The following is a 72089-nucleotide window of genomic DNA, read 5'->3' as shown; positions in this document are numbered from 1 at the left end:
AACTTCAAGTAGGGATTTGCAAGGCTATACAAGGTCAAATTGAGTGAGGTTTTCTTCCACAATTCAATCAAGAAATCTAGTTTCGGGGAATACCTTCGGATTGTGCACAGGAGGTCATTTGGTACATCAACCATATTAATCTTCTCCGATGCGCAGACTTTCCTTAAACACTGACAATGCATTTAAGCAAGGGGTATCATTGTCAATGTCCATGGGCTCGGTCTCCAAATCATGATCATCAATCAGAATGGTCCATAAATCTCTTCTTCCACCGCTTCGGGTCCTCGGACCTGAATACAACAGTGGATCCGGGTCAGGGTCAAGGTTAGAATAGGGCTGGATATTACATTCTCCCCCCTTAAAAGAATTTCATCCTCGAAATTGAAAGCGTACCTGTGCTTCCAAAAAGATGAGGAAACTTCTCCTTCATGTCTTCTTCTTTCTCCCATGAAGCTTCTTCAGGGGTATGGTTTTTCCATCGGATCTTCACCACGGGGATGGTGCGATTCCGCAACTGCTTGTCCTTTCTATCTAGGATCTCGGCTGGTCCTTCATCATAAGAAAGATCGGCACTAAGTCCTTCGGGTGCTTGCTGTAGTATGTGTTCCGGGTTTTCTAGGTATTTCCGAAGCATTGAAACATGGAACACATTGTGAACTCCAGCAAGTGACGGAGGCAAGGCCAAGCGGTATGCTCTGGTCCAACCCTTTCCGGAATCTCAAAAGGTCCAATGAAGCGGGGACTAAGCTTTCCTTTCACATTGAATCTTGTCACCCCTTTCATAGGTGATACTTTAAGGAAGACTTTCTCTCCAATTGGAAATTCTAAGTCGGTTCTTCTCTTGTCGGCATACGACTTTTGTCTAGATTGAGCAGACTTGATCCTTTCCCGAATTATGTCAACCATATCACTGTAGCTTCAATCTCCGCCTTTTCTTTCACCGGTCTCGATCCAATACAAGGGCGTTCTACAAGTGTTACCATACAAAGCCTTAAACGGAGCCATGCCTATTGTTGCTTGATAAGCTGTTGTTATAGGCAAACTCGACTAAGGCTAGGTGTTCATCCCAATTTCCACCCATGTCAACCACACAAGACCTAAGCATGTCTTCAAGAATGTGAATTGTCCGCTCAGATTGTCCATCAGACTGTGGGTGATGAGCTGTACTCAGATTCAATTGGGTTCCCAAGGCTTTCTGCAATCCATTCCAAAACCTTGGAACCTAGGATCACGGTTCGAAACGATACTCACTTGGTACTCCGTGTAGGCGAACTACATTGTCCACATAAAGTCTAGCTAGCTTATCCAAAGAGTAGGTGATCTTCATAGGAATGAAATGGGCTGATTTAGTCAACCTATCAACAATCACCCACACAGTGTCATTTCCCTTACTCGTCCGCGGCAAGCTAGTCACAAAGTCCATTGAGATATCTTCCCACTTCCAACTAGGAATAGGAAGGGGCTGAAGTAATCCAGATGGGGGTTGGCGAACAGCTTTCACGCGTTGGCAAGTTCCACACACGCAACAAAGTCTTCAACATCTGCTTTCAAACCATTCCACCAAAAATGTTCCCTTAAGTCCTTGTACATTTTGGTACTTCCAGTGTCTTGTAAAGATGGACTGGTGTGCTTCTTTCAATATTTCTTTCTTGATTTCATCAACCGCGGGCACACAGTCTACCTCTAAACAATAAGGTACCATCCATAAATGTACTAAAAGCGGGGTCCATTTCGAATTCGAGGCAATCTTATCAATCTTCTCTTTCAACTCTTGATCAGAACTTTGCAAGGCAACAATTCTATCTCTAAGGGAGGATCTTGCGGTCATGGCATAGAGAATACAATCCGAACCCTTAGGGACCACTTCCAAACCAAATCTTTCCATCGAGGACAACAAAGGCCGACTCAAAGCATTTAAATCCAACTCTTTTCTTTGACTCTTTCTACTAAGAGCATCCGCCACTACATTTGCTTTACCGGGTGGCCTTGGATGTCACAATCATAGTCGAGAGACCAACTCCAACCATCTTCTCTGTCTCATATTCAACTCCTTCGGGTGAAGAGTATTTCAAACTTTTATGATCCGTGAAGATGGCGATCTTCTCACCGAATAGATAGTGTCTCCAAATTTTCAAAGCAAATACAACAGCTGCAAGCTCTAAGTCATGAGTGGGGTAGTTCCGCTCATAATCCTTTAGTTGTCGAGAGGCATAAGCCACTACCTTTCCGTGTTGCATCAACACGCAGCCCAAACCGATTTTAGAAGCATCAGTGTAGACCGTCAATCCACCGGAACTATCAGGTATAGTCAGAACCGGCGCGCTTGTCAATCTAACTTTCAGCTCTTCGAAGTTCTTCTCACAAGAATCGGTCCAGACAAACTTCTCTTCTTTTCTAGTTAGCTTAGTCATAGGGGCAGCCACCTAGAAAAGTTTTCAATGAATCTCCGGTAGTATCCTGCTAATCCAAGAAAACTTCTTATCTCGGTCACGGTCTTCGGTCTTTCCCAATCAGTAACAGTTTGGACTTTCTCTGGGTCAACACGAATACCCTCGGCTGAAACAACATGGCCAAGAAACACAACACTTGAGAGCCAGAAGTCACACTTGCTAAATTTAGCATAGAGTTTCTTTTCTCTCAACCTTTGCAACGTGCGGTTCGGGTGCTCCGCATGCTCTTCCTCATTCTTTGAGTAAATCAAGATGTCATCAATGAAAACGATTACAAATTTATCGAGTACATCGTGAAATACTCGGTTCATGAGATCCATGAACACGGCGGGGGCATTAGTCAAGCCGAAAGGCATCACTTTAAATTCATAATGTCCGTACCTTGTTACGAACGCTGTCTTAAGGATGTCACTTGACTTCACCTTCAGCTGGTGATATCCCGATCTCAAATCAATCTTTGAAAAGACAGCAGCACCCTTCAACCGATCAAAAAGGTCATCAATCCGAGGCAAAGGATATCGTTCTTGATTGTCGGCTTGTTCAATTCCCGGTAGTCAATGCACGGACGCATACTACCATCTTTCTTCTTTACAAACAAGACCGGAGCTCCCCAAGGCGACACACTTGGCTGCACGAAACCTCTCTCTAATAGTTCATTTAATTGAGTTTGCAACTCTTCGAGTTCGGTAGGTGCCATTCGCAAGGGGCCTTGGATACGGGGCCGCTCCGGGAATTAAGTCTATAGAAAACTCAACTTCCCTATCGGGAGGCAAACCGACAAGTCATCTTGAAAAACATCGGGAATTCACTAACAACTCGACTTCTTCAAGTCTCTTCTTCTCTCGACCTTGCTTCCAGACGAAGCATCTCCCAAAAAGGCATGGACTTGCATTAGAGTGGACAAGGTCTTTTGCTAAATCTTCCCTTCTCTCCTTGAAATTGAAAGCTGAATTCTCTTCTACGGCTGAATCTTCTTTGAGGAGCATAAGATCACGGCATTGTAGAAGGTCAACCGATCGATTCCCAAGATTACATCAAAATCTCTCATGTCAAACAAGGTTTGCCTTCGATTTCTTCCACAAATCAAAATAGAACAATCTTCTAACACTTTATCTAGTTTAACAGCAGGACCCAACGGGGGTACAAATAGATAAATGACTAGATAAACATCGAGGTGTCAAGTTAGTTCTCAAGGCAAAAGTAGATGATATGAATGAATGTGATGCACCCGTATCAAATAATACAAATGCGGGAAGAGAAGCTACTAGCAGTACACTTTACAACATCGTGGCGGGGGTCTTGCTCGGTACCGGATATGCTAAACACTGCCCGGAGGAGGGCGGTAGCGGCGGAGTAATCTTCACTACGGGAGCTTGAGGTTGCACGACTTATTGGGGCAAGAACGAGCATAATGGCCTGCTTGCTTCGGAGGAAGCAAGTAGTATCTTTTGGTCCAATAGGAGCTCAGCGGGGGGAGGTCTCGATAAGTTGGTCTAGGATTCACCATCCCGGGCCTAGGAGGATAAGTAGCTCCACGAGGTCGGCTCCACCGCCGACCATAATAGCTCACGGAGGGATTAGGATTCGACCAACATTTCTCGGCTGAAAGGCGGGTGTAGGATAAGAGTAGGTCTAGCAAAACGCCGATGGTCGGTCCACAAATCCGAAGGTCTAGGTTACCGGGGTTTCGAACTCGAGCATTTTCCTTTTCATTCTCTTCAAGCTTCTTCGAGTTTTGAACCACCTGAGCATATCCTTCAAGAGGCAAGACAGTGAGGTATGCCTTAATAGAATCGCAAACCCTTGAAAAACTTTTTCGCCTTGGCTTCTTCGGACTTAATAGACTCGGGGGCGAAGAAGAAAAGTTCTTCAAATTTCTGCGATACTCAAGCACGGACAAAGTACCTTGTACTAAGGCCATGAACTCGGCCTCCTTTGCGTCCTTTACAGCTTCCGGAAAGTAGTTCTTGCAAAAAGCTTCCTTAAACTTCTCCCGGGTGACAACACCACCATTCAAGGTCTCAAGGATAGGCCTAGTGGAAGCCCACCATGCATCGACTTCTTGCTGAAGCTTCGCTCGGCAAACAACACTTTCGAGCATCGAACATTGCAAATGTCTGAAGGCCTTCTCCAACTCACGAAGCCATTTGTTCGGAAAGAGGGTGTCCTTTGTTACACCGGTAAAGGAAGGTACTTGTAACTTTAGGAAACTTTCCATCAAACGGGTGTGGGGTGTCCCGGTGAATCTTTCCATAAGAGGGGCTGCGGCTCCGAAGTTCCAATTCCGGCACGGTTCTCATTGCAAGGGTAGCAAAACCAGTCATCATTTGATTAAATTGGGCAGCTGTTGTTGCATCATGTTGGTCATGGCGCTGGTGATATCTCTACCTTCCGATATTGGGGGCACCAGAATGCCATTCGTGGTGTGGCTATCGTCTGTGTCTGCTGATCGAGCCCCGCAAAGGGGGTTTCTTTGTTTCCGTTGCTTCCGGATCCGACGAAACAATTTCTAAGTAAGACCATTCGCAAGGATCAAAGATAAGGATACCAAAATTTCAAATGTGACAAAGACAACTTGGCCACGAATAGGATAACCAAATCATGGTTAGAATTATCAATATAACAGTAAAATAAATCAGCATTGATCAAAATCCAAAGGAAATGAGTCCAAGAATCAAAAACTCCCAAAATAACCCAATGCAGAAAAATGAAGGATTTTGGTCGATGCTTTTGGTCGATGGTATCGACCAAAATAATCGACTAAAAATCAGATTTAAAGGGCCCACTTCTCATTTCATTTTCATTTCTCACTCAACCATTTCAAGTTTAGCTCTGGAGAAGCGATTTTCTAGGGTTTTCAAAAGTGCTAGGACTTGATTCAAGGCTTCAATCATTCTTGATAATCTCACTTGATCATCTACACAAGTAAGTTCTCTTTCTTTTCTCTTTTCTTGTAAACTTCATTCACCATTGTTGTGTTCTTCAATAAAACTGAGTAATACTTGTAGCTAATGGTTAGAATCATACATATAAATGATTAGAAACATGTTTTCATAACTTTTCAAGTAAGATTAAGTTCCAAACACAAGATTGCATCCATTTTGGTTATCAAAACACTATTCATTTCACAAAAACTCAACTTTACAAGCACTTGTCTCATTTTCAACCCAAAAGAATTTTGACATGAAACAAATTTCTACAACACTGATCTACTAGGGGAAAAGTGTTCCCACTCTCCATTCGGTCAAATTCTAATTTTTTAAAAATCACAAATGCAAGCCAAAAGAGGGATTTTTCTCTCTCTTAATTGCTGAATTTTCACTTTGAATATGCCAAAAAGATGGATTTTCACCAAATAAAGTATTCTAGCATGCTTGTATAGGTCTTATGCATATGTTAGAATGATCAAATCAAAATTTCACCAAAAATCGAATTTTCTGAAAATTTACGAAAATGCCCTTCATCCGCAATCATACACCGAGACTAATCCAAATGAGTTTCTTTCCTTGTTTCAACAGATACACCATGCCTAGAGGAGGGAGATGAGTAGACAGGGGTAGAGGACTTGTTCCCGGGCTGAGGTCATAGACGAGGAGCATTTCACTACTCCTATGGCGGAGTTTCTATACGAGCATTATTTCCATGATATACCGATCGAGCACGGACGTTTGGTGGATGTGGATGATTTAGTGGTATTTCGCATCCGAGAGAGATTAGAGGCTATGGATTGGCTTCACTTATACACTACGGCACAGCCAGTCTACCCAGATCTTATCAGATACTTCTATAGTAATCTGACTTACCGTATAGAGGATGATCCGAGGGATGGTTCTAGGATTGTCATAGATTCCATGGTCGGAGGTAGAGAGATCGGTTCACTACGAGGACACCGGCTCGCATCTTAGATGTACCGATCGTACGAGATTCCCATTGGTGGATTCCCGCTGGTACAGATATCACAGAGGTGCTTCTTCCTTATGAGGTATACGAGGTGTGCATGACTCTATGGGATGACATTGACTGTTATATGCCCCGATGTGGTACTGAAATGCGTCCTTCAGCTAGAGTTATCGCTCGCATCGTCGGGCGAAACATCCTTCCGAAGGCAGGGCATCATAGCAAAGTGTCGGAGATGGGGGCACTGATCATTTATAGTATGTATACTGGAGTACAAATCGATTTAGCATACATCATGCAAAATGTCATGATTGATCGGATCGAGTTTCCTGGGGATAGGAACTTGGCTTTCGGTCGACTCTTGACTCGTATCTTTGAGTACTTTGGTGTGGACTTGGAGCATACACCTACGATTCAGGGTCGAGATTTAGGTGAGCCCATTTGTACATGGTTGATCAGGAAGATGGGGCTCCATGATGCAATCAGATCAGAGGATGAGGATGATATCGATGATGCATCAGGAGATGACGACTCAGAGGAGGATAGTACTGATGATGATGATGGTGGTGACGATGATGAGCATAGTGAGGATGATGATCAGGGTCATGATGAGGCTCCGAGGCATGAGGAGGTTCCCGCTCCACGATTTACTGAGGTCGGAGGCCCATCACACACGACTTCTGAGGCTCCAGATGTGGCTTCCCATCAGTCGTCGATTTACTCTATTCTTGAGAGGATCGAGGCTCGGCAAGAGAGGATGGAGTTACACATGTGCACCCTCAGTGAGAGGTTTTCACGACTGGAAGAGGAGTTCAGATCTAGGAGGGATCAGACAGATCGCAGGAGTCGTTCACCTACATAGACATCGCTAGGAATTTTCTTTTATGTCATTATGGATGTATTTCTCTTTTTCAGACTTGTAAAAATTTCCCTATGAAATCAATGAAGTTCAGTTGTTTTGTCTATATTATTGTGTCTTATTCATGAGTCAAATTATGTTTCCATATTTTGGTTTCTAGTCCAAGTTATCTATTATTCACTTCTAGGAGCACTTGAGTCACTTTCGGATCTGTGACTCAGAATGTTCCATCACCATTTCTGTGGTCGGGGTTCCACTTGATCTTGGGCTCTGATACCAATCTGTCACATCCACCCAGCCGGTACCCCATTAGGAATACCTGGGATGTGATCCACAGTCCAAGGATCAATGATCTGAGGTCCATGCCTCCCATATACACGGTAACACAATCATGAACAATAATAATCAATGGTAAAAACAGCTAATATCAAGTATCATGAATAAGACAAGATTAACTAAATCCGAGTGCGGAATATAAATAATCAATAAGGTATGATCAAAATCATAAAGGGTGAGAAGGTGTGGTAGTCACCCTCTCAGAGCAGCGGAAAAGTATTAAATCAAGTTAGTTACATATCCAAGTATCACCGGAATAATTCAAAGACACGTTAATTACAAAATCCAAGGTTCCACAAATACACCAGGGGAATGGGGCACTATGCTAGGGTTTTTCTATACTAATGGTAGTCTCCTCAACAGTACGGATGAAGTAAACCCAGCGTTGCCGCTCCCGCACAATTGTGGGGCTAACCCTGGTGCGAATAATAATCCTCCTCGGCTCCAATATACGAATCCTCACCGACGCCACTACCTGGAGGGTAGTATGTGGAATCATAGTCCGCCTCATAGGAGGTGCTATCGTAATCTTCAGTACCTGGAATGTAATCTAAAACACTGGCACAAAAGGAATGAGTTCAAAGAACTCAGCAAGGAAGTTATTCCATAATTAGAAATCATACACATTCAGAGCATATAATAATGCAATGTGATATGGAACATATGATGCAGATATGAGCCTAACTCTATGAATGCTGGTCTCTAAGGTAGACATGCTTTAAGTCATAGCACCGTACTTCTCTGGGTCGTCAGTCACTCTCCCATTTCCATATCTTGGGAATGCCCGGGGAAGATCGGTAAAGTCATCAAAAACCATGGTAAGGGGATCGGTCACCGCTCTCTCACATCACCATTTGGTCAAGTACTGGCGCATGTCACCGTAAAGCCTAGCCCAATGCAAGTCGTCTACTCAGATTCAGATACGTCCATTCCTCGCCCCCGGCGATCCTTTCCGGTATCCTTCACACTAAAGTCAGCGAAATCCCAGATTTCGGACTCATCAACCCTATTGGTCATCCACATATAGTAAATGGGAAGCTCTCACGTCCTCTCACGGATTGGTTACCGGTCTTGAGCGCTCGTGAGCCCAAGTCTATCCATATGCAACTCTACCAATAAATGGCCCCTTTCAGGTATCCTTAGCATGGTTTATGTCCCCTAACGGATTGGCTACCGGCCTAGAGCACCCATCCAACCATACACTACCACGGGTTGTTGGGTCTCAATGCCCTTCCGATTCGGGTCTAACACGACAAGGATGAACCTAGCCACACAACTAGACAATCCTATGTATGTCATCTAATAACTCGGGAGAGTGTCGATAGGCACCATCGGAGAACATCCCATACTATTCCCTCCGATGCCCAAGGACAGAAGTGTTAGTAGGACACCCTCCAATCCCAAGTCATACGTAAGCAATCACACATCAAATCTCATTATTCTCATGCATCCAATGCATATTCATAATAGTAATCAAATCATGATATTGAAACGAATCATTATAAACATAAGCAAATCAAAATGATAAAGTAACACAACCAATATATAAAGATTTAAATGTTACTGTTCTAACACATATGTAACAGTATCATAATGATTGAAAGAAATCTAGGGATTTCATTCTTTGAATAAAGCACAGTTCAATACTTGATGACTTATATGTTTATGGATATAACCATCCTTACCTTGGATAGGTTGATGATGAATTGAGAATACCAAGAATAGTCCAATAGAATTGTTAAGGCCCTAAACAAACATCAATAAGAAGTTAGAAAAGAAGTCGGGAAGATCGGATGTCATTTGAGTCAAAACTGACCAAGGTTGCTGTCAGCAACAACTTTGGTCGATGGTCTTGGTCGATGGTATCGACCAAAATGATCGACCAAAATAGTCCTCGGGCAGAATAGTGGATTTTGGAGATTTTGGTCCGAAATGAGTCTTCCAGTGTTCGGATCAATCTGAAACTTGGAGGCATACTTAACAACAGTAGTAGGACACTATAAATCAAGGAATTAACCCAATCCAATGGTCTAATTAAAAAGCCCCAATTTGAGCTATCAAGTTCAAGTGATAAACATCATGGCATGAGTTGGAATTGATTGCATTGGTGAGGAATAGCATGCAATAGCTAGAGGAACTAATAGAAATTCGATTGGAATCATATGGCAATGTTAAACATGAACATAATACACTCTATAGCTCAGTTTGATATCAAATGGTATGATGTTAATAGGTAAATCATGGAATACATATGCTAGGCATGAGATATAAGCATTAGCATCAATGAATGGCTAAGGGGATCATGGATTGAGCATGAGTAGGCACTTGGAGTGGTGGTTGCAAGGTTGCAGCACCATTCCAAATGTCCCATCAACAAGATGACAATAGAAAAGAGTAGAAAATGGTAGGGTAGAGAGTGGAATGAAGAGTCATACCTTAGTGTGGAAGATGAAGACAAGAATCAATGATAAACTAAGTGTCTTTGATGAGATACCCTTCACACTAACCAAGGAGCTGCTTTGGGAAGCTCTCCCCACGTTCCCAGGTGAGAAAAAATGATTGCAAAAGGCTCAAGGCTCGATGTCATATTAAATAGAAAAGGAATATTCCATGGAATCATTAACTTGGCAGACTGGGACATTTTGGTCGATGGTCCTTGGTCGATGGTATCGACCAAAATGATCGACCAAAATGTTTTTAGCAGAAAACTCAGGTTTAGAACAGCAACTTCAAGTAGGGATTTGCAAGGCTATACAAGGTCAAATTGAGTGAGGTTTTCTTCCACAATTCAATCAAGAAGTCTTGTTTCGGGGAATACCTTCGGATTGTGCACAGGAGGTCATTTGGTACATCAACCATATTAATCTTCTCCGATGCGCAGACTTTCCTTAAACACTGACAATGCATTTAAGCAAGGGGTATCATTGTCAATGTCCATGGGCTCAGTCTCCAAATCATGATCATCAATCAGAATGGTCCATAAATCTCTTCTTCCACCGCTTCGGGTCCTCGGACCTGAATACAACAGTGGATCCGGGTCAGGGTCAAGGTTAGAATAGGGCTGGATATTACAAGTAAAGTAAGACACGTACAAATGCACATAGCCATATGAGAGAGAAAAGATATCGAGTCAAAAAACAGAAAGAAAATTTTTATATTAAGAAAGAAGACAATTGAAATAAACAATCAAGTTTTGGGGTGAGGGAATAATCAATGAAACTTTTGAGAGGGAGAGTAAGTATATGGGAAATAAGTATAGGAAATAGTATTCAAAAACTTAAAAACAAAAAGAGATAAAGAGGATTATTATTAAAACAAATATATCTGAATTTTGCACATAAATAGGAATCCAATTATTGTTTTTATTAGTTTTATATTTTTTCTTTCCCCTAAACTATGTTATGCAGTGAATGCCAATTTCTTTTGATTTAGAATACCTTTAGCATCAAGGTTTTATACACAAATATTCATTTCCTGCAATTTTTAATTTAGTTGTTTGCTTATTTATGTCCTTATCAACTTTTATTCTTTTATTTTTTGGGTCATTATCAACCAATTATAGTGACTGGGGGCCCATAGGTTCTCTTGGGGGGGGGGGGAAGGGAAAGATGTGATAGGGGCAGAAGTTTATACTCATGACATTTTAGGACTTTCTATTTCTACAAAGGAGGTTGCAACCATTGGCAACCTCCTTATGTAATAAAATCTTCTTCCAACTTGGTAGCTCTTAAACATACAAGCCTTTATCGTAAACTGATAACCTTAAATAATTCATTAATTCAAAGATTTATTTAACTGAGCTACAGTTAACTGCTCTACCTCTCACAATCCCTGCACCAGGAGATGGAGAAAGATGAGCCGTTGCAACCCCGATGTAGAAAATGGATTGGCACTGGAAAGAAGACAAAGAGGAGAAATTGCCTTTGAAAGGACAATGGTTAGGGTTCGAAGGAGAAAAATAGACTTCAACATTACTATTACTATTTGTCAAAAAAACGAAAAGATATGAGAGAGATTACCCTAAAATTGAAAACAACAGATTAACAATTCCCATTTGGTCGCTACCTATGTTGAAAGTTTTAGACTGATCATTTGGTTACTGAAATAATTATCATGTTAAATATTGAAGTCATAACATAACCATAAATCTATTGATTTTTGCTATTTTATCAAGAAACTAGTACGCCTTTTTTCCCACTTATTGAGCAAACTAAGAAGATAAATATTAATGGCTTCTCTTGATAAAACTCAATCAAATCTCTAAAATCAGCAGCAGTACAACTTATTTTTGGTAGAGACGATCGGAATTACAGTTGCATCATAAATAAAATTTGGGCGAGAAGCAGCTAGAGGACAGCGTACACATTCATTCCTTGGAGGAAGGGTCTAATGGAAAAACATAACGTTAGTGGGGGCAGCTTAGATGGTGCTCCTGCAACTGAAGTCTTATGAACTTACCTATCCTTCCATAAAATTTATGAAATTCAAAAAATAAAATAAAATAGAGAAATAGCAAGCAAACCTTGACATCTCGAGATATTTCAGCCCAACAATCATCTGAAAAAAGAAGAAGGGCGTAACAATTAGCTACATAACAGTTAGCTACATAAACGAAAAGATAATGGTACAATAGCACATACGTGACGCAGTCCACCGCCCAATTTAATGGTTTGATCAACTATCTTTGAGAGGTCTAGTGGAAGAGGAGGTTGGTTCGTGTAATTTCAGGGTTGGGTGAAGGCCTTCCGCAACAGGGGGCACATGGGTCCTTCTCTCACTTAACTATCGGTGGAAACAACTTAAAAAAAAAAGAGAGTTCTAGAAAATACTTTACCAATTTCAGTCACTATAGTAGCTATCATACACCGTGGGAGTGGAACATGGTTCAAAAATCATACCTTTCATAATGTCAAGTTCGGTGATGATCGTCATCATCTTCTCTATCTCGACCGCTCTCTCTTTTGTCACTCCACTCCCTATAGTGGTCTTGACGATCACGGTCTCTATCCCGATCCCCCTCCCTGTCTTTGTCCTTGTCCTTATCCCTCCCTTTTTCTCTTTCCTTATCCCTACTCCATGAAGACTCTCTCTCGTAATCACGTGAGCTGTGCTGCAATGAACCAATGCATTTTTGTTGTTACATCGAGAAGGGTAGAACAAATAGCAAACTGAAAATATTCTACAATGGGAAATTTTAATTAAAAAGTATAATCCAACAATTAAAATATATGTTTGACCTCCAACTCTGAATATTTAAATAGTTCTTCAGGACGACAAACTTAATTCAAAATTGATAAATTATGAAAGGAAAAGAAAGAGGCGGGAGAGTGGGACTGAAATGCTAGAAGAACACAAATTCAAGTATGTTTAATACGTACTACAAGTAACGGAAATAAGAGCGCCACATTCAATAGCATGTACAACCATGCATAGTGAAGTGTTACAAGTAGCACTTTTAAAAACCCTAATTAAGGATTCCTCTCCCCTTCCATAAAAGCTAATCAGACATTCAAAGGAAATAAAGTTAGGCACCATCGTTAAGGTTGCTAAAGTGAAAAATCACAGTTATTTCCTTGATGAACCATTCAAATAACTTGCGCTCAAACTTGAAACGAAATATCCACATAAATAAAGGGTATATGAGAGCGAGAGCTAATAGCCAATGTCCGAGTCCAGAAATTCAGACCCTATCAACAAAATCTGTGGGAACAAAACAAGTATGTAATTCTGGATCTCCGAGAAAACCAAATTTTTAGAGGGAAAGAGGGGGGGGGGGGGAGGGAATGCTAGAATAGTTCAAAGCCTTAATCAAGATTTACTCAAAAGGGTTCACGTTCATCCATATTGCAAATGCCCAAAAAAAGGGGGAAAGAACCAGTACAGACGGATTACGACATAAAGATAAAAGCAGCTGATACAACCAGTAGAACACCCCCATTGCGAACCAAATCCTTTAAGATCCTCTTTATCTCTCCACTCGACTTTGGAGAAGAGAAAGGCAAGGCATGGAGATAAAAGAACACAAATTCAGATGAACTTCAAAATTAAAAACTAAAAATAATAAATCAATTACGAAGAGCTACCCGAGATTTAGAGTCATTAGAATCTTCCACTCCACCATGACTGCTAGTTTTCTCTTGAGGTGAGGAACTGTAATCATTGAGCCCTTCGCCATTATCATTGTGTCTACCCCTGTAATCCGGCATTTTTAAGCTTCTATTCCTTTTTCGACTACTCGGCATCGAGAGATCGAGAGACCGAGAGACCTTGAGAGAGATTGAGGGGATCGAGAAGTTTGAGAGAGATCGAGCGAAAGATTCAGAGAGATTAGAGAAAGTGCTCATTTAGAGAGAGAGATTCAGAGAGAGTTCGAGAGAGTTCGAGAGGGAGAGGGATATAGAGAGCGATAGACTTTGAGAGAGATTCAGAGAGAGTTCGAGAGGGAGAGGGATATCGAGAGCGACAGACTTTGAGAGAGATTGAGAGAGGTCGAGAGATAAATCGAGAGAGAAATTTAGAGAGGGATTAAAATTAATGATAAATTAATAATAATTTATGACTAAAATGTCTAAATTATCCTTGTAAAAATAAGTAAAGAAATAACAAATAGTACAACATTATTGGTATTTAGAACAATGATAAGGATAGAAAAGGACAGAAAAAGATTTGTGAAAAAGGTAGAGTATACATGCTTTTAATATATATATAATATATATATATAGATAGATATGATATATATATATATATATATATATATATATATATATATATATAACGCTGCTCTGAAAATCTAAAAAATTGTGTACTTCAACTAGGGCCTTGCTTGGAGAAATTCTTGAGCACATCTCTATAGGCGTAACGATGACCATCGTTGAATCTCAGACCAACAACCTCCACCATGAAGTCACAAGATTTCTTTATTTGAACCTAGTGCCTTATAACTTCATAATGAAGTTCATCGGTCAAATCCTCGAAAGTCGTTAGGGAAGCATGAGCAGGCTGAGCTCGTAATTCTTTAGTTTCTTCTCAAGCAGCAGCCTTATCCTTCTTCAAGTCTTCCAATTCACTTGATCTCTCTGCCAGTAGTTTCTCCTTTTACTCCAGTTGCTGCTCCAAGGACTTGACCCGCTCAGCCGAAGCTTGGGCCGACCCCCTGAGATCAGCGACTTTCATAATAAGCTCAACCTCTTTCTCGGCCAATCTTTCACTTTTTGCTCAGATTCAGACATCTCTACTTCCTTCTCCTTAATGATACCCTTGAGGGCATGCACAACATAATGATCCTTCAATGTAGCCTCTAGGCAAGGCCCAAGCGCTTGGGTTAAGTTACAAAGCATTCTGTAAAAATATTGGAGGCATGTTGGTCATGAAATCATAATGCAAAGACCTAGGAGAATTGTCTGAGAATCACTTACCTAGTCGCGACATCATATCGTCATATGGGATTGAGGCCTTCCATAAACTTCAAGTCAGCCGAGAGGAGAACTCCAAGAAGTCATTCCTTCACAATGGGCATCCCTCTCTGATTATTGCATGGCACACTAGATTTGTTGTCAAAGCCCACTATGGAGTAAGGATGGTCGGACATGAGGTCGAGGTAACAACTAGGTTTGAGCTGCTCGGCTCTGATTGAGCAACAACACTTAGGATTTGTCAAGAGGGGTTTGCAGCTGGTGGCCTAATGACAAACTGGCCTTTGATTTCGACGGCCTCACCCTTTCCTACTTGGTCAAGGTACTTCTCCTCGACCTCTTTTATTTTTTCCATGGCAGCCTTAGCACAAGCAGCCACACTCAAAAGCACACTGCACATAGAAACTATGGATAATCCAGACCAAAGACAACTGTCAACTTAAGATAAAATACAAACATGGGGCTAATTCCATAGGAAGGAAACCCTAGAATCTGAGGAACTCTGGGTACTCCGGGCACTAGCCGTTCACTACACAAAGATTATTTTTCTCAGTCGAAATTTGAAGGATCTTTCTTTTCACCTTATCATCTAAGGGGATAAGTGTTGGTTGGTTGTTCAACCCCTGTGATGGACCCAAGCTCTAGGAGGTTGGAAACGGTGTGGTGGTCAATGGACATACAAAGAAAAGTTTGGGACTCCATCCCTTGGTGTTCGACGGGAGGGTTCCATTCTCAACAAAATTGCCATCCCATCTTGTTTGGTTGGACAGTTTCTTTGATAAATAAAACCATCCACTTTGTTCCATCCACTTAGCCATAAAAAGGCAAAGGAACAAAGCCAAGGATGGTCAAATGTTCACATTTTCTTGTTGATGGAATCTCCAGAAGCAGATCAGGCTATGCCAACTATTCAGGGTTAGCATGCCATGGCACATCCCCATATGGCACAAGATTTCTATGAATAGTCGGTGGACTGGAAGCCTAAACCTACTTTTCAAAGCATCATCATACAGTACAGACTCCCCTAGTCAACACTTGTTTGCTCATTTAGATTTGTAAAGATACGAAGGATGAACTCTGAGGGAATGTCATATTTGGTCCAAAGAAAATCTAACCTCTCCTCCGTGATCTTAGAAACTCGGAATACAGGACCAGACTTATTCAGACCAATTTCCATATGGTCGAGAGATGGGTCTTTGTCTTGTTTAGCCTCATACTCCTCAAGAGTCAAACTATCAATCCAACGCTGCTTGTCAACCTTAAATTTGGCTCGAGCAATCATCACAACCTTCTCCCAATCACTACAAGGTATGATATGAGGTCGAGATTCAAGCTCGAAATCTTCTCCCAAGTTGCCAAGGGACTCCCGAGCAAATCCTGACAAGACAGGTTGCTCAGACCTAACACATGAGGCGTGCTTGATCTGCTCTAATCTTTCACTGGAAGATTCACTCAGGGCCCTTGAATCAGAGTGCTCTTCCATCATCAAGGGTCAAGGAGGCTTTCTAGCCACAGTCTTAACAATTCTTCCTCCCAAGGAACAATATATCGGCGAATTTTGGTGAAATTTGCCCAGTTTGATGGAGAGCGAAATAAAGAAAAAGTGTTGAATTTGAAATTACAACATTTCGCCGGAAAATCGGCGATTTTCCGGCGAAACAGCAACCTTATGCCGGAAAATAGCCATTTTTGCCATAAAATCGCCATTTTCGCTGTGATTGTGCAGAAAGCTAGAAGGTGTGCTATTAAATCTTTTGACTCACCGTTTGGGATTCTTCAGTGGGAGAAGAGAAGAAGCCGTCTTTAACACTGTGTGTGTCTGATCAAAGAAACCCGCAGAGATTGGGGAAGAAGGAGAAGTCCAAGTTCAGAAAGAAGAGTCTCAGTCAGTGGCGGGTGGCGGTGGACGTTGCCACCACGCAGGCATCTCTCTCTCTCTCTCTCTCTCTCTCTCTCTCTTTCTCTTTTCTCATTTTCTACCTCCCTTCTTTCCGCCCAAAAACTTTTCCTGCAATTCAGCTTTCTCTCTCTTTCTCTCTCACATCATCATCAACACTTGAGATAAGGAGAGAGAGTTAATGGATAATTAGGGTTAGTTCGTGATGGAATATCTGTCTTATTTAAACCTTCCTGTTCTCTATTCTCCCATTCCTCAGTCCTTCCTTATTTAGGGTTTCGTTATTCATTCATTCTTCTTCTTCTCTCTCTTTCATCTTCCTCTAAAGCCTCGGCATTTGATCCTTATACTTCAGATACAGTAATAGAAGAGAACTACCTCAAATCTGACAGACAGTGAGAAGACAGGAAAATTTTTTCTTTGAAGCTCTGAGAAGCAACTGAAGATTAGCGGAACAAGTTTGTTTGGTTTCCTATTTTTCTGGCGAAATCAAGAATCATATGCGAAAGCTTGGTGCCCCTCAGTTTCCTCATTTTTTCCAGCGAAATCCAATCGACATTTTACACAATCTCGGCGAACTTTCGCCGAGATTTCAGGGTTTCATTGGTTTCGCCAGCCAGCAAACCCCGAAATCCGGCGAACTTCGGTTCCTTGCTTCCTCCAACCATGGTTAATCTAAGGATTTCGGGAAACTATTTCGAACCAAAGCTAGGGCTCTAAGTGTTGGGGTTCAAGTAGAACCCATAAACACACCACCCATATAAAAAGGACCAAACAACCACATAATAAAAAATCAAAACAACAAGAAAATTTGAAATAAGAATCATAGAAGAAGGTAAGAAGGTATTCAAGACATTTGTAAAGAAAAGTAAGAGTTCACTTACTAATTGAAGAGATGAACCCTCCAAGGGGTTTAGCCTTTTCCAACGATTACTCTGGGTTGAGAATAGCATGAATCCTCTAGCACTGGAAGGAAATGAATAGAAGTAATGAAAGAGCTTGAAGAAGGAAAAGTCATAGAGCAGTGGTGGAGAAACAAAAGGCCTTTGGGTTTCATTCACACGAGAGAAAAATGAAATGAGGAATACGAAGAACTTTTAACATATATTTTGGGAAGATTCCATCTAACGACACTGACAAAGGTGATAAATAGTGGCCCAAATATGGAGATCGTTGCGATTCCATCAGATGATTGAGGAAGGGTGTAGATGAAGCACATCTAGACAATGACGATCGCATGGCACTTGAAATTCAAACCGTCATTAAGTCATGTCATTAGAAGTGGCCAAGTGGCGCTAAGTGAAAGGATTTTGGAAAACGTGTGCCACCTGCATTGTCTCAAGCATTGGTCGAACAAGGGCCAGGCCAAGGTCTGTTCTACCAGACCATAGTCTAAGACCATAGTCTATCTAGGAAAAACTTAGTCCCTAGGTCTGAGCACGAAGGTGTTGTGACCAAGTGACTAAGGGGCTAGTGATAAGATCGAACCTGAATGGACCAGTTTGGATCGACCATGAATAGCGGACTGGCCAGGCCCTAGTCATACCACAAACGAGTTGAGTCATATAATAGTAACCTTCCCTAACATCTTGGGTAAGACTCCAAGTCGAGCTAGGGAGTGAGAATCAATCATAGAGTTCTAGTCAAATTAAATCACTAGTCAGTTCAGGAATGCCCTAAATTTGACGATCAGCAGGTGTTCAGGAGATTGATCGTACAGTCAAGGTAACACATTGAAATCTATATAAGCCTAGCACGTTGTCATAATCAAGTACGCACACTTCTAGTACTTCACTTAACATTGAGATCTCTACAACCATTGTTCTACCTCTAAGGTTGTGTGCGTTCACTTGGTTGTTGGAGGCATTCCTCAACCAACCCGGTTGAGCACATGTTTTGCATATTAGGTTGCCTAGCACGTTGTCATAATCAAGTACCCATACTTCTAGTACTTAACATTGAGATCTCTACAACCATTTTTCTACCTCTAAGGCTGTGTGCATTCACTTGATTGTTGGATGCATTCTTCAACCAATCCGGTTGAGCACATGTTCTGCATGCTAGGTTGCTTGCACTGATGAACAGGTTTTTGGAGCAACACTAGTCATCCTATGCAGAAAAAGAAGGCACCCCACTCATTCAACACCGCCTATGTGGCAAAGATCCATTGTTGAAGGATTCAAGCAATCAATGTTTATCCTATTTAGTCGTGCAGTATTTTCTCGCCTCAGAGAGATCCATCGTAGGCATACAAATTTGGAAACTAGTTGCATCTTGGAACTGGGTCTACTTTTCCCCTGGGTCTACTATTGGACCTGGGGAGGAACAACATGTGCTATGAGGGGCCGTTTTTTTTTGGGCTCGGGCGCTTATAGTTGAATCAGCATGACTGTTGATGACAACCCCCCTCTTACCTAGCAAACATGTGAAGACCAAGCTCCTAATTTTCCTCAATTAAATTTTTTTTTTTTTTTTTTTTTCCCCCCCCCCCCCCCTTGCAAAAATTTTTTTTTTTTTAACCCCAATCCCCCCCCACAATAACCAAATTATCCTCCATGAAAATAATTATTAAAACCAAAACACCAGAGTGAAAACCTAAATTATCTTTCATTAGTAAAAGCCTAACATACCTTTTTTTTTTAAAGAAATTTATCAAACAATTTAAAAAAAACGTACTACAATCAATTAAGATAAAAATGAAAAAAAAAGAGAGGTATGTTAGAGAGAGTTAGACCAAGTAGGTTTTTGATTGGTTGATAATTAAAAAAAAAGTATATTGAACTTTAATAATTAAGTAATTTGGGCTTGGTTTTTAAATTATTAATGAATATAATAGAATTGGGGAAAAAAGGGAGGAATGTTGAATGTTTCTAGGAAAGGGCTGAGGAACAACATGTGCTATGAGGGTGACTAACACCGTTGTAACTAGTTTATCTTGTTATTATAATTATTTTGTTGTTAATTCTCATATTCGATTTGCATGCTCTTATTAGATTCGTTTGGGGTGACGTTAATTGTAGGGGCAACTTAGGGGCTGGCCTAAAATTTCCCTAGAAGGATTTAGAACGTAATAGAAATCAGGAAAATATTCCATTCAGCTTCTCATATAGAGACAGTAGATTTAGCAAATAAAGAAATGTTAGCGTTGGGAATATGTTAAATAGTCAACAGAAAACATATAGAACACAACACATCAACAATTGAATTCAAATCAATTACATCAGTTAGGCTTCAAAAGTGAAGACACCTTCATCGCCAGGACTCAGTTTGCGCTCCCCCTGAGTTCATGCAGCTGACAGCACTGATGCCCTTGGACTTCTCTACTGTTCCTGCTACACGAACCACTGATGGCTCACTCAACCTACTTGGACCTTTTCTGAAACTTGAAGCAATTGATTCAACAGTCTTGCTCTTATAAGAATTTGCTTGTAACCGAGCCTTAAGGTAATTTAATTCACCCTTCCCTTGATTACTAGTTGATTCATTATGGTCTGGAACCTCACATTTGCAATCAAGTGAAGATCCATTGTTCTCTGGGGTGATCTTATTAACAGTTGTTTGAAGACTACAGACCCCATCAGTAGTACTTGAATCCTCTGCAGTACAGTCAGGTGGTGTTTCTGAAACAGGTTCATCAGCAATAAAGGTATTCTCAGTCTCTTTTTCCACTGAATTTGGGTCCTCCAGGGAGAGTGATGTCGAGCTCTGCAGGCCACTGTGATCAGATGGCTCAGAAGCAAAATCTGTCACCATAACCAAGTCTCCTCTTTCTTTAAGTGTCATAATGATCAGTGTCCTCAGGAAGTTCATCACTTTTACTGCATACATCAATGCAGTTAAAGGATCTACCATCTGCAATAACAATTGTTATTAATTCATGCAGACTACCAATGAAAGCAAAGAGTGCATTGCATGGAATGGAGGAATCATGTGGCTTCCACTGACCATATTACATCCAATCATTGTAGTTCCAGTCACAATAAAGTTGCTGATAATCCATATAATGGATTTTGAAAAATCATTATCACCATCCAGTCAGTAAATGTGGGGTATAGGATGGATAAGGTCTCTAGATACACATAGACGATCAACATCATATGGCATCAATATTAGTAGTAGATGCCCGCATATATTTGTGAAGCTACATTGTTTCACATCATACATTGCTTGAAATGCTAATAATTTTCCTTTTCGTCTCTTGTCGTTAAATGACAGTGAAAATAAAAGTATATTATACATGATTTTGTTGTGTAAGTATAACAAGTTTGATTAAAGTTGACTAGGATAAATATTGAGGAATATAATCAATCTTAAAGAGATCCAGAGAGTTGTTATTAATGGACAGGATGCCCATATAAATCCACGTAAATGTCTGGAAGAAGTTTGGACACTAACTGATGCAGAATTGGCAGCATATACAAGGAAGAGAAAAGCCCAATGGTCAAGCCCATCAAAGCCTAAAGATATGATCCAAAACAACCCATGGCTTGTATGGGCTAGGACTATTGTAGTGGGTTAAAATGAGCCTATGGTTTCATGGGCTTGGATTACTTTAGTGGGAGAAGACCAGCCCACATGTTTTGAACTAAGCCCAATTCTAGCTTTGAAAAGTCAATAAAAGGAGCTAGTAGTGGGGTGTAGTGGGTGGATGTTTCCATTATTGTTTTGACTAGTGGTGTTGTGTAGTTGAGTTATTAATAGGTAGGTGGTGTTAGCTAGTGGTTGGATGTTACCATTAGTGTTTATGTCTCTTTAGAATGCTATATAAAGAGACTTATGTAAGAGGTGAAGAGACAACTTATGAATTGAAATCAAATTGCTTGCTAGCATTCCTCCTCTTTGGAGAACCCTTGTGTTTGATCAAGGTAGGTTGGTGTTCGATCCAATCGATCCACCTTGCGGTGTGAAGCCCGGGTGTTACGTATTACATTGTTATTGTCACTTTCTTCATTATAGTTCTGCCCCTATTGGAAGATCTATTCAGCCCGTTATAATACCATTCTAGTTTCAGCCCTCTTTCCCATCTAAACTTTGTTTCACTTTAAGTCCATCAAATTTGCAATTGTCTCCCTGTGAAAAGGTCCTATTTGGGTACTGTTTTGATCAATCAAATTCGGTATCTACATTATTTGGTATTAGAGCCATGATAGGGAGTAAAACTTATGGATTGGATACTGACCTTATGGCACAAATGATGGGGATGTTGTAACAATTGAGCAACCAACTCACTACAAGTCACAAGCACGAGGAAGAGAGGCGCTTAGCAATGGAGGCTAGAGTTGTTGCCTCTACTCATGCTCCACACCCTCCACCCATCAAAGAGTTAACTAAATTCAATGAGCATGTTGGTGATTCTCAAAAGGTAAAGCTTGAACACCAGGAGTTCATTCACACTAGCCATAACACAGGGCTGGTATTGGCTCCTGTTACGAGAGAAGTTACCCCTCAACCTAAAGTGACATTCCCTCCACTTACCAAACAATTACCTTCTGATTGTCTTAAGGTGGTTCCTGATGAGTTGCCTAATGAGCTACCTCTTATGCACAATATTCTGCATGCCACTGATTTGGTATCAGGTGTTCTTGTTACGAGAGAAGTTACCCCTCAGCCTAAGGTGACATTCCCTCCACTTATCCAAGAGTTACTTTCTAATTTTCCTGAGGTGGTTCCTGATGAGTTGCCTATTGAGCTACCCCTTTTGCCCGATATTCTACATGCCACTGATTTGGTATTGGGTTCGGTGTTACCAAACCTACCGACCTATCACCTCAACCTAGCGGAGCACAATGACTTCAAACAACAGGTGGATGAGTCGCTACATAAAGGATTCATTCAAGAGAGCTTAAGTCCATGTGTTGTACCATCATTACTCACTCCAAAGAAGGACGGCTCATGGCGACACCACTATGATGATGGAGACACTGAACAAATGTTGAGGTTGCCCCAACTCAAACCACCAATCATTGACATCATTGAGGAGGTTTTGGATGACTCTTACAAAACCACTCGTCGTGGCACTGGATACCATGCTTTCCTCATCAAATGGAAGAATCGTCCACAACATGAGAGCACTTGGATTCATGCTGGCAGCCTCGAGAAACTCGATCCCGATTGGTGTGAGCGTTACATATCATTCATCAATTCGTCGGAGACGAATGTTTTCAAGCCGAGGAGAGTTGATGCAGAATTGGCAGCATATACAAGGAAAAGAAAAGCCCAATGGTCAAGCCCATCAAAGCCTAAAGATATGATCCAAAACAACCTATGGCTTGCATGGGCTAGGACTATTGTAGTGGGTTAAAATGAGCCTATGGTTTCATGGGCTTGGATTACTTTAGTGGGAGAAGACCAGCCCATATGTTTTGAACTAAGCCCAAGTCTAGCTTTGAAAAGTCAATAAAAGGAGCTAGTAGTGGGGTGTAGTGGGTGGATGTTTCCATTATTGTTTTGACTAGTGATGTTGTGTAGTTGAGTTATTAATAGGTAGGTGGTGTTAGCTTGTGGTTGGATGTTACCATTAGTGTTTATGTCTCTTTAGAATGCTATATAAAGAGACTTATGTAAGAGGTGAAGAGACAACTTATGAATTGAAATCAAATTGCTTGCTAGCATTCCTCCTCTTTGGAGAACCCTTGTGTTTGATCAAGGTAGGTTGGTGTTCGATCCAATCGATCCACCTTGCGGTGTGAAGCCCGGGTGTTACGTATTACATTGTTATTGTCACTTTCTTCATTATAGTTCTACCCCTATTGGAAGATCTATTTAGCCCGTTATAATACCATTCTAGTTTCAGCCCTCTTTCCCATTTAAACTTTGTTTCACTTTAAGTCCATCAAATTTGCAATTGTCTCCCTGTGAAAAGGTCCTATTTGGGTACTGTTTTGATCAATCAAATTTGGTATCTACATTACTGACCATAAATACCTGTCCGTGCTTGAATCTATATGAGAATCACAGGGAACATTATAAATGTATTAACCACCTAAAGGCTAAATGTGGGTGTATGTATCTCTGACCCTTCCATTAGATACCATCATTAACTGATGGGCACCAAACTTAAAGTTGGAAATAGATATGGTAGAAAGAAACAATCCTCCTACTCCAGAAGTACAAAATTCTCACTAGGTCATTAATGTGCAGGTATCTGAAGAAACTAAGTGGTACAATAGTTTAAGAAGTACAAAGTCCTCACTCACCTGAGTCATGTTGGGGGCAAAGACTGTTGCAACATTTTGGGCATTCATCTTGTTTAGATGTTCCTCATGGACAACATCTGCCATCAGGTTGACAGCCCAATTCAGCAAAGCAGCTTCTGTTGGGGGAAGGAGCCTGACCAGCTGAGCACATTCCTCTTCTGACTGGCATTGCATTACTTGCTCGGGTGAGAGAGAATCAAGCACCCCAGTTGGAAGTTGTCTAAACCAAGACTACAAATGTGTCGAAACATCATATCCAATGTCAGCTTATAATGCAGGAGCAGATTCAAAATATAACACAGTTCTTAGATGCAAAAACTCTTAACTCCTTTTTCTTGTTTTGTTTCAGTCACACGAGAAAGAAAGATGTGTCAATCAGTATCATAGTTACCTTTCTATCACTAGCAGGTGAAGATGTGTTTAGAAATACTACAGGAGGTTCTATGAGAAAGCATGGGTTCATTTGCCACAAAAGAACAATGCAGGCAATTGTCTCATGAAGAGATTTCCAGATTGTGTGACACCTCCAGTTGAACTGGACGAAGAGAAGCTCTTTTTAAGATGAGACCATTCAAAGCACCAAGATCTGATGGGTATCAGGCACTCTTTTTTTTTAAAAAAAATGGGAATTAATTAAAGCAGACTTGTTAGCATGTGTCTCAAAATTGTTTAATCATGCCTCTTTACCCCCTGGTTGCAATCACACCCTGATGTGTTTAATACCAAAATTTGAAAATGCTTCTCATGTTTCTGATTTTCGACCAGTCAAGTCTATGTAATGTCAACAATAAAATGTCAGCCCAGTTTATTGCTAATCATCTTAAACCTTTTCGTTCCCGCTTTATTTCTCCTGCCTTTGTTCCTGGAAGATAAGTTGCTCATAATCTTTCAATTGCGCATGAAATTTTTCATTTTCTTCATAAACAAACAAAAAGAAATTTGGGGTTAGCAGCAATTAAGCTTGATCTTTTTAAAGCTTATGACCAAATTGAATGGAGTTCTATTCTTGCCATCTTTCAAATCTTATTTCTTCAACTTTTGTTTCAATTAAATTGGAAGATGCCCTTTGGGTTTTTCCATCCCTCCTAGGGACGTAGAAAAGGTTGCTCTCTTGGAAGTTCTTTCGTGTATTTTAACGGTTTATTGTGATCTTAATGTTTTTCAGGGAATTACAGTGGCACAGAGAGCCCCAGAGGTGTCTCATCTATTTTTTGTAGATGACGCCTTTATCTTTTGTAGAGCCACAGAGAAAGAGTTTGATACTATTAAAGCCGCCCTAGACTTATTCTTGGATCTGTTGAGCCAGTAGATAAATTACCTGAAGAGTGGCCTTCTCTTTAGACTTTCAGTTCTCAATTGGGTATCCCAATTCTAACTGAGCAAGGTAAGTATTTTGGTACTTCTTTGTTCTTCTCTAGATCTCAAGTTCATGATGTTGATTTCCTGATTCAGAAAGTTTACTCCAAAGTAGAGTTGTGGAAAGTTAAATGTTTGAGTTTTGCAGGGACAAGTATTAATCAAATCTGTCCCAGCATCAATTCTAACATGTTATATGAGTTGCTTTAGTGTTCCTCAACAGGTTTGTAATAAGTTGAATGCTTTAGCTTGGAGATTTTGCAGACGATTTTATATTTTCCTACTTTTTTCTTTTAACCACAAGTCCAAAAGAAATGAGGTTCTAGGATTTGGAACAGCCTGTCTCTTTGTCTTCCCTACTCACAGATAGACCAACTAGGTTACAGGGAATGGGAGGGTGTCTTTTCTTTGGTATGATCCTTGGGTTGTTGGACTTCAAAATACATGTTTACCTTTTGGAGTTCAAGAATTCTTCTTCTTTTCCCCTTGTTTAGGATTACCCATCAAAATACCTGGCTCATATCCAGCCTTCATCAGTTTCTACCACCTCATTTTGTTCAGAGAATATCTGAAATTTTGATGGAATTTTATCCCTTCATCAACTGGGTCAGTTTTCCACAAAACTTGCTGTTAAGTCTCTTCCATTGTCTTCACCTGTGCCTAAAGCTGTGCATAAATTGGTTGGTTTTAATTTCTTCTGGAAAATTTAAGGATTGTCAAAGCATAAGTTTTTTTTGGTGAATATTGAAAATGAGGGTCTAACTATTAAATCCATTCACTCTAAATGGGTGGACAAAATAACTATTGCTGTTTTGCAACAATCATGAAGAAACTGTTTGGCACTTGTTTTTTGGATGCTCTTGGACAAAACATGTACGATTTGCAGGTCCTCTTGGATTAAAAATGTGAGTATTTTGCTGGAACTTCAGTTTGAAACTTTGTAAACAGATATGTATCTTCTACAAGTGGGACAAGAAGGCTCTGTCTTGGATTTTTAATGTTTTTATGATCAATTGTTATCTGGTATGGACTGCACACAATCAGGCTCTCTTTCAAACTGGAAAGGATTCATCTAAGATTATGGCAGTTCTGTCAATCCTACTTCTCTTGTTAGATAGCTGACTTTCCTCATAATACTCTGATTACTGCAGGACTAGTTGATGGATCCTTGAGATCAAGCAGATGGACTTCTTGCATTTTAAATATGGGACTCTGTTGTTCAATTTGCAGTGTTATGACAGATCATACTCAAAAGATCGATGTCCTTGATTTATAGCTCTGTAACAAGGGTTCCAATTAGCCAGAGCCCTCCCTACACATTCCTATCAAGTGGTGGTCTCTGAATTTTCAGAATGGGATCAACTACTGCCGATTCCAATCAAACCTTGCCCCTTTTTTCCAGCTCTTCTGATGCTATCAATATCACAGAAACCTGGTTCCGTCACATTTTTGCACTGATGATATAGTTGTTATTCAACTTCAGTTATGGTTGTTTTTGGAGATACAAACAGGGTCTAGATCCCGGTTGTAGCTCAAGATAAATAGGTCTGATAACTTAGCCATTGGCTATTTAATTTTCAGACTGTTCCTTTGTTTTCTTTCTACTTTAATCCCTAACCCACACCCCCCAAAAAAAAAAAAAGATATAGACACTTGGGTAAAACTGTGGGGCACATAGGTAACTGTAGACGAATTACCAGCAAAGTATGATTGTAAACATCTGTCTCATCAACATTCCATTGGATGGTTCACCAATGACCATCCAAAACAAAATAAACAGATCAATTTCAGTTCATATGACCTTCTAGTCAAGTTTCACAAGGAACCATGCTGCATTAGAAGAGTCTTATAGTTGTGCTTATTATCCCTACAAAGGATACCCTACATTCTCATGAGAAAGGGACATAACCAAAATGACAAACACCAGCAGATACCAGGTAATAGCAAACCATAATGTGTTAAGCAGGACAACCACACTCATATGTAGAGATATCGAAGTCAGAATTCAAAATTAGATCGCTCTAAAATAAATAAATAAAAATAAAGGTAAAAGAAGGTAGAAAAGCTCCTAGTGATATAAGTGCTCAACCGCTATGCCTACCTTAATAAGACCTGCCAAACAGTGGACATCAATCCCATCTGGCACAATTCCCCGGTTCAGTTGATCTCTAACGTATTCCTCTTGACTGTTTTCTGCAGCAATTCTGAAAATCCCTTCAGCCTGCATGTCAGAGTTCATAATTCAGTGAAATTTTTAGGGTGACAGTTTTATTTTTTATTTAAAAAAAAAAAAAAGTCAAATACAGCATGACAAAAGAGGTAGATAGGATAACCATCATAAGGGGAAGAGAAGAGAGAAACTACTAAATGTCGTACCTGCAGACCTCCCTGAGCATACAAGCATCTTTGCATCAGCAGGAGTATTGTTGGCACACTGTTCCCTCTAGAATCAAAAGACATCTGCATAGATTCTGTGGAAACTCCAAAAACGTTTTGACTGCACAAAAGGGAAATCCAAGTCAAATGGAGTTACGATGTAACAAGATCCAATATGACAGCCATTAGTACCACAAGCCAACGAATTCCAATGAATACCATATAAGCCACAAAAGGCTGTGGCTAAATCAAGTCAGCCAGGATAGCAGTGGCTTTGTATTGCATGTCCCAAAATATTCAGGATGCAAATTATACAAAATTTTCCTATATAAATGGGAATCCATAACTTTATTTTTCACTTTGCTTTCCAGACAAGAATTGTACTTTTTATTCATTCAAAACTTCAAATTCATTCCCCCCCCCCCTTCCCAACCACCCAAAAAAAGAAAAAAGAGGAAAAAGAATTGTACTTTTTACTGTCTTTGGTAAGTGATATGCATAAAGAGAAGGTGCAAATGATTAGATCTACTTAGATTCTATTCGTGTCCCCCCCCCCATCTACAATGTGTTGGAGCTGGATGGACAACAATGAAGAACCCAAGAAAAACACACTCACCAAAGACAAGGAATTTCCCATGGTTTGACAAAACTTCCTATGCCCACCTAAGAGACAAGACATTCCACTATTAACCAAAAAACCTCTCTCTCTCTCTCTCTCTCTCTCTCTCTCTCTCCCCCCCCCCCCCCCCCCCCCCACCTTTTTTGGGTGAATTTATATTTTTCTGGACTGGTCATTTTTGGGCTGGTCACTCTCTCCTCTCTCTCTCTCTCTCTCTCTCACTCAACCTTACAAGGTGCTAAAGTTTGCTTGCTTTGTTGGGCTTTCCCATAGAGACAGTATTTTAGAGAAACCCAATACCCTAATTCCCATATAATTAGAACTCTACCCTATACAAGTATTGATCCAAAATCAGTTCCAATTACAATTATGGTCAACCTCTAGTTAAAAGGACCTACAAAATACAAGACACATGCAGCAAACTCAATAAGCAGTAACCCAACTTCATTTATGTCAGACTGCACTCTAACATTTTCCAGATACATTATAAGATATGAATGACACAGTTGAGACTTTAAATGATATATATAGACAAGAACACGGCTGCAGAAATATGAGAATGTAGAAGAGTCAAAGGAGAGATGGTATTATTAAGAAGAAGATGCCCCTGTAGAGGATCGGATGTGTGGAAACCCTACAAAAACTTAATATTGAGACTAGGTATTTAACATGAAGTAAGCAACCCCCCCCCCCCCCCCCCCCACAAGAAAAAGAAAAAAAAACACAGTTGAACCACTAATTTGGGACCTAGACCCAAGCCAAAGTGGTGCACCTAAAGGGCAGGCCGAACCCTACTCGGGATATTATGATCATTTCCAACTTCTTTTGCTGATTATTTTAGTCCAGTAATTTTTGTTTTGTTTCTGAGTCCCAATCTAATGTTATTTCTCTAATTGAGTTAGTAATGAGAGTCCAAGTTAGAGTCGGAATATATTTAAATTAAGATTCCTTTTGGATAATTAGCTTTAATATTGCAAGTTGTCTTTCTTTTAAATTCCCTTTTTGTGGTTGTTATTCATTGAATTGTAACGGGATCCTAATCATTATAAAGAATTCCCTAGTTGAGTCAAGTTAGGTTGTCAAGATTGAGTTAAAAGTTTTTCCCTTCAATTGTAAAGCTATATATAGCCCACCCTACCTCATTGTAAAACACATTGAATAGATGAATGAAATTTCTATTTGGAGGCATACAAGGTTGTGGTCTTCTTGGAGGGACAAGGCAAATTTAGAAAGCTTTATTCTTCAGTCTCAGAAAAAGTTTTCGAAAGTCCAGCAAGCATTTATCCATCTACAGTCACCTATAACCATCTCCAAGTAAGTGAACATCATCCCCAACACCATCCCTAGCCTTCCCTTTTCTTCCCTCATCTATAGCACCCTTCTTTTCTATTTTCTTGAATTTTTGGACTTTTCTTGAGACCCAAATTTCAAGTCAAGTCTATAGCAATCTAATAGTTAGATCTCTTCCAAAATTTAGAAGCCTCATCCCCCCAACCCTAGTAACCTTAGATCCCAATTGACCCCATTTTAACCATCCAATTTCAAGATATAATTAATTTCTTGAATTGTCATACTTCCCAAGACCCTTAAAACAAGAACCTTCATATGATGGAAGCACAAACCCTCCAGCTGGAAGAAACCCTGATTTGGACCTCAAGCCCCAACCAAGATGGCACAGTTAGGGCTGGTTGAACCCCTGTAGGGGCAGTTTGGTCATTTTTCCTACTTAATTAGTTGACTATTTTATTTCCAAAATTTTTGTTTTATTTTTCTAAGTCCAATTCTATTTTAAGTCATTGTTTGAGTTAGTTAACTGAGTTAAGAATATGTATGATGATTCAATGATAAGTGTAAGAACACTGGGGGGACAAAGTACTAAATTCCCAATTACAGTTGGGCTACATCAAGGATCAACTTTAAGCCCATATTTATTTGCACTTATAATGGATGAATTAACCAAAGACATTCAAGACGAGGTCCCTTGGTATATGCTTTTTGCTGATGATATTCTATTGATAGATGAGACTCAAGTGAGGATTAATACCAAGTTAGAATTATGGAGAGTAGCTTTGCAATCAAGAGGCTTTAAACTAAGTAGACCGAAGACAGAATATCTAGTCTGTAACTTTAGTCATGATTGGGCAGATGATGAGGTGGTGAAACTTGACGATAAGGAGATTCTTGAGAGTGATTTTTTTAGGTACCTAGGTTCAATCATAAATAAAAGAAGTGATATAGAGGATGATGTTTCCCAAAGAATTAAAATAGGGTGGATGAAGTGGAGAGGTGCGTCCGAGGTCTTGTGTGATCGACGTATTCCATTAAAGCTTAAGGAAAATTCTATAGGACCGTCATTCAACTAACTATGATGTACAGTGCAAAGTGTTGGGCTGTTAAAAAAAATCATACAGATAAACTCAATGTAGGAAAACTGAGGACGCTAAGATGGATGAGTGGCAAAATTAGGAAGGATAAGATAAGGAATGATTATATTAGAGTTGGTCTGGGAGTTGCTCGCATAAGTGATAAGCTTCGGGAAAGTCATTTGAGGTGGCACGATCATGTTCAATGGAGACCTATAAATGCCCCTGTACGAAGACGTGATATAATCTAGATTGAAGGAACTAGAAGAGCTAGGTGTAGACCTAAGATAACCTTAAAGGAATTGGTGAGAAAGGATATGCATAGCTTAGGCCTTGTATCTATCATTGACCTCAAACAGAACTGATTGGAAGGCAAGAATCCATGTAGCCGACCCCATTTAGTTGGGACAAGGCTTGTTGTTGTTGTTGTTGATGTTATTGTTGTTGTTGTTGTCATTGTTGTTGTTCTTGTTGTTTGAGTTAGTTAATTGAGTTCTAGTGCCATTGGGAATCTATTTTAAATAAAGGTTCCTTATGGATAATTAGGTTTTTTAGAATAAGTTAAATTATTTAAGTTATGTGGCTGTTGTTTAACTAAGTGTAAAGGGGATCCTAGTCGATATAGGAAACCCTAGCTAAGTCCTACTTCTATTTCCTAGTTAGAATCAAATTCTTTCTTTCTTTATGTAAGGCTATAAATAAGCCATTCCCCTCATTTTAAACTTAGACTGAATTGAATAAAGATTGATAACTCTTGTGGGAAAACAAGTTGTGGCTTTCTTGAGAGGGCCACGGCAGGATTCTAGCATTCTTTCTTAAAATTCAGAAGCTTTCTTCTTCGCAGCCCCTAAGATGCCCTCCCCTACCCCCCCCCCCCCCCATGACACCCTTAAACCACTTCCTCACCCCTCCACCTTCTTTTCTCTCTCAGCCCCCTTTCTTGCACCTTTCCTGTCTTGTGGCAGATCTGAAAAACCAGAAAAGAAAAGAAAAGGAAGAAAGAAAAGAAAGAACAAAGAAAGAGAAGAAAGAAAAGAGGAAAGAAATAGAAAGGATCCAAAGCCGGCTCAAGAACTTAACAAGAACCTTTCCTTCCATAGAGATAGTTCCCTCAACCTTCCCAAATCAATCCACCGCTATTTCTTTCAAACCTACGGAGATTTTGGATGTGTCAAGATCATCCCATAAGGATATGTTAAAACCCCAACTCTTCCCATACCAACCCATTTAGTCTTGTTAAACCAAATATTCCCCAAAACCTTACCCATTTAGATCCCAAAATTTATCCGTACTCATTTAGATCCCAAATTTATCTTCTTTTCCATCTTTACAATCTATACCAGTCCAACCCATATTTAACAACTTTATCTCTCCCATTCAAATTTATTAACAACCTCTAAACCTAGATTTATTAGGTATCCAACTCCTTGCTAAATAAAAGAAGATTCTGGGCTAACCCTAAAATTCTAGGGAAACCCTTCCAAGAAACCTTAACCTTAGAATTGGGCTACATCATCATATCTTTTAATTTAGCCATCCAAACCCCCACCAAACTTGGGGAATCATAGCCCCATATTATTACATTCCCTCCAAGTTCCAACCCATTCCAACACCTTTAGACCCCAGTTCCTAGCGCTACGAATTTATCCCATGTAGAATATTGGTGAGCCCTAATTTTCTCCCATTCAGTCCCAACTTCCCTTTAAGTTCCATATCTATTACATCATCATCCAATTTTGGCTTGTTTTTATTTCCTTCTCAATTTCTTTCAATCCATCTATCCAAAACCCTAACCATCCAAAATTTAACCATCAAGCCTATCCCATCTAGGTTCGTTAAAATCTCCAATTCCCCAGTTGGGTTCTTTATTTGTTGGATAACAAAAGAGAGGATCTTGGAGTATCCATAATTTTACGGAAATTCTTGCACATCACAAAACACTAAAATCGTGGTTGCATCAATTTGGTATCAAAGCTAGAGGAACCAGCAATCACTAGAGATAGATGAATCAATGGTAGCCAAAGTCAAAAATGAAATAACAAATAGTCACATTGAACATGACTTTTGAGTATAGCCCATCGATGAACATTCTCTCTAAGATTCTTGTATCTAAAACTGAAGAAGAAGACTGGAGGAGGAGCAGTTTGTTCCAAACTCTACTAAAGGTAGGAAAAACCACAGGTAGAGCTATTATTGATAGTGGGTGCAATCTAATGTGGTGTGTGAACTCTCTATCCAGAAGGCCAAGCTTCCAGTAGAAGAACATCCTAACCCATATCGAGTGGTCTTCTAAACAATGGATGTGTGGAGGTAAAATTCAGATGTCATTCATAAAAATAAAAAAATAAAAAAAATCAGATGTCTTGTACCCATTAGTCTTCATTATTATTCAGAACATGGAATAAATTTCAATCAAAATGGTCGAGATTTCAATTGAAATTGCTGCACTTTTGGAAATTGAAACGAAACATGAATTATTTTGCCAAATAGTCACTTCGGACGGAAAGTTCACTGATTTTGACCATTTCATACGTTTCAACCTAAATTTTGCAAGTTTAGACACTCCAAATTGTTTTTCCTCGGTTTTTGTTGATTTCTATCCTATTTTCACCTAATTTTCACGATTCCTTTGCCTTCAGACACTTCTTTTGCTCATCTTTTGCCTCCAAACACCTCTTAAGCCACAACAGCTACAAAGGAAACTCCGGCAGCAATAGAGTGTGAAGCATAAGCCATACCCAACAGTTCCAAACTTCCATTTTTTTTTATTTTTGTTTTGTTCATGCCTTATGATCTATAGATTGTGTGTTGTTAAACTTTTTTTTCCTTTATTTTCTACCATTTTTTGGGTTTTATAACTATTTTTTAAATTGTATTTTGAAAAAATACATACGTATATATATGATATATGGACTTAAACTTAATATATCTGAGACACCATCACTTGATTTAGTTGGTCATTTTACTTTATTGACTTGTTGCATATGTAACCATTCTATCAAACAACTCATGTATGCTGATGATTCTATATCTGTATGCAATACAGTTTGTACTTGTTGGAACTAGTCCTTTGTTAGTATACTTGAATGATAAACAACTCAGGTATGTTGATGATTCTATGCATGTATGCAATACAGTTTGTACTTGTCGGAACTAGCCATTTGATAGGATACTTTAATGACAAATTTTCAGTGGTTATTTGGGCAAAATACTAGTTCCATTGTGTTTATCATGCTTTAAATAGGTCAGAGGTAAGAAATCAAATGAAATGGAGATCATATAAGGCCCAAAACCTAGGGTCGAAATTTCAAATAAAAGTAATTGGTTTCGACCGAAATTTCGGTTGAAACCTGGAAATCTCACATTTTCTCTGAGTTGAACTTCAATTTCGATCAAAATTTGTTCCTTGATTCTGAAAAGGTTTGGTGTGACGTGGTTCCCATAGAAGTAACTAATGTAATTTTGGGTAGACCTTGGTTATTTGATAATGATGTATCTAAGAGGGACAATATTTGTAAGTTCAATTAAGAAGATATATTTTCCTCCACTTGAATCTCAAAAGGAGGTCAAAAAAAGAAAGGTCCTTAGTTCAACCCAGAAGGATCCCAGTACCAAAACGCAGCATTTGGTGGTCATAGAATCTAGAGGACTTAATCAAGAAGGCAACCAAGGCTTAGCTCCACCAACAGAATCTGAAGGAACCACTGTAGAAGTTCAGCCTGGAGTCAAGCCCCTTCCATTCTAATAAAAGTTAAGCCAAAGTTCCAATCCATGAGGTTTTACTAGTAGAGGACAGCACCATAAGTGACCACACAGACAAGGCCCTCACTCTTCCAGACGGTAAACATCCACCAAGTTAGAAGCTTCCCCCAGAGGTAGTGCCAGATAAATTAGCCAAACCACCACCAAAAAAAGGAAGTTTTTGTCCACCACATTCACCAACCAACTCCTGACAAAGAGACCCTATGGTCACCTCCAAAGGCAGTCCTAGAAAATTCCATTAATAAGGTAGCACACTTGGACCATTGCCAAGGTCTTAGTGAAATAACAAGAGAAACAAAGCTGCTGTTCATGACAACTATGCCCATACTGCAAGACTTTGATGGTGACCCCATGGCAGAAATAGTGAAGACAAGGAGACTCAAGTCCTTGATGACAAGGACATAATAGTTGACAAAGACATGGTAGAAAATATCGCTCAAGAGCGAGATCTTGCCATCCTAAAAAACCAAGATCTCGGTTAAGATGTGTGATTTTTTTACGTCAATTCGGTGACCCATCTTAGTGGGTTTTAGGGTCCTAGTTGGGCTGAAACTTGGTATTTGACCTAATTAAGGCCTTCTGCACACACCGGTGGCCTTGGAATTTGTGAGAAAACAACCTTAAGTATGATTTCTATGTCTACCCATAGGATTAGGGAATGCAAGGTTATACAACATATAATATAGAACCTTTAAGGCATATAAATGAAAAGCAAGTGTATCAAATACATCAAATAACTTAAATGTCATCAAAATTCCATCTATATGAGTATCACAATCTCGATTTTCGAGAATAGAATAATAAAATTATATAACCATTAGAAGTTCTATATAAGTCATTAACTCATAAGTTCATAAGACAAGCAGAGAATGATTGATCCTCATTTGATGTTGTAGATGTGCTAAGAGTAGTTGTAAGTAAAAATATAGCTGAAATATGCAAAAAATGGGGCAAAAATTAAGAGTTCTAGCAAAATATGCCAAGAAATAGCGAGATGCCAAGATCTGGAGCGAGATATCCCACTTCGCAAAACTCAATCTTTATATCGTCTTGGTTTATGAAAAATCCAAGATATCTCACAAGATCTTCCACCATGGACAAAGATGCCCCACAAAGTACAAAGACATAGCCATCAGCAACCCCAAGCGAAGAGGTAACTAATGACGTACCGACTCCACCTGAAGTTCATCATGCCATTGATCTGAGCGACAAAGAATTGCTGCCCCAAAATTTAAGGTGTCACCAAGAAAGTTACTTAATCTAGCTCATATTCCACGCAACATTCACTCCGTCTTTGCTCCTCTCAAAGAATTTCTAAAAGGAATCAGATTAGACAATATCCAAACCTTCAAGGCTAGCACGGTGGGAGCAAAGGATATAGCAGAATCCAAGAGCATAAAGGCAGACTTTGAGCATGAGTATATTGAATTTTTCATGCCCTTTATTTCTTTGAAAAGAAGGCCCCTAGATTTAAAGATTCCATTCCTAATATTCCTACCTTGTCAAAAGTGTTGCCTAGGAATGGTGCTCATAGAAAAACACCTTTTACTTCCTCCCAACTACAAGGTTCGAGGATGAACTTACACTAAACATCTCCAGAGATTGATCCCAGAGCATTTGATAGGCACATTCATCAGGAGATAAATGCTTTCAAGAAGGGGAGAATTGATGTGAGCAAGCCCAACCATGGAAAAAAATTTCAAGCGATATGGTCGAAATATCGCTCGAAATGTCTGCAAAATCTGAAACCGAAACGAAATGCATGTACAGGTACAAGAAGTGTCAAATATCGTTTCGTATCGACCGATATATCGGTCGATAAGAGTCAAAATTTCAGCCCGATACCATATAGGGCTGAAACGACACCCGCGCAGCTTATAAAATACCCAAAATCGACCCAGTTTCAACCTACCGAGCCCCTTTCGTCATTTCAGCGATATCGCCCTTTGCATTTCGACCTGTTTTTTATTATTATTATTTTTTTTATTTCTCTTGCTTTCATCCTTCTTTACACCTAATTTCTACAATTCCATTTCCTTCAAACACTTGATTTGCTCCTCCATTTGTGCATTTTCTCAAATCTTGCAAGGTGAGTAACCAACTTCCTCATTTTTTTATTTTTGTTTCATTTGTGCCTTAAATCATCTTAGATTGTTTCTAAATTTATGTATGTTTACTTTAGAGTGTTGATCTATGAATTTGTAGTGTCAACATTATTTTTTGATTCTTCCTACTATTTTTTTATTTTTTTATTATTAAAAATTATTTACTAAATTATGTATATTGCTAAAAATGTATATCTATAGTACATGTATAAGCTTCAAATTAATGTATGTGAGAATTGAGACAGCATATTGCTGTGATGGTGTTGAATTAATTTTTTTCTGTTAATTATGTAATTTTACTGTATTTAATATATATTTAAATAATTAAAAATATTTAAATATAAAAAAAAACTAATTAATTTATGTTTTAAATTTAAAAATATCAGAGTATTAGTGGAAGCATGTATGCAATTTTTGGAGCATGTTGTGGATATTTTTAAGATAGTTTGTGTGTATTTTATATATTTTAAAATTATTTATATGTTAAAATTATTTATATGTTAAAAAATACTTATATAGTTAGACATATATTTTTTTATTTGAAAATAGTTAGTTATTATTACAAGCATGTATGTCATTTTTGGAGCATATTGTGGAGCTTTTCAAGATACTTAGTATGTATTTCATGTATCAGGCATTCTCTTTTAAAGATGTCAGACATAGTTTGGCAACATGGGAGGCCACTGATAGATGATAAGAGGAAGAATGAGTGTAATTACTGTAAGAAACAAATAGGAGGAGGTGGGGCCACTAGATTGAAGGTGCATCTAGCTGGTGGCAACAGGACTGTAACAGGGTGCCCAAAGGTGCCTGTAGAGGTCAAGAGGGCAATGGCTGCATATATTAGTGGTGGAAAAGAAAAGAGGAAAGAGAAGAGAGAACACAGAGGGATGAGTTCGAGGATGCCTGCTTAGATGACCTTCCAAATCCTGAGGATTATGGTATGGGTGAGCCAGGAGAGAGTGACCCTGATCCAGAGGCCGATCAACTGAGGAGGGCGATGATGATGAGTAGGGAGCAACAGAGGATTGATGACATAAGGAGGCAACAAAGGGGTCTGGGTTGTGGGTCCTCTAGAGAGCCAGTAAGTATGGGAGGCACAAGTGGCTCCCAAGTCCCTATGAGAAGGACTCAAAGTGTGAGGCAGGAGGCTCCTATCCCACGGGCCCCTACAAGGGGTTGAGCTTCGTCAGCACATTCTACAGATCCGGATCTTGAGATTCTTCACAATGATCCAGCCCTATTTGCGAGGCCTGAGCATAAACAAAGAAAGTTGAAATACTTATAGGGGAGTATGAAGGAAAAAGTGGGGATGACTTTCTCCAAATGGGCTTATTACTATAGTATTCCAGCACATACAGCCCAGGGGCCCTACTATAGAGATATGATTGAGGAGATAGGCAAGGCTGGGAGTGGTGCACAGGGCCCCACTCCATATGAGATATATAATGTGTATTTGCCTAAGCATAAAGAGGACTTAAATGAGTAAATTAAGGGATTAAAGCCCATATGAAATCATTATGGAGTGACTGTGATGGCTGATGGTTGGACTAGTCCCACTAAACAGTCCATCAGCAATTTCATGTTGAATTGTGATGGAAGGACAATGTTCCTCAAGTCAGTAGATGCATCCGGTGAGAAGAAGGATGCAAAATACATTTACAAATTATTGAAGCAAGTGGTGAAGGAGTTGGAGTGGAAAATGTGATTCAAATTGTGATTGATAAAGGCTCAAACTACAAGAAAGCTGGGTTGAAGATGCAGGAGAACTCCAGGTATCTAAACATATAGTATTAATTTTCATTTGTAAATACATATATTTACATTACACATATACATGTACATGTACACTTTATAACTTTGTATTGATGGCTTGATGCCTTGATGGATGGACAGATATAAGCTCTTTTGGACTCCATGTGCTACTCGCTGCCTTGACATAATGTTGAAGGACATCGGAAAGGTCAAGCTTGTGAAGAATACCGTGGAGCAAGCCCGACAAGTTAGCACCTTCATCTATAACCAAATTATACATTAAGGATGATGAGGAACAAGTGTCAGGGTGAGTTAGTGAGGCCAAACATAACCAGATTTACTACTAATTAGATAACACTGTAGAGCTTTGAGAGTAGAAGACTAGCCTTAGGAGCATGTTTGCATCAGAGGAGTGGTTTAACTGGGAGGGTTCTTCATCAGTGGGAGGAAGGAGAGCACAGTTGACCATACTCGATGATACTTTCTAGCACAATGTGAGGATAGTGGTGAAGATGCTTGAGCCTATGGTGCATGTGTTGAGGATGGTAAATCAGCAAAGAAAACCTACTCTACCACACATATTTGCTGCAGTAGAGAGGATGAGGCAACAAGTTGCTCAGGTCCACCCACATGGCAACAAGAGAGTCCTCCAAATCATCGACATTAGATGGGAGTCTATGCTGCAGCATCCACTGCATAAGGCTGGTGAGTTGTTAAGTAGTATTTAATTTAATTTTCATTATGTTATGTTATCACACATTCACACTATTAAGCATTAACTATTCCCTTTTATGACATACTTTTTCTTACACAGCATACTATTTAAATCCCAAGTACCATTACAAGGACAATCTTGGGATGAGGCAAGATTTGATTGATGCAGTCCAAATTGTAGTGGAGAAGTTGGAACCAGATCCAACTAAACAAGCAGTCATCCTTATGGATGTGAGATAGTGATTTGAAATTTTGAATAATTTGATATTCACAGAATCATAATTCATAGTTTTAAACTAAGTCATAACATAGTAAGTAGTAACTACTAACTAGTTATTGTTTTTTCTCTTTATATATTAGATAAAGGCATTTAGGGATGCACTGGGAGCTTCAGTCGTTCTATGGCCGTATTGGGACGGGAATCTGCCCCTACGGATATGTTCATTCATTTATTTCATTATACATTTAATTATTATATTCTATCTTTAATTTAGTTATTTAAGTATTAAAATGACTTGGAGTCTATGTTTGTTGCAGCTGAGTGGTGGTTGCAATTTGGACGTGATTCACACCAATTTAGTAGGATTGCAAGCAAAGTGCTCTCCCAAACATGTTCTGCCACTGGGTGTGAGCGAAACTGGAGCACCTTCAGCCTCATTCACTCGAAGAGGTGCAACCGATTGGGTGTGACACCCTAGTGTCATCCACCCGACCTTGTCTACATACACTATAATATGAGACTGAGAGAGGATCATATTAGATAGGGGATTGACAGAGAGAGTATCAATATCGACTTGGCCGATATATTTGAGATGGATGATGATGATAACTCAGTAGTTGACTGGATCAGGGACAGCGGAGAGTCATTGCTGGATGAGGAGGGAGGACGTCCCAGTAGACAGATTGCAAAGGAGATGGGGGCTGATGTGGAGGACTTCATGGCGAGGGAGGGGAGTGCACATGCAGAGCCCGCCCGTCCATTCATGCCACACCCTAGTGCATCCACCCAAAAGTAAGAATTTGATTGTCTAGTCCGACACTGAGAATGAGGTGAGTTAGGCCTCCGGTGATGACGACGATGGTGGTGATGATGACGATGGCAGTGATGATGGAGGGGATGAGGGTGTTGGACCTCGTGATCAGGATTCAGCTGATCCTAGGGACAGACCACCACCACCACCACGTGAGAGTCGAGGGTGGGGAGGACGACCACCGAGATTCATGGGCGAGAGTCAGTTCACCCATGCAACACAGGATATAGACCATACTAGAATTGCATCTCGAGGCAAAAATGCTTCCTTTACATATTCGAGGAAGGGGAAGGGGAGACAGCACGACTGGAGCACAGAGGACACGCCATCATATGGGTCCTACCGTCCAGTCGATGCCAAGAGCTTGGTGGGATCTATGAGATCGATGAGCATTGATGATGCTAGAGACTCTTCCACCTCCAAAGGATCCGGATGGCATAGGCCTGCATAGTCCTCATATGATACTGCTATGGAGATTAATGGTTCTACCTAGTCGACTTATGGTTATAGACCATATGGTGTCCCTCCTGGCTATCAGATTCAGGGTCAGGCCAGTCAGCCACTAGTGGAGCCTTATGGTTATGGAGCAGCCTACGGCGCTTATGGTGTCCCTCCCACTGTCACCTATCGGAGTCAGCCACTGGGACCTTATCAGTATGGACCTTATCCTTCTCCTGAGAGCCAGGGTGCTCTTTCATTTATTGAGCAGATCTTCCACACCATTCCACAACCACAAGGCCCACCACCACCAATTCCTTCTTTGGAGATTCACAACTTCCCACCGTCAGGAATCTTATGCATGTGGATGAGATCACGTACAAAGATGCAGTTGTTGACTACGTCCAAAACTATATGGGGCGAACATCATGGGAGTTGTATTGTCATTTGTATGGGGTGCAGACGGAAGAGGGAGACCTTGAGGCTTGAATAGAATAGACTTGTAAGTATTAAGTAATAACATTCTCGCTTCTTCTCTGATGTACTATATACTTGGATAGTTGGATGTTACATTTTCAGTAGTTTTTTTAGTAAACTAGTAGTTTTATAGTGTTTATTATGCTTGAAATAGGTAGTATGCAAGAATCCAAATCAATTTGAGTGCATTTGAGGCTCGAAATTGAGTTTTCAAGAGTCGGATAAAAAGTGTCCAGTTTCAGTCAAGATTTTGACCAAAATTTCTTCCTTGAGCCCAACACCCTTGGTTGAACCAGTAATTTGGGCCCTAGACCCAATCCAAAGTGGTGCACCTAGTGGCTTGGCCAAGCCCTACTAGGGGTATCATGGTCATTTTCCAACTTCTTTTGCTGATTATTTTAGTCTAGTATTTTTGTTTTGTTTTCACGAATCCAAATCAAATTTTATTTCTTTAATTTAGTAATAAGTCCTAGTTAGAGTGGAAGTCCCAATTGGAATCTAATTTAAATTAAAATTCTTTTTGGATATTTAGCTTTAATATTACAAGTTGTTTTTCTTTAAAATTCCTTTTTTTCCTTCGGTTATTATATTATTTATTGAGTTGCAAGGGGGATCCTGATTATAAAGGATTCCCTAGTTGAGTCAAGCTTAAGTTGAATTACTTTCCCTCCAATTGTAAGGCTATATATAGTCCTCACTAGCTCATTATAAAACAAGTTGAATTGATGAATAAAATTTCCATTTTTGGAGTGTCAAACAAGGTCATGATCTTCTTAGGAAGGCCATGGCAGATTTAGGAAGCTTTATTCATCAATTTCAGCAAAAGTTGTTAAAAGTCCAGCACGCATTCATTCGTCTACAGCAGCCTTGAACCAACTCCAAGTGAACACCATCCCCTGCCCCCTCCCTAACCTTCCCTCTTCTCCCCTTATCCATCATAGCATCCTTCTTTTTTATTTCTTAAATTTTCGGACATTTCTTGAGACCCAAATTTCAAAGTCAGATCTACACCACTCTAACCATTAGATCTGTCCCAAACTTTAGGAGCCCCATCCCCCCAACCCAAGTGACCTCAGATCCCAATTTGACCTCATTCTGACCAGCCAATTTCAAGATATAATTATTTTCTTGAATTTTCATACTTCCCAAGACCCTAGAAACGAGAACCCTCATATCGTTTGATATAGCCATCCAAACCCACCCCCACCCCCAAAAAATAAAAAATATAAACCACCACCAAACTTAAGGAATCATGTCCCCATATTATTACCTACATTCCCTCCAACTTTAAACCCATTCTGACACCTTTAGATCCCAATTCCCCATCTAGAATATTGGTGAGCCCTAGCTTTTTTCAATTCAATCACAACTTCCCTTTGGGTTCCATATCTGTTGAAGTATACACAAGCTTTGGGAAGCAAGATTCCTACATTAGAAATAGAAAATAGAGTAGCAATATCTAAAAAGGAAACAAGCATCACTGTTCACGTTACTGTTCATGTGAACAATAAAACAACCCAAAACTTGTGTATACTTCAACAATATCCATTTCATCGTCCAATTTGGGTTCGTTAAAACCCTAACACATCCCATATTTCTTTGTTAAAACCATAACTTTACTTCCTTTTCAATTACTTTTAATCCATATAGGTTTTGTTGACCCAAACTTTTCCCAAAACCCTAACCACCCAAAATTTCACCATCAAGCCCATCAAATCTAGGTTTGTTACCATCTCAAATTCTCAAGTTTGGTTCTTTATTGCTGGTTCACAAAAGAGAGGATCCTAGAGTAACATTAACTTTGGGGAAATTCTTGCACATCTCAAAACCCTAAATTTGTGGTTACATGGCCAAATTAGGGTTTCTCAAAACCTGCAGCTAGGGGTTTCTTGTGTTTAGGGGGAATTTAGGGTCTAAAGATGTCCTAGACGAATCAAAAGGAAAACTCCATTCTTATAAAGAGACTTGGTGGTGGGATAGTGAGGTTTAAGCTGCCATTAGGAATAAGAAAGCTAGTTTTAAGACATGGCAAAGAACTAAAGATGTTGAGGATCTTCAAAGGTATAGGTTGGTTAGAAATAAAGCTAAGAAAATTGCGGAAAAAGCAAGGGAGAAGAAGTATAAAGAATTATACAATAAGTTGGGCACAAAGGAAGGGGGGAAATATATTTATAAAAGATAAGATAGCTAAAATAAGGGATAGGAAGAGTAGAGATCTTGACCATGCTAGATGTATTAAAAATGGAGATGGTAAAGTACTAGTATGCGATAAGGACATTAAGAAAAGATGGGAAATCTATTTCTCTAGTATACTAAACGAGCATGCTTCAAGAACCTGTGATTGGATTGATTACACCATTCACTAATGCACCAATTTTCAAACATATATGCAGAGAATTTCGATGTCCGAAGTAAAAAAAAAAAAAAAAAAAAAAAGCACCCGAGGATGAAATTAGGCAAGACACAAGGTCCTGATGAAATCCCAATAGAAGTATGGAAGAGCTTAGGAAATTGTAGGCTAGTTTGGTTGACTAAGTTGTTTAATAGGATTATGAGCACAGGAAAAATGCCAGATTAATGGAGGAGAAGCATTGTGGTTCCAATTTATAAAAATAAATGAGATATTTAAAGCTGTAATAACTATAGGGGCATTAAACTGATGAGCCATACTATAAAATTATGGGAGAGAGTAATTAAAACCCGTTTGAGACACTTAACCACAATTACGAAGAACCACTTTAGGTTCATGCCAGGAAGATCTACAACGGAGGCTATTTACCTAATTAGAAGACTTATGGAAAGGTGTAGATAATGTAGAAAAGACCTTCATATGGTATTTATAAACATAGAAAAAGCTTATAATAGAATTCCTAGAGCGTTAATTTGGCAAGTACTAGAGAAAAGAAGTGTTGCAAGTAAATATGTAAACATAGTTAAGGATATATATGATGGTTCAATCACAAGTGTAAAAACAATGGGGGGACAAATTAATGAATTCCTAATTATAGTTAGGCTACATCAAGGATCAACTTTAAGCCCATATTGATTTGCACTTGTAATGGATGAATTAACCAAAGACATTCAAGACGAGTACAAGGTGTATGCTTTTTGCTAATGATATTGTATTGATAGATGAGACTCAAGTGGGGATTAATACAAAATTAAAATCATGGAGAGCAGCTTTGGAATCAAGAGGCTTTAAATTAAGTAGAACGAAGATAGAATATCTAGTTTGTAACTTTAGTCATGATTGGGCAAACGATGAAGTGGTGAAACTTGACGATAAGGAGATTCCTCAGAGTGATTCTTTTAGGTATGTGGTTCAATCATAAATAAAAGAGGCGATATAGAGGATTATGTTTCCCAAAGAATTAAAATAGGGTGGATGAAGTGGAGAGGTGTGTCTAGGGTCTTGTGTGATTGACGTATTCTATTAAAGCTTAAAGAAAATTCTATAAGACCGTCGTTTGACCAGCTATAATGTACAGTGCAGAGTGTTGGGCTGATAAAAAGAATTATATAGATAAACTCAGTATAGCAAAAATAAGGATGCTAAGATGGATGAGTGGCAAAAATAAGAAGGATAAGATAAAAAATGATCATATTAGAGTTGGTCTGGGAATTGCTCCCACAAGTTATAAGCTTCGGGAAAGTCATTCGAGGTGGCACGGCCCTATTCAATGGAGACCTATAAATGCCCCTATACGGAGAAGTTATATAATCCAAATTAAAAGAACTAGAAGAGCTAGGGGTAGACCTAAGATAACCTTAAGAGAAGTGGTGAGAAAGGATATGCATAGCTTAAGCCTTGTATCTAGCATGGCCTCAAACAGAATTGATTGGAAGGCAAGAATCCATGTAGCCAACCCCATTTAGTTGGGACAAGGCTTATTGTTGTTGCTATTGTTGTTGTTGTCATAGGTAAGTAAATAAGATTATGCTAGAGGTTGTATGCCTATGGTATTTGAAACAAACTCAGATCCTTGTTATTTTTAGATTCAGAGTTAAGTCCCTAGAGTTAGGGTTTTAAGAAAACTAGGGTTTAGGGTTTCAAGATGGTAGTTGGGTTTAGGGTTTCTAGATGGTAGTTGGGTCTAGGGTTAGGGTCCAGTGCTAGATAGGGGTGGATTGTGAGTCTAGGAAGGGAAGGGAATTGGTGGAGGGGATTAAGACAGATGGAGTTTAGGGTTTGGGGAGAAAAGGATGCCACGAGAGGAGAGAGAGAGAGAGAGAGAGAGAGAGAGAGAGAGAGTAAATTGAGGGATGTGATGGGGGTTGGTGAAGGAGAAATGGTAGAGATAAGCACTTACAGATTTTACAAGATGGACGAGCCTTTGGGCCTTCCCTCAAAATAAAGGTGAATTTTGAAGTAGAATTTGGAGAGGTATTTCGATGAAGACTTAAGAGGAGATTAATTGCTGAAGAAAAACGCTACAATAAGCTGCCACAAGACCTCTCTGCGCAGGAGAATCCCAGAAAATCCAGTTGAATGCAATATTTTTATTCATCAAAACTGATTTGGTAATAAGCATAGGCTATGTATTTATAGCATTTATTAGACAACTTATATTACTATTCAACTTTGAAATAGAAACAAAAAGGGATTTCTATTTTCAATAGAACTCTGATAGGCCCCTTATTACTTGAGTCTACCCCAGGAAGGCAACCTGAAACAAGGGAGTCAGCAAGAGTAGGATCAGTTGGTTATGGGTCAGACATGTTATGGTTATGTTTTGGAGTCAGTTAGGCATAGAAATTTTCATTACGTGTTTTCTAGAAAGAGAGCAAGGAAAGAAGGTATCAATGAGCTGTATTGGGTTTGGGCAAGGAGACTTGCACGAGAGTACTGGCCTCACATAGTCAGAATGGTTTTACTTGTGTTCTGTTAATGTTGTATTCTGTAATTTGTTGTGGAGTACTGTTGTGGACTAATACCATTTATTCTAGAGAATGATTGTGTGTGAATTCAAGAAAGAAGCTTCTTTGCTGTAATTGGTTTCCTAATAAACTCCTATTTAAAATGGGAATTCAACCTAGCTACTCCTAGGCCGACTCGAATAAAAAATAGAAGTAGGATTAGACTCCTACAATTCTGAATTTAACTAGACTAACTGGGCTTGACTAGGACTGCCAAAAATTACAAAATTGCCCTTTATTTGGATCAAACTTCCTGCAGGGTTGTAGGGTGCTGGGCATCAACCGTAGGTCCTCTTTCGGCCCTTAGCGCCCCTCTTGGGACGGTTGCAAAGTCTTGCATCAAATATTATTTTCAAAAGAACTGAAAGGTGGATGAGGAACTTTGTTTGCATACGGAACATTGAAGAGTCCAAAGCAATCATAGTCAAAATGGAAAGAAGTTTGCCAGCTGAAAGAAGAGGATGGCCTTAGAATCAGAGAGTTCAGAGATGTCACTTTGCTAGTTTATGCAGCCAAACATGGAAGATTAAACAAGAGGACTCTAGAGTGAGTTCTTTTTTCGGAAGCAAATCCGTCAATCAAGATGGGACCTTGTAAAAGGGATACAAAAGATCTTCAATGATGAGGGTCTAAAGAAAGTGTGGGATTTGTCGTTTCTCAAGAGCAATGGACGCAGCAATGCAGGGGGAACCCTACAGACTAGAGGACGTACAAAAGCTGGTTATGAGTCCTATTAGGTAAGGCAATTACTAATGAAAGATAGCAAATAATAGACGGGAATTGCAGCAGCTAATAGTTGATAAACAATCAAGTTAGACAATATAACAAAGGAATAATAAATATGTTGAAAAAACCGATTGTGGTAGAATGGCTTATTGATTAATGTGATCTCAAGCTCTCTATTTATAATTATGTGGAAAGTACACTATTACATAAATATCCTTACTTGGGTAACAAGAAATACAAAATTACACGAATAAAAACCTAATAGAGTTGGACTCCTAGTAGAACTCAACCAACACTCCCCCTCAAGTTGAGGCATAGATATTAGTCATGCCCAACTTGCCTAAAATAGGAAGGAAATCTCCTTCTTTCAAACCCTTAATGAAAACATCTGCCACTTGGTCTCTAGACCTCACAAAAGGCATGCAGATAAGCCCTTGTTCCAACTTTCCTTTGACAAAAAACCTGTCAATTTCAATGTGTTTAGTTCAATCATGTTGTACAGGATTATTAGCAATACTAATAGTAGCTTTGTTGTCACAATATAGCATCATAGTGTTTGAAACTTGGACTCCAATATCTTATAGCAAGCCTTTCAACCATACTAGCTCACAAACTCTACGAACCATAGCTCTATATTCAGCTTCGATACTGGATAAAGCTACCACATTCTATTTCTTACTACTCCAAGTAACTAGATTACCTCCAACAAAGGTACAATAACCTGAAATTGACTTTCTGTCTGGAGATCCCGCCCAGTCAGCATCAGTGTATGCTTCTACTTTAGATTATCAGTGGGTGACAAAAGTATTCTTTTTCCAGGAGTTCCCTTCAAATATTGTAGTATTTTGGTAACAGCCTTCATATGAGATAAATATGGATCATGCATGAATTGGCTCACTATCCCCACGGCATAAGCGATGCCTGACCTAGTGTGGGACAAGTAAATAAGCTTCCCTACTGGCCTTCGGTATCTTCCTTCGTCCACTGGTTCTCCCTCTTTTTCTTTAAGTTTAGCTCCAGCTTCAATAGGGGTATCAATTGCTTTACACCCCAACATTCCCACTTCTGATAATAAGTCTAGACATACTTTCTTTGGGATAGGAATATGCCCTTCTTTGATCGAGCCACCTCAATCCCTAAGAAGTACTATAACTTCCATAGATCATTAATCTCAAACTCTCTACCAAGAAAGTTCTTCAACCTACGAATTTCTTCACCATCATTCCCTGTGATAACAATATCGTCCATATAAACATTGAGAAGTGTGATGTTAGTACCTGGCTTCTTGACATATAGTGTATAATCAACATTGCTTTGCTTATACCCAATAAAAATCATTGCCTTCAAAAGGCCTCCAAACCAGCATCTAGAAGACTGTTTTAACCCATCAATTGACATCTTCAACTGACAAACTTTCCCTGCAGTATTGTCATTGGAGAAATCATGTGGGATTTCCATATAGACTTCTTCCTCTAACTCCCCATGTAAGAAGGCATTCTTTATCTCTAATTGGTGCAAGTTCCAATCTTTGTTAATAGCTACAAACAAAGAACTCTGACAGTGTTCAGTTTCATAACAGAGGCAAAAGTCTCTTGATAATCTATCCCATAGATCTGGGTAAACCCCTTTGCAACTAGTCTAGCCTTCAACTTGTTGACTGATCCATCCATATTTTGTTTAACCACAAACACCCATTTGCAACCCACTGGTTTTTTTCCTGAAGGAAATGTAACCAGCTCCCAAGCATCAATTTTCTTCATTGCCTGCATTTCCTCTACTATAGCTGCCTTCCATCTCTTATTAGCATAGGCTTCTTGCCAACTTTTAGGAACAGATATAGATGATAGAGAGGATATAAAAGCATGGTAAAAGTCAGACAATGAATCATAAGAGACATATTTAGTTATGGGATGCTGGAGTACAAAATCGACTCCTTTTCTAACAACAATAGAAAGATCAAAAGAAGATACCTCAAGGGAACAAGTAGAATATGATTCTGGAGCACGAGACTGAAGTGGCAACATGTCACCTTTCTCCACTTGCTTTAGCCAGTTGTAATTCTTCCTTTGGTAAGTTTGCACCTCCTTATTCTGGTCAATCTTGTTTTGAAAGACCTCAATAGTGTGCCTCACAAGAGTGGTCTCCCCTTGACCAGGTTCTTCACATGGTTTAGAATACGGAGGAGGGGAATTAGAATCCTCAGGTATACTGGCTTAAGTCTCCTCCAGGTCAGGAAACACTACTTGAACTCCTAAGTTATGTTGTGGTGGTGTGATAGAAAGGTCTAAAGTTGGAAATAGCACCTCTCCTCTAGGGCTCTCCCCCTGGAGAGGTGTATAATAAGGGCAAGACTCATTAAAAATGACATCCGTGGAGAAAATGGTTTTCCTGAAAGGAGGATGATAACATTTGTACCCTTTATAAGTAGAAAAATACCCTAGAAAATGCAACATAGGGCACGAGGAGCCAGCTTACTTCGATGGGTTGTGATTCGGGCATAACAGACACATCCAAAAACCTTTGGGGGAATAAAAAAAGAAGGGGTTCCTTAGAGAAGCTCATTAGAACATTTAAAACCAGGTATCATACTGGGCATCCTATTCATAAGGTAAGAGGCAATGAGTATAGCATCACTCCAGTATTGGTCAGGGACATTCATAGCAATCATAAGTAAACTGGCTATCTCTAAAAGATGCCAATTCATCATTTCGGCAACCCCATTTTGGGCAGCAGTATCAACACAATTGGTCTGGTGTATTATGCCAAAGTTAGAGAGATATTTTTTAAATTCACCATCAATATACTATGTGCCATTGTCACTGTGAAGGATCTTCACAGTGGCATTAAACTGAGTTTTAATCATATTATGAAAACATCAAAAAATCTCATTTTTTTGTTTTAAAAGATAATTCATGTAGAACGAGAGTGACAATCAATAAAAGTAATAAAGTATCTATGGCTAGTAATAGACATGTCGGCAAGGGCCCCACACATCAGTATGAATGAGTCCAAAAGGAATAGATTTTCTATTATGAAGAAAAAGTAAATAAGTAGAATGAGTCTGCTTCGCAAAAATGCAGGCTTCACAAAAAAATTCATCCGTTTTACAAGAAGAAACTAAATTGGGAAATATTTTCTTAAGAGTTCCTAAAGGGGGGTGACCTAGCCTACGGTGCCACTGCTGAAGGTCTGATGTTACCGAATGGACCTAATTAGGAGATGCAGTTAGAGCAAAAGTAGATGAGACAATTGGCTCCAATAGATAAAGTCCATTGTCTAGTTTACCACGTCCAATCTCCTTCCCCGTTACCAAAACCTATAAGACACAATAAGATGGGGAAAAAATCATTTTACAATTCAAGTCATGTGTAAGACTACTAATAAAGCGCAAGTTAATAAAGAAAGAGGGAACGTGTAAAACTTTAGACAAAGAAAGTGATGAAGAATGCTGAATGGTCCCTTTTCCAGCAATGGAAGAATAGGAGCCATCAACAATTCAAACTTTATCTTTTCCGGAAGTTGGAGCATAATGTGAAAAAAAGGAGGAACCTGTCTTATGATTTGTGGCTTCTGTATCAATGATCTAGGGAGCAGAAACATGATAGACTATAAAAGTTTTACCTAAAGTAGCAAGATAGGAGTTGGTATGGGTAGTGGAGGAAGCAGTAGTAGAGGTTGTACTGGCAGTAGAAGACTGCAAAATATGTCGCAAAGTAGCTAACTCCTCCTGTGAAAAACCAATGTCTGCAAAGGGTGTTGTGGAAACTGTCTCAGAAATATTAGCTTTCGGCTTTCCCCTTCTTTCTGCTCTTTTTTGCTCAAAATTAGCAGGCTTCCCATGGAGCTTCCAACAGTTGGCCTTGGTATGATATGGTTTGTGACAATGCTCACACTTGACAATCTCCTTAGCCGAATAAAATTTAGTGCTAACAGACTGTAAGGCTGATTTCTCCACAATAAAAGCATGAAGCATGGCTAATTGACGGCTTTCTTCAGACTGAACAAAGGCATAAGACTGTTCGAGTGTAGAAAAGGGAAAATGGCTTAATACTTGCACTCTGATCTGATTATGCTCTACATTCAAACCTGCCAATAAGTCATATACCCGAATCTTATCAACGTGCTTCCTATAAGTAGTCACATCATCTGGATTAATGGGGTGATAATCCCCATAATGATCCAACTCCTGCCAAAGAGAGTACAACTCAGCATAATATTGGGCTACAGTCAATTCCTTTTGCATAATCTCACAAAGCTTCTTTCATAGCTCATAAACCTGTGCATCATTCTCCAACTGTCCATATATTTCAGTAGTAGCATTCCAAATTTGGGCTACAGTATTAAGTAATAGGCATCCACGAGCAATATTTGGATTCATGGAATTCAAAAGGAATGACATAATAAGAGAGTTATTTGAGATCCAATTATCCTGTGAAACACCTATGGTAGTAGGCTGGATAGTGGTGCCCGTAATGTGTCCAACAAGTCCTATTCCGACAATAGTCAAGTGAGCAAATTGAGACCAGATCAAATAATTTGTTCCATCAAATCTTACTAAAAGAGGATGAATAGTGGGATAATGTGTAGAGCCAATGGGAGCAGTAGTACCATCGGTAGTTGCCATATTGAAAAAATTGGTTGCAGTTCTTCAGTCGTCACCCTTCAACCGAAACATTGCAGAATGTAATAGCCAAACCACGATTCAAATTGTGCATATAAGAAACACCATGTTTCTTTCTTTCTTCTTTTTTTTTTTTCCGTCTTTTTCTTCTTTTGAAAAATTATAAATACGTCCCTAACAAATCTGAATTCACAATTAAGTCCCTAAAACTATGCAAATTTACACATAAGTCCCTAACACTTACAAATTTGCAATTAGGCCCCTAAAATGCAAATTTACTAAATTATCCCTAAAAGAATTTAAATTTACAAACTAAACCCCTCAAACATACGATGTTTGTTCTGTGGGCTAACCAAATCTCAGGAGGAGGAGAAAACTAGAGTCTGGTTCGATTCAAGGCAGGAGCAGCGGCGGAAAAAGCAGAGGAAGACGGAGGAAATAACTCACGGTAGTGTATGAGCAGCAGTAGTGCAGCAAGGCAGGAGCAGCTTCTTCTCTTCTGCTGTCCTCTTTTTTCCTGTTATTTTCTTCCCGAATCGGCTCAAGGCAGTACTGAAAAACTGCCAGCAGCGACAAGTTTAGCAGCGGTGAGGTTTGCGATGCAGCAGCAACAAGCAGCGGTAAGTTTTGCGATGCAGCAGCGACAAGTTTAGCAACGGTAAGGTTTGCGATGCAGCAGCGACAAGCAACGACAGTGGTGGTTCTCTTCTTCTCTCTCTTCTCTTCTTCTTTCCGTCTGATTTTGTTCTTCCCTAATCATCCCGAGGCTCTGATGCCATGTTGAAAAAACCGATTGTGGTAGAATAGCTTATTGATCAATGTGATCTCAAGCCTTCTATTTATAATTAAGTGGAAAGTACACTATTACATAAATACCCTTACTTGGGTAACAAGAAATAGAATTTACATGAATAAAAACTCTAATAGAGTTGGACTCCTAGGAGAACTCAACCAACAAAATAACACCCCTAAACTAATAAGCAAGACTAAATCAAGACTCAATAGGGAAACAAGGGGATGGGAATCATGGCAATGCATGACCTAACTGAGTCCAAGTAAGACAAGAATTCCTAAAGAAAACTTGCTGCAAGGATCCCTAAAGATTGCCGGTTCTCAGAGAGAGGATTCTGGAGTAAACCCAACTTTAGGATTCAATCTCAAATCTCAAAACCCTAGAATTTGGTTTACATCACCCTAATGTTAATGTTCTAATACTAGAATCTGGAAACCCACAAAGTACATTTAAGTGAACATAATCCATGGGCTAATTATAACCCTTGGTCAACCTAAACCAATTACATTAAAATAACCATATGAAATTAAAAACAAACTAAATTAACCCAAAACAACCAACATAAGCCTCCTCAAGGAACCAAAAGAGACCAAAATTAAACCAATGCAGCTGCCTATGGACGGTACTCCTCGTCGAACCAATGGACTATGGTAATCTGGTAGCCCCTAAAGTCATGGTTGACCCACATGGGTACTGCAATGGGCTGATCTCTACACTGGCATCCCTGATAGACTTGAAACTGTCACTCCCTAGGAATGATGTCCTCATCAACTGGTAATGTTGAAAAACACAAGATTTTGGACTGAACACTGGCTGGTTTCAACTTCAATAGCAAAGTTATCAAACATGGATCAGGATGTTTCTGAAGGGAAAAGTTCTGATGGCTGGCTTCATACCAAATGGTGTTTTCCTGTGGTTGAATCAGCAGGTACGAGAGAAGTGATTGAGTAAACAAAAAATATTATTCTTCCCTCTGCAAGTACTTTAGATTTCTGTCACTAGAGACTGAATCAGATGATGAATATTTCAATCAGATCAGCTCGGGAGGCAATTGGAAGGAAAAAGATAAAGATGAGATCGTTGATTTGGAAGTCAAATCTGCTAGCATGTCAAGCATTATTTGTGTGGATAGTGATGCAGGGAAAGATTCCGAAAGATGATGCAGTGAAAAAAAGGGGAATATTCAATTAAGAAAAATAAGATTAAAACAAGATGTGAACTCTGTAACCATGAGAAGTCAATGGATCGTGCCTTTGTGTTTTACCCCTATACAAAGTTGATATGAGAGAGTTTGTGAGGACTTTTGCAATATAGCAGCGTGATCACTCAAGGAATCCAGAACAGCTTGATTAGTGCAAGTGGAAAACCTTTTTTTTTTAAGCGAGTGAAAACAAGGTTGTTATCTCTTGGGAGTATAGAATACCGGTTGACTTGTATTCCTGATAGAAATAAATGCAAGGAGGTCAAACAGAAAAAAGGGAAGGGTGCACTGCTGACAGCACAAGCAGTCATAAAGGAACAACCAATTATAATATGGCAATGTAGGCAAACTACAATAACCATTCTGCAAACGGTCACACAAGGCGAAGTGTGTGATCTTTGGCCCACTGCTTGTGCGAGGGAATGAGGGTTTCTAGAGCTTTGTCGGCATCAACTGCTCTGCTACCAAGCAATTCAGTGGCTGTGTCAATAATGGCATTATTCTTATCAACATTTTAGGCAAAAGCTTGCTGTACCATATTTTATTTTATTTTCTTGACAAAAAAGTTACCTTTAGTGGGACTAAAACACCATTTTCTTCTCAGATAGTCGGAAGGGGCACTTGGTTAATCTAGCAATGTGAAACCAGTGCTTCAAATTCACCACCAATCATCAACAGTGCTGTTCACATTACTCCCAACTACTTCAGACACCTGTAGTGATGCTGCTCCACATGCTCCCTCTGGAGCAAATCTTCTGTTTGTGGAGAATTCTTTACTTCCTTTTGGATCATTCATTTGTAAAATATCAATCCTCATCAGTACCGTCATCAGTGAAAACAAACTTTTCCTCCACCATTGTCCACCCTTATGGGATTGCAACTCATTGTTGCATGTATGTCATTCAGGCATGAGAAGCTTCTCTCCAACAGAACAATAGGACCATTATGATCATTACTGAACATGATGAAGATATGACACATGTAGAAAAATGTTCTCCATGGGACTTTGAGGGGCATTTGGCCTTAAAAAAAGAATTATGATTTAACATTTGCTAACACGAACAATGACTTGTAAACATGTTATCTCCTCTTATATTATAAATAAAAACACTCAGTGATCTAACAAATCACTCAAGCATTTAACCTGATTATTTTGTTAACATATAACCAACGTATATCTTTTTTCTCCTAGTCCTTGATCTAATTTTTTTTGTTCCTGCGGTGGCCAATACAGTCTCCTCCGCCTCTTCTCGTGCATCTGACATGGAGAATCCTCCCATTTCTTCAGCTTTTCAGGATCATGATCCTTCCCTTTTTCAAATGACCACTATCAAACTTAATGGGACCAATTATTTTCGTTGGTCTAGCTCTGTTTCACTTGCGGTTGATGCTTGTGGTCTTAGTGGTCATCTTAATGGAACTTCTATCAAGCCTTCTATACCTAGTACAACTCAAGATAAGTGAGAGACAGATGAATACTTGGTTATGGGATTTCTTCTCAATTCCATTGAACTAAGTATTGCAGAGAGTTACCTTCTTCTTCCTAATGTTGCCACAATTTGGAAAGTTGCCAAGTAAACATATTCTAAAGTTGCTAATGATGCACAATGCTTTAAGATTCTTAAAGGAAGATTTCACCAGTTATAATAAAAGGAGCTTAGCTTGTCTCAGTACTACAACACTCTTCAAAGCTATTATGAGACCCTTGACTTCTACGGCTGTTTTACTCCATCCTGTGTTGCGAACGTGGATGCCTATCAAAAGTGGGAAGAGAAGCTCAAAGTGTATGATTTTCAGGCAGGGTTGAATATTGAACATGATCAAATTCGAGCACATATTCTTTTTCAAGAGCCTTCCATTCTCTAGAGCAAGCCTATGCTATACTTGATAATGAGGACAGTCAGAGGAAGTTATGGTACATACTTAGTCATCTGATACATCTGCATTAGTGGCTGGTTATGGTGATTCTCCCATCCAGTGAAGTGTGAGTATTGTGGAAAAGAGCACCATACAAAGGAAAAGTAGAAGTTGCATGGACATCCAGCAAATTCTTATGGAGGAGGTAGGAATGGAAATAGGGCAGCAATCAAGCATCTGCAAACCAAGCTAGTTCTAACATCCTGAGTATTCTCCTCTCCAGTGAAGTGTGAGTATTGTGGAAAATAGCACCATACAAAGGACAAGTAGAAGTTGCATGGGGGTCCAAAAAATTCCTGTGGATGAGGTAGGAATGGAAATAGGGGCAGCAATCAAGCATTTGCAAACCAAGCTAGTTCTGACATCCTGAGTATTCTCCCCTCTAGTGAAGTGTGAGTATTGTGGAAAAGAACACCATACAAAGGACAAGTAGAAGTTGCATAGACGTCCAGCAAATTCTTATGAAGTAGGAATGGAAATAGGGGCAGCAATCAAACACCTGCAAACCAAGCTAGTTCTGACATCCTGAGTACTCCATCAACTCTTTGCTCAGACGAGCCCCAGCACCTTCACCAGTTGATGTCCAGAATTGACGTATCTTCACTAATGTCAACTTCCAATGCGAGTAAAGCTTCTGCCATTGTTCCCTCTGCTAATCCACAATTCCCCACAGGTGTTTTTGTGTCACAATGTCAATTCGACTTATCCCTCTAGAATAATCGACTCTAGGGCAACCAATCATATGACAGGCTCATCTTCCTTGTTTCATACTTATTCATCTGTTCATTTTGCCCAGGATGTTCGAAGTTCAAACGACTAATGGGTCTCTCTCCCCTTCTCTAGGAAGGGATTTATTAATTGTTGGTCTTCTCTTACCCTATCTAATGTCTTACATGCTCCTAAGTTTCCGGGTAATCTTTTTATCTATTAGTAATAGCCTTACTCGTGATACAAACTACAAAATAATCTTTTTCCTTCTCACTGTGTGTTTCAGGACCTGGAAATGGAAACGGCGCATACAATAATGGTAAACAGAAAGGGGGGCTCTACTTGTTAGATGGGTTTCCATTAGCTCTTATTACAACCTCTAATTCCACCTGTCCTGCACTTTTTACTTTATTACAATGGCATCGTTGTCTTAGCCACGTCCCTTTACCTATTTTATCCAAGTTATTTCCTGATTTGATTAAGAGATGTAATTTGAACAATATTTATTGTGAGGCTTATATCTTGGCCAAATAGACTAGGCGTGTTTATCCTATTTTAGATCATCGTAGTATAGTGCCTTTTTTAGTTATTCACTCTAATGTATGGGGTTGATGCTCCACCTCAAAATAGGGTTGTTGAACGCAAGAATAAACATCTACTTGAGGTAACACATTCCCTTATGTTTACTATACAAGTGCCTCCTCAGTTTTGGGGTGATGCGGTTCTTAGTTCTTACTACAGCATATCTTATTAACCGAATGCGTTCCCATGTCTTAGACCAGCATTACTCCCTTGAGGTTCTTTTAAGGAAGCAGCCTTTACAGTGCCACCTAAGGGTTATGGTTGTGTTGCCTTTGTCTGAAAACACCATGTTCATGGTAAGTTGGATCCTCGTGGGTTATAGTGCATTTTCTTGGGTTATCCTCCGACACAAAAGGGGTGTATAAGTGTGTTATCATCTTAGTTCTCATGGTTTCTCTATCTTTGTAGATGTTATGTTTTAGGAACAAGTTCATTTTCCCCTACACCTCTTCAGGGGTAGAGTCTTGTGAAGAGGTTCCGATGTTGATTCCTCCTTTCGATATTTCTTCTGAGATTCCTACAGATGGTCCTCCTTCAGAAGATGGAGTGATTGAACAAAAATAGCTAGTGGATGATGTACAGGGGGAGCCTAGACCTCTAAAGACCTATTAAAGAAAGCAGCGAGTGACCCCTTTTAAACCAAGTCAGTTGTAAGCTTTGGTTCCTAATCCTAAAAAATCCATTCCTCCAAATGAGTCTGTCTTAGACCCTTCTTTTGATCCTACTTTGGACTTTACCAATTGCATTGAGAAAGCAGCCACAAACTTGCACCAAACATCCTATTTCCAATTATATTTCATATCAGTCCCTAACCTTAGAGTTTCAAAGTTTCATTTCCTCTTTGTCCTCTATTTTTGTTCTTAACACTTGACAAGAGGCGTTACCTCACTTAAACTAGAGGAAGCTATGGATGAGGAAATGCAAGCTCTGGAGAAAAAATAAATGAGGGAATTGATGACTTTGCCTATAGAAAAACTGACTATTGGGTGCAAATGGGTGCTTGTGATCAAGCACAAGGCAAATGGGATCGTTGAGAGGTGCGAGACTGTACGAGGCAAGATTGGTGGCCAAAGGCTTCACTCAAACTTATGGCATTGACTACCAAAAGACATTTGCCCCTGTTGCCAAGATGAACATAGTTTGGACTATTCTTTCATGTGCAATTAATAAAGGATGGAGTTCACAACAGTTAGATGTGAAGAATGCTTTTCTACATAGAGGTCTCTAAGAGGAGGCCTATATGGATGTGCCACTTGGGTATTCTACTGCCGAGACTCATGGGGCTTTATACGGGCTGAAGCAATCTTCAAGAGTGTGGTTTGCAAGGTTCTATAAGGCAATGATATATAATGGCTATAAGCAGAGCAATGTAAACCACACTTTATTCATTAAAGGAGATGATTCTCACACTACTATACTTTTAGTATATTTTGATGATATTGTGATCACAGGCAGCAGTTAGGATGAGATTTCAGCATTAAAGACTTTTTGGACCGAATTTGAGATCAAAGATATGGGAAAACTTAGATATTTTCTAGGGCTAGAGTTAGCATATTCTGTCAGGTGTATTTCTCTCTCTCTCAGAGAAAGTATACATTAGATCTTCTCGAGGAAACTGAGATGCTAGGATGTAAGCTTGCTGAGACTCCTATTGAGCCTAACCTACACTTGAAGGCAAAGGAAGGAGAACCAGTTGACAAGACAAGGTATTAAAAGTTGGTGGAAAAGTTAATCTATCTATCTCATACTAGACCTAACATCACATTTGCAGTTAGTCTTGTTAGCTAGTATATGCATGATCCCTACTCCTCACACTTGGATGCAGTGTATCGAATCTTAAGGAACTTGAAGGCCACTCCAATAAGAGGGATTTTCATTTCAGCTCATGGACATTTGAATTTTGAAGATTGAGGCATATACAAATGCAAACTAGGGTGTATAGATGATATAAGGTCTACCTCTGGGTATTGTGTGTATGTGGGAGGTAATCTTGTGACCTAGAGAAGCAAGAAACAAGTTGTAGTTGCAAGGTATAGTGCTAAGTCCGAGTTTAAAGCAATTGCTCAAGGGATTTGTGAGGTACTATGGCTAAAAGGGCTGCTTTAAGAGGTTGGGACAGATTCAGAGGTTCCTATTAAGTTATACTCAGATAGTAAGCAGCGATCAATATAGCACACAACCCAAGTACAACATGACAGGACTAAGTACGTGGAGATTGACAAACATTTTTACCAAAGAGAAGGTTGAGGCTAGGTTGATACGTATCACCTTTGTTACTTTAGACGAGTAATGGGCTAATGTGCTCACAAAGAGCTTAAGCACAAAGGTGTTCAATAGTATTATTGGCAAGTTGGGCATGATAAATATCAATGCCTCAACTTGAGGGGGAATGTTCGAAGTAAAGGTTTCCTAATTGGAATAAGATTAGTATGATTAAGGTTTCCTAATTGGAATAAGACTCCTCTTTTTAGTTATATGTTCTATATTGGTTTCTTATTTGGTGTTAGATTGGTTTCTTAATAAGTCAAGGATTAGTTTTTCTTTTCACTTGTTTTTCTGCTCCTACTCAGAGTGGGATTTACTCAAATTGTAACTATAAATACCCCACTAGGGCCTATGAATGAAACATACCTTCTAAGCAATAATTTCTTCAAATTCTAACACTATATGATGTAGTCCTAGATTGATAGATGACCAACTAGGAGCCACTTCTTCCAAGGTCTTGATCAGAACCAACTTATGAGACAAATAGGTTATTTTTAGGTAGGTTGGGCTATGGTGCAAGGATGACTCCTGTAGGGTTATCCCTAAAGTGTCCATGCACTAAAGGCTTAATTAGGTTAATGATGGAATGGGGGTGATGGCTTGTAATAAGAAATAATGAGACCAAATGGGACGATTAAGATTGATGTTAATGGCTAATGGGAGGTTTCTTGATATGGGGTGATATAGAATGAAGTCCTAAAATTAGGAATCTAGGCCCTATCAGTTTCGTGTTTGTAGGGTTTAGGAAGATATAAATTCAAGAAAATAACTATATATTGAAATTAGCTAGAAGGTCACTAAGGTTGGAGAGATGATGTGCCTGAAATTTGGGACGAATCTGAAGGTTAGATTGGTGCTGAACTTGAAATTTGGGTGTCTTGGGAAGTCAAAAAATCCAAGGAAAAGAAAAATCACAAAGGTGATGGGAAAGAAGGATGGGGTGTAGGGTACCAAATACCTAGATGGAGGAACCTAGTGAAGCTTTGGATTGACCAGAGATGGAGTTTGTAGGGTATCAATTTAGCCACACCAAGGAGCTCGCCCTGTCTTCTCCTACAACCTTATGGTTTCTCAATTCTTGGACCTTGTCTGACCAAAAATGACCAAAGAAGTAGTTGCATCAGCAAACACAAATAAGAGACCCAAAATCTGAGAGCCAAAAATCATATAATTCTGATCCGTAGCGACCTCCAGTTTGGGTGGGTCTATTCAATAATAACACTAGTTTAGTTCTATTACTATTTACTAGGACTTATAATCAGCAACTGCTTAGGTCTTATAATTTTACCTTTACAAGGATTGTGAATCTAACCCGTGGGTCCTTTATTGAATTAAAAAAACTAGTAAAAGATTGACTTAAAAATAAGACCTAAAAGGACTAGACTGCTATCATAGTTGAGCAGAAATACTAATTGCCCCTAAAATTACTAATACTAGAAAGACTAAGTATGGAAATAGAATGACTTGAAGTGCTGCTGGGCAGCAGCTCTAGAGCTGGAGAGCAACCACAGGGGCTTCAGCTGGGGTTCTAAGGGCAAGGCAGCGTGTCTGAGGGCTCAAATTAGGGGCTGGATCTACATCACTATTACCATCTGTTAGACAACAATTCCCTACTTCCTTTTGGATCATTCAGTTTGCAAGAGATTAATAGCATCATCAGTGAAAAGGACTTTTTATCCGCTAGTGAGACCATAACCCTTTGCCCTGTTCATTGTATCACATGTTCACTCAAGCATGAGGACCTTATCTCCGTTGGAACTGACCACTATGCTCATTACTAAACATGTTGATGAGAGAACATATAACCAAGTTATATCTTCCTTACAAGAAACTGGATGATCCCCAATCTCCTACACAAACGAATGCAACCACATCTAGATAAAAATGAAACAAATACACCTAAAAGAACAAGAGGTATATAGCAAACGCCAGATGCCTCCTATAAGATAATAGTCAATAGCACCAACCATCAATTTGGTTGGCCCAAGTCATTAACACTTAAGATAAGTAAACTAATAAAATAATCAAAATAATAACATATAGTTTCAAACATTAATATATGAAAAAGGGAAGCAACTTGTTAATGTATGAAATCCAGGTTGGACATATAGTCAGACATATCCGATACCATAAGTCCATGCTATGTTTTTACTTCTGGTTTCTAAAGCATGTCAGGTTTGTCTTACTGACAAACAAACACATAAACTGCCATGGTACAAAAGATAATATGATATAATATAATTATAAAAACAGAAACCTGTAAAATAGAACCATCTACATAGACTTCTCACATAACAAACAGAGGTTAAAAGGGTGAGAGATTGTTCAAATTCCAGGGACTGCTACTTAAACAACATTCACCTCAACATCACTAATATTCCTCATACGCTGATGATAAATTATTGCTTCTACCATTTAAACACCTACTCTCATTTCAAATTGAAGGCACATAAGCAAGAAATCTACTATGCCTTAATAGTTTATATTATTAGAGATTGTTTGGAGACAAAAAGTCCTAAAACAAAACAAAGTTAATTTGCCTCAACCATAAATTGAGCAGTATGAGATCTGACAGTATCTCGTATTTTTTTGTGATTGCAAATTTACGATGGAATATGAGTGAATATCACGGATCATCTCAGAAATATTTAGGTATCTTGGCGAAATCTTAGAATATCTTGGAATGAACTAAGTTTGTATCTCTTCCCATTCATACCTGGCCTCAATTTCAACCAAAAACATCTCAGCGAGATCTTGTCATAGCTTACTTTTTAGGCCGACCAAGTTGGGCTTCAAAGCCGGATTCTCAAACTATGGTCTGAACAGTCTTACTTGTTTGGATTTAGAAAGGTGTGATGTAAAAATTTTAGTGTTAGGGTTTGATGATTCCCTAAAATTAAGGGTTTGCCCAGAATCTTCCAGCAATCAAATGGATAGTACGGTTAAATTTGGGTTGAGGAGTTTGGATAAAACAATTATATGGGATGTACCAAAGATACCTAGGAAACCTGTGGTTGAGCATGGGAAGGTCTAGGATGAAATTTGAGATAGCTATGGGTTGAGGGATTTGGGGAACAGGAAGTGAAACCATGTTTTGGAAAAATTTAGGGTTTCAAAATAGAACTGGATTTGAGAACGGATCTTGGGAAGGAAAGGATCTCTTCTAGTTCTTCCTCGTTCTTTTCTCTTTTCTTTTCTTGTCTTTTTCTTTCTTTCTTCGTCTTTTTCTTTCTTTCTTCTTTTCTTTCTTCTTTTCTTTCTTTCTTCTTTTCTTTCTTTCTTTTCTTCTTCTTTGTTTTCTTTTCTCTCTCTTTCTTTCTTCTTTCTTTTCTGATTTTCTGTGTCTGGATTGCCGGAAGGAAGAGGGACAGAGAGAGAAGGATGCCGAGAGGATTAGAAAGGGGCATGCCGTTTGGTGGGGAGGGGTAGGGAAGGGGATTAGAGGTGTCGTGGGCACATAGGGAAGCTGCCAAGGTGCAGCAGCAAGGAGGAGAGGATTTTATGGCTGCGAAGAACAGGGGAGGGCAGGGAGGGGGTTGCGGGGGTCAGGGAAGAGGTTAGGGGTTGCTGAGATTGAAGGGAGGGATTTGCAATGATACAGGGGAGAGGGAATGGGCGTGGGGGCTTGTTTACTTGGAACCCTGCTGGAATTTCTAGAAGAAGACAAAGGACTGGAAGAAGAGTGCTAGAAAGGTTGTTGTTGCTGATCTTTGAAGAAGAATGTGACTTTAAATCCGCCATGGCCTTCTCAACAGGAACAATGGTCCTCAACTCAATAACACTTGTTCAAATATCCAGACTTTAGAAACTTACAAAGAAAGGATACGTTTACTTATAGCCTACTAAAAGACTCTAAACATAAGTGGGTTTCCTTTATAAATTAGGATCCCCTTACAATTGATCTTAAACATCCAAATAAATAATTAAGATCTAATGGAATCTCCTTGAAAATAGATTCCCCCTAAAATTCAAATACTAAAGGAACTTCTCTTGAAAATAAAGACTTGCAAGAGTTCTATCCTTAAAGAAGAATCCCAAAGACTCAAGAACCTATCTTTAACTCAAACTATACTCCTAACTGACCAAGACTCCTCTGAAAATTAAAATTATCAACCAACTAGAACTGGGATGGACCAAACTACCCCTGTTGGAGGGTTCGGCCAGCCCTAGGTGAGCCATTTCGGAGTGACCGTGAGGCCCACTCCAGGGGTTCAGCCAGGGTCTGAATTCTGGTTTACATCAAGGTGGATCATTGAAATTAAGTAGTTGGTGTCCTCTTCGTTACTCAGTTGTAAGAGAGATGTCACTTCCAACATTAAAGGCCCCAAGTCTTAGAAATGCATCTAGCATTCATGAATTCAACAACCTCCCTCCACCACACTCTCTAGAAAAAACTCCCTTAGTCACCTACAGAAAAGTATTTTACCAAGAGAAAAAGAACCTAATGCTTTGGTGGGTAGGTGTTGAGATTTAACCATTCTTAATTGCATCAACTTGGCAAATTTTCCGGTCACTTTCTACGGTGTAGAGTGTTGGGCTGTTAAAAAGAGTCATATAGATAAACTCAGTGTAGCAGAAATGAGGATGCTAAGATGGATGAGTGGCAAAACTATGATGGATAAGATAAGAAATGATCATATTAGAGTCGGTCTGAGAGTTGCTCCCATATGTGATAAGCTTCGAGAAAGTCGTTTGAGGTGGCACAGCCACGTTCAATGGAGACTTATAAATGCCCCTATACGGAGAAGTGATATAATCCATATTGAAGGAACTAGAAGAGCTAGGGGTAGACCTACGATAACTTTAGGAGAAGTGGTGAGAAAGGATATGTATAGCTTAGGCCTTGTATCTAGCATGGCCTTGAACAAAACTGATTGAAGGGCAAGAATCCATGTAGCCGACCCCATTTAGTTGGGACAAGGCTTATTGTTGTTGTTGTTGGTGTTGTTGTTGTGGTGTTGTTTCTATGGACCTTTAGCTTTAAAGTGATGCCTAAAACAACCATCACTTCCAAATGATATCTGTCTTTGAGAAAGATTAAAGCCCCTACTTAACTCAAAATACAAAAGAAGAAAAGCAATGAACGACAAAGAATGTATTAATTTTATCTTAAATTCATCTCCTGATCTTCACAAAAGAGTCAAACCGAAAACCCTAAAAATTAAAACACATTATGTGTAAGAACAATTAACACTTCTGAATCCCAAAATGTTTTACCATCGAATTAAATTGGAAAAGACAGATCAGACTTAAACAATAGCAGAACTTTGACTAAATTGCTTCCAAGTGTCTATAATAACTTCCCCCACAACATGTTGCAGGTCAAATAGTTCAGTCCCGCTTTCTGGTAGACGACTAAATACTGAATTGAAAAACAGAAGTTCGAAATATTGGGCCTACCCAAAACAGAGAGGAAAATATCCAGACGCAACAACTTCAAACTTCATCTCAAAAATTAATAGATCCAGGAACAATAAAAATACAAAGAACAACATGGGCCTGATGAACCTGATTTCATGTTCATTAATTATGAGAAAGCCGTCTAAAGCTCCAGCTTCCACAAGTCTCGCAAACAGGAACCATTAACCCTATCCCACCCAGAAACTAGTGATGGAAGTGAATCTCCAATGTCAAATATAGAAGACAGAATTTACAAAGAAAAAGCAAAAAATGAACTCCCTACTGCACAAATCCGCGTCTCAAAGAAATATGGAAGTTCAATTTTTGTAAAGAGTATAAAAACAGCATAATATGCAGCTCACTGTTCTAACCACACTCTAGAAGACAATTGTCGACCTGACCAATGGAGCGACATCAAACTGGGAAAATACAAAGTACAGTTCAGATATGTGCTTAAACTGTGGGAATAATTTAAGAATTCTGGCAGAAAATAAGTTATGTAGTCACTAGCATTGTTAAGGTTAAGAATACACATGGTTCTGGGAAAAGTTTAATCAAGCAGTATATAACAAGGTTAGTTATTACCCAAAGAATCCAATCTGTGTGGGAAGTTCAAGAATTGTTGTAGTTTGACCTTATGAAGGATTTAAAGGACTCTATTATCACTTGATTTAAAAGACTCCATCCAAATGGAATGGGACATTATCTCAGCCATAAATGCCAACAATAGCTCTATAATCCCTAATTTAGAACCAAATGCTGAACTACTTTGGTAATTGCAGGAACCAAAACAATCTCAGGAGCAGGGCAGGGATAGGTGTTTTGCTTAATCAAGGATCGGATTTGCATATTGCAGGAATCTGGGGTTGTTCTTTCTAAAGATCCTCTAAATGCTGTCTTAACAGCATGGAAAGAAGGATTAGCGAAAGCCAAGAATCATAATATTTCGTTTGTCAACACTGGACTTCTGAGAATAGTCTCCTTTTGTTGTTCCCATCCTCGGTTTTGACCGTGGCCTGTTTATCACTTAGGATTTCTATTGACCTTATCCAAAGTCTATCAGTTTACTAATCTCTGTTCTAGTCCCAGGTTAGATTTGTCTCAATTTGTCCTTAATTTAGCTCTATTGGCATGTACCAATGAGAGCTCTCATACTGTGCAACTTTTGCTTTCATTTAGTTTATTTTCTTCATCTGAGAGAGCCAAAAAAAAAAAAAAAGAGAACTCCATCCTCAAACAATTATCCAGTGCTTGTCATGCTAGATTTGATTGATTAAATTAATTTCTTAAATATTGCATTATGTTCCCTGATAACCGAACTACCTGGAGCATAAATATGATTTTCAAAGAAAACAATTTGGGATAGAATCAACTTTTTTCAGGAATGGGTTATTGAAAGTAAAAAATAATGGAGACTTTTGGGCACTGATTTTCGAGGCAAACGAGACCTCCAGACGGTAGCAAACATGAATATGTTTTTCTGCGTTGATTCTCAAGGAAAACGAGGCCTCCAAGACGACAACAACCAGGAACATGCAACCCTGGTGAGCTACATCCCAGTGCTAGCGGAACACGGAATTTTCATTTTCTTTTTCTTTTGTAGGGGAAAAAAAAAAGGAGAAGAGGAAATTAGCTACTTCCGGTAGCTAGAATTGCAGCATAAAGTCTGCAGCAAGACTTTCTTGAAAAGCCATACGTACCAATTGAACATCATACGCGAGCAAGTGTGTAAGAAAACCAACTGACCTAGCACTGGGAGCCCTCCTGGGAACTTCAGGTTCGAACTCGTCGGGCAAACCGAGGAACCCATCAAAGCGGTCAAATGTGACATGGGCAACATGTTGCACGTCGGTCGGCCAACCGATTTCCATTGAACGAAGCTCTTTCCTCACAGTAGTCCTACAAACCACCAGGGAATTCCTAAATGCAGTGACCAAAAGAGCCAACACAGACAGTTGATCGCCTTCTTTGGCCCTTTCTCGCCTTCTTCGCTCTTCGTCTTCTTGTTCTTTGTTTGAACTGAACACTTGATAAAGCCTCGCTCTCAACTAGAGAAGATATGAAGCAGGTGTAGGAACGTGAACGACAATGACAATGGGAAGGATCGACTTGCGCTATGACTACGTGTGGGCAAACACGACAAAGAGCTTGGTGAAGAAAGATGAGATGGGGAACAGAGTATTTCCATCATGGCCGGCACTGAAAAGGTCGTCTTAAGAAAAAACCAGTAGAATGAAAATTATTTAAAAATTTTCAGAAATGTAGAGTGCAAGGTTTACTTTAAGAGAAATTAAATTTGGATTTGAATAATTCGGGGAGTTGGATTGAAGAAAATTCATTGGGTGCTGAGACGTGAGAATCACGAACTCACTAGTCATTAATCTGTTTTTTCGTTTTCCCCTTCTGCTGAAGATATTCGTCTCAGCCTGAAATTTTTTTTTTTTTTTTTTATTTATAAATAGAAAGGATCTCCTCGCAAGCAAGATGTTGCAATCAAGGTTCTATATTTTGGCGAAATTTACCGGTTTGCCAAAGTGCGAACCAACGAGATTTCGCTAAAAATATCATTTTTCGTCGAAAGTTAAAACCTCTAGATCTTCTTACCAAAAAAAAATAATAACAGAAAAACCTCCAGATCAGACATTGTGAAAACTAGAATGGCTTAAGAAGTGAGGTTTCGTAACCATTTTCAGACTCCACTCGCGGCTGTGAGAGTAGCAATTATTTCAGACTCTGTGTGCAAATCAGTTGCAAAAGTTTCCAAACCTAAAAGACTGTGTCTCAGTCATTTTTCTTGTCAACTAAAACAAAAATGATTGAAATAAAGTTAGTGATAGTTTGATTCGCTTCATGCTTTTTGTCTGTTCAACAATTTTGCATCGGACTATGTAATTAAGTCTTTCTTCTTGTATTTCTTCTTCTAATGGAGTTTAGATCTGAAGAACAGAACCAGCAACAGCTCGTTGAAAGAGAAGAATTTGATGAAGAGGAGGAGTTGTTTGAAGCGATCAATAAATGTAAATAACTAGCTCGCTTTCATCTTCTCAAATTTCCGAACCCATTGCACTCTCTCATTCACCGATAATTCCTCCACAACCACGGAACCAAAGACTGGCGTATCTTTCCCTTCCAGTTTGAACGACACTCCACAGTTGCTTGGTGTTGGTTTGTGGAAGATTATATGTTCTTGATCAACTGGGGTTTTGAGAGAAAGAGAGCCTCGTCGGTCGTCGCTGCATCTTGGTGTGTTCTCTATTAGCAGTAGAGAAGAGAAGGTAATCAACCATGAACTGTACAACCCAAGAGTCTCAAGCTCCAGGTGCAAGTGCTTTAGTGTTGCCACTAGCGAATTTCTATGAAATTTCGGGCAATTTTCACCATTATTTTGCTGGTTCGCCAGAAAATCAGCAATTTTCGCAGTTTTTGTAAATATCGATTCAAAAGAGGAAAAGTATTGTCCTTTGACGAACCAACTGAAATTTGCCAAATTTCAAGTGAATTTCAACAAAAATGTTTTACCATGGTTACGAATAGAACGTGGAACTTAGGGATGAGGTGGCTCAGGCGCCATGTAGAGCGAGGCAGCCCACGTTCTTTAATTTATTTTTATTTTTTTTTGGTAAGAGGCAGCCCACATGCTTTATTGATTATCCTCGTTTTAAAAGGGAGGGATAATGGGAAATCAGATCAAGAAGTCTTATTTTTTTGCTTTATTATTATTATTTTTTTAATATTTGATTCAATGGTGTTTTTTTGTATACCAGTAATGATGCACATGTGATATTTGAGTTTTGAGAATATTTGATCTCAAATCGAAGATGTGAGATGGAGGAGATGGAATCTCTAGGAAATCGGAGGTACCTAGGGAATCGGTCTTCTTGCATTTGAAGCCTCCTGAGGTGTCTGCCAATGGGGACAAATCTTATACGAGAGTACTGGGGAGTTCATTGTTGCCTGGGATCGATTCCCTCCCTTCTCCTATACAGGCGGGTAAGTTTCTCAAGATTGTAATCCCGCAACAGGAATACGAGTTGCAACGAAATTAGTTCCGTTTTTCGTTGATTGGGCAAGCTAATTTTTGCATAACCATGGATGAATTGCGAGAGCTAGCTAGGGGTGCTTAGAAATTGTCTCAAGGGGTGATCTTACTTTCATTGGGGAAAGGGTTTATCATCTTTTCAGTTTCATAATGAGACAGATATGACTGAGGTGTGGTGCAGAGGTTTTTGGAATGTTGGAAAGTAATACATCCGTTTTTAGCGATGGAGGCTGGATTTTAATATCCACTCTCCTCAACGAGTGGGTAAGTTGGTTTTAGGTTCATTTCCCTGATTTACCTCTTGAGTATTGGCATTAGAAAGTGTTTCTTTCTATAGCAAAATCTGTTGGGAGACCTGTTTCTCTTGATAAAGGAACTCGGCATGGCTCTATTGGTCATTATGCTCGAATTTTGGTTGAATTGGAGGTTGATGTTGTTCAAGTGAATAAGGTTCCGATTGAGCGCCTTGAACTAGGAACTCTTTGAGTTTTTAGTTTTCTTCAGAAGGTAATTTTTGAGGATGGTATTCAAGATGCTCATGGTGTAATCGAGAAGGCCACTTGGGTCTCCATTGTAGGTTTGCTTCAAACGATTATGTGGATGGTTTGCAGGTTCAGCCCTCTATCATTCTTGTAGAAAATCTTCCAGCAGATAATCCTATTGTGTATGGGATTCTTACTGACGGTGTGAGAGTGCAGACTCCAAGCTCACTCCAACATCAGATTCATGTGGCTCTAGAGGAGGCGGGTTCGGAGGACTCTATTTCATTCAATGAGGGTGCGAAAAATTCAATTTCAAATTTCAATTCCACAAGGTTGGTTCCCTCTGATGTGGTGATGGCGTCTAGCGAGAACTCGTCTCTTGATCTTTCTCTCTCTCTAGAAAGTGATCCTTTCCAACTTCAAAAAAGAAAAAGATAAGGCCAAGAGTTCGATGTTGGTTGGTAATCTTTCAAAGAAGGTGGTTACCTCTACTGGTCCCACGACTAACCAACTTCCACCTAATTCGGCCACCAAGGATATTGGCTCTTTTGAACGGTTTGAAAAGCTTGATGAGAGGCCCTATGGGGCCCCGCTGAATTCAGTTATGTGGAAGACTCTTCTACACAACAAATTTCGGTTCACAGTGGAAGACTCTTCTAAACAACAAAATTCGATTAGATTGGAAGAAGCTACATTGGACGTGAACTCTAGTTTGGAGCTTCAAGTGGGGTCATGCGGGGTCCAACAGAATTTGAATAATTTTGAAGCAGCTTCTTTGGCCGTGGACTCTAGTTTTGAAACTCCAAACTCCTTAGATATGGCAAAGTGTTTTAATTCAATTGGTAAACTTCCTTTGGGGAGTTCACTAGTGAGATCTACAGATAAGCTCGAAAGTGGTTTGGCCAATCCATCTGAATTTTAAAAAGTGCTTGTTGCAGGTAAGAGTTCTAAGCAAATTGAAAACCCTTCTTTGGGGTGTTCATTGGTGGGACCTGAAGTTGCAAATATTATTAGAAGTTCGGCCAATGAAGGAACTAGGGAGGATGATTTGGACTGTTGTGGAGCCCATCAGAATTCGGCCAAGCTAGAGAGTTTGGCCAATGATGGAAATTTACAATTGAAAGTAGTTCTTCCACCTTCATCTTCATCTATATCAGTGCGGGCTAAATGTTCTCCTCTTCGGAAGCCTGGTCGTCCGAAGAAAGCTCACACAATGAAGAAAGTAGTAACAAGTAAAAAGGGTTATATGGTAGAGGAATTCAAGAAGGTAGATGCAGTTTTAGAGAAAGTATCTACAGTGAATAAGAGCCTTTCATTGGGAGAGGATAGTGCTGCTATGTAACTATTGCTATGAAGCTTTTCTTTTGGAATATTTGCGGCATTGGTAATGCATCTGGGAGGAGGGCTTTTAAACTTTTGTTAATGATTCATCAACTAGACTTTTTTTTGTGTCTGCTAAACCAAAAGTGGAAGTCAATTTTTTGGCGACTTCAGCAGCTAGGATGGGAACTTCTGAAATTAACATTCCTTGGTCAACTTCTATCCTTAAAGATCTTGATTTGGATGCATCTAGACGTCCTAGATATCGTTTCTGATGGGTTAGTTGTTGTCAATTATGAGTAGGAACCAGTGAGGAAGGGTGTATTGGGGGCAATTGTTGTTGCGGGTGAACAAGGTAGGTACTAAATTGTTGTATTTCTTTCCTTTTTCTTCTTTTTGTCATAAAATGACCATTTTAGCGAAAAAGTAATGACACACTTGTGATGTATTCTCGCAAATTGGTTTCTTTCTATTGAAGTATAGATGAATAGTAGACTTACCATTTTTAAAGGAATAAGACAACATGGAGTTTGATGTGATGTGTCTCAAATCCGATCAAGGTTCTGATTGAGCCGGGCTAATACCCGATTGTCTTCTCATGTCTAGAGACGATGAGCCCTACAAGAAAGGTTAGATGCGGGGACTAGCTAGGATACCGGGCAACCGTGTCACGACCCCAGTTTTCACATGCTTGGTGGGGCCCACATTATGGACATTTAACTAGGGCACGTGACATTTCCTTCCTTAAATAAACCTGTTTTATAACTATTAAAACCAGACTAAACATTCTTTAGAACAAACAAGCAACCTGTCTGATAATTTGACTCATATACATATGTATACAGTCTAAAGTCATGTTATATTTACATTTGACCTTTCAATAGTGTCTAGTTCAATACATATAATCTCAAAGAACTATATACATTCACTATCCAATTATACAAACATCAAATGTAACGAAATGAATATGAGATTACATCTTTAACTTTAAAGGCATTGACAGATGGCAACACCTTGCCTTTATCATGAATCTGAGTACCTATCAACACTTACAATAATGAGCTTTGCGGCCCAGTAAAGCAATAAAGACAACCATATAAGCAAGTCAGGCAATTCATTATGCATCAATTACCACATCACCACATCAAAATCATATAACACCATACATTCCAAAATTTCCTTTCTTTTTCCTTTTCCTTTATCCTTTTTCATTAAACTAGACCTAAGCGCTACTTGTAGAGAGAGCACCATTAGTCTAAACCACACAAGTGGTATCAGTCTCAATCACACAAGTGGCATCAGTCTCTTGGCTCAAGAAGGCCAGGTGTTCTCTACAGGAGGCCATCATCAGTCTAGTATATCTTTCCACTTTTCAGTCTCGCTTCATGCCCTCCCATTTGGGTACATAAGTACCAGGACTTACAGAAGCCTTTAACATTTTATTCGTTTGTCTTTTTTTTCCCTTTCTTTTCTTTTTACTATTCAATCTCGCTTCATGCCCCCCTTGGGTAGCATACCGGACTTACAGCCTTCACATTTTATGCGTTCTACCTATTTCCATGTACACTCTCATTTCAAGCATCATTCAATGTCATATGAGTAAAGTTGGACATAGCTCCATATAAGTCAATCATTTAAACATGAGAGCATGATATCATTCAATCTCATCTGAACACAGTTCAAGACATTCCATCATTTACATATGAGAGCATGATACTTTACATTTAACATGCATAAACATTCTTGCAAATTCATGATTAACAGTTCAAGAACACTATTAACATTTCATTCAAGCAGTTCAATCAAGTCATTGAGCTGTCATCCAATTCCATGCATTTTGTTCAATACACAAAGGCATATATCATGCACTTTCCATAAATTGCATCAACGAATAGATAAAATAGACTCTATGTTACCATGTGCATGCTAAATATTTATTAAAGAAAAACACCCACTTATCATACATAGGTTGGTCAATATTACTTACTTGTTCCATGCGTGTCCTGACCTTGATTCCATCATAATCCGCTCTCCCTGCATCTCGATCGATCAATGGCAATTACGAAAATGTAGGA

At 39.3% G+C, this 72089-nt stretch overlaps 1 protein-coding gene across 1 annotated transcript; it reads right to left on the bottom strand.

Annotated features, from left to right (window-relative positions):
• Positions 1–19801: 19801 nt before the first annotated feature.
• Positions 19802–66209, bottom strand: LOC149024204 (rho GTPase-activating protein 5-like). Its single transcript, XM_089144511.1, has 5 exons — positions 65920–66209; positions 27780–27900; positions 27505–27624; positions 24048–24278; positions 19802–20703 (listed from the first exon to the last, which is right to left on the bottom strand). Exons 1-5 carry the CDS (start codon positions 66042–66044, stop codon positions 20101–20103), a joined length of 1200 nt encoding a protein of 399 aa, XP_089000637.1. The 5' UTR covers positions 66045–66209; the 3' UTR covers positions 19802–20100.
• Positions 66210–72089: the final 5880 nt, after the last annotated feature.

The sequence above is a fragment of the Hakea prostrata genome, chromosome 2, assembly GCF_041222555.1.
Source record: "Hakea prostrata isolate BN-2017 chromosome 2, UWA_Hpros_2, whole genome shotgun sequence".
Taxonomy (NCBI): Eukaryota; Viridiplantae; Streptophyta; class Magnoliopsida; order Proteales; family Proteaceae; genus Hakea; species Hakea prostrata.
This window is presented reverse-complemented; position numbering and strand designations above follow the sequence as displayed.

Coding starts and splice junctions, on each gene's coding strand:
- LOC149024204 (XM_089144511.1), bottom strand. CDS start 66,044: ATGGAAATCGGTTGGCCGACCGACGTGCAACATGTTGCCCATGTCACA. Junction 27,625..27,779: donor ATGCTCAGGGAGGTCTGCAG/GTACGACATTTA, acceptor TCTGACATGCAG/GCTGAAGGGATTTTCAGAAT. Junction 24,279..27,504: donor GTTTGGCAGGTCTTATTAAG/GTAGGCATAGCG, acceptor ACACATTTGTAG/TCTTGGTTTAGACAACTTCC.